The following is a 72,089-nucleotide window of genomic DNA, read 5'->3' as shown; positions in this document are numbered from 1 at the left end:
ATTCCGGCATTTATGTAGTTCACTCCAAGATATAACCCCTTTCCTTTGATACTGATGCATATTAGCATATTCTGATGTCAGTCTAGCAGGTACTTTTGATGAGTACTCACTGTTGCTTTGCTCCCCTTTTTCCTCTTGATACGATTGTCGCGACTAGATGACGGAGCCCACGAGCCAGTTGATCCCGATGACGACAACAACTATCCCGACGGAGCCTACTACTATGTGGAGGCCCCTGACGACCAAGAGTAGTTAGGAGGCTCCCAGGCAGGAGGCCTTGACTTTTCTATTTGTTGTTTACGTTTGTGCTAGCCTTCTTGAGGAAAAACTAGTTTACTTATGTTCGTACTCCTATATTATTTGCATCCGCTGACTCGTGTGTATTTGAGCTTATGTATTAGAGCCTCGAGGCATGTGGCTTGTAATATGAAGCTTGTATGACATTAATTTGTGTGTGGAGTTGTGTTATGATATCTTCCCATGTGTCTCTAATCTTGGTTGTACGCATTTGCGTGTATGATTATCATACGATCAAAATGGGGGTGTCACACAAGTTAAAGGCATAAGAAGTTTTCTTGGTCATGCTGGTTTCTATAGGTATTTCATTACAAACTTTTGAAATATTTCTAGGCCATTAAATAATATTCTTCAAAATGATATTCCTTTTGTTTTTTATGATGATTGTGTAGAAGCCTTTGAAATACTTAAGAAGGTATTAATCACTGCTCCTATTGTTCAACCACCTGATTGGAACTTACCATTTGAAATTATGTGTGATGCTAGTGATTATGTTATTGGCGTTTTTCTAGGCCAATGAGTATACAATAAATTGAATGTTATCCATTAAGCTAGTAATACATTTCTATAGAGTGCCCAAATAAATTATGCTACTATTGAAAAACAATTTTTAGCAGTTGTGTTTGCATGTGATAAGTTTAGACCTTATATTGTTGATTCTAAAGTTACTATTCACACTGATCATGATGTTGTGAAATTCCTTATGGAAAAGAAGGATGCTAAGCCTAGACAGATTAGGTTGGTGCTTTTAGTTCAAGAGTTTGGTTTGCATTTTTTGATAGCAAGGGAGCTAAAAACCGAGTAGAAGATAATTTGTCTAGGATGGAAAATGTTCCTAATGACCCACTTCATATTGATGATGATTTTCCTGATGAGCAATTAACTGTTATAAATGCTTCCCGTAGTACTCCTTGGTATGCATTGTTGCTAAATATATAGCACCTAGTTTCACCTACCAACAAAAGAGGAAGTTTTTCTTTGATTGAAGACATTACTTTTTGGATGACCCACATCTTTATAAAGGAGTAGATGGTGTTATTAGATGTTGTGTACCTGGGCATGAACAAGAACATATCCTATAGAAGTGTCATTCCGAGGCCTACGAAGGGAAAATGCTGGTGACAGAACCGCACACAAGGTACTACAGTCTGGTTTTTATTGGCCTACTCTTTTCAAAGAAGCACCTAAGTTTGTCTTCTCTTTTGATGAATGTAGAATAATTGGTAATATTGGAAAACGTCGGGAAATGCATATGACTTATTCACTTGCAATTGAACCATTTGATGTTTGGGATTTTTATTATACGAGACCTTTTCATTCCTCTAATGGGTAAACTCATATTTTAGTTGTTGTTGGTTATGTTACTAAGTGGGTAGAAGCTATTCCAACTAGTAGTGTTGATCAATACACTTCTATTATATGCTTAAAGTTGTTATTTTCCTGAGGTTTTGAGTCCCTACATATTTAATGACTGGTGGTGATTCCCATTTTATTCATGATGCTTTGTGTAAAAATCTAGCTAAATATGATGTTAACCATAGAATTGCATCACCTTATCATCCTTAGTTTAGTTATCAAGTTGTATTGAGTAATCGGGAAAAATAATTGATCTTGCAAAAGACTATTAATAGATCTACAAAGAATTGGTCTAACAAACTTGATGATGCTTTATGGGCGTATAGAATTGCTTATATTAATCCTATGGGAATGTCTCTGTATCAAATGGTCTATGGAATATCATGTCATTGACCTCTTGAGTTAGAACATAAAGCTTATTGGGCAGTTAAAGAACTTAATTATGATTTCAAACTTGCTAGTGAAAAGAGGTTATTTGATATAAGCTCCTTAGATGAATGGAGAACTCAAAACTATGAAAATGCCAAGTTATTTAAAGAACATGTTAAAAGATGGAGTGACAAGAGAATCCAATAACGGGAATTCAATGTAGGAGACCTAGTTCTTTGGAACAATTCTCATTTCGGATTATTTGTAGGTAAGCTTCTCTCCAAACGGGAAGGGCCTTATATCGTTGAAGAGGTTTATCGATCTAGTGCTATCGAAATCAACAACAATGAGGGGACAAATCTGAGAGTGGTTAACGGGCAAAGAATTAAACAATACATCTCAGGTACGCCCAATAATGTTGAAACTCGTATTTTCAAGAAATGACACCGGAAGAACACATAACAAAGACCTTCTGGAACGCTCTAGAACCTTGAAAATGGGTAGGTATGTGATACGGAAAGTAAACCGACTCCAAAAATTCAATAAAATAATTTTATTTTGGTTTTGGTATTTTTGAAAAAATAAAAAAATAAAAACCATCTAAGAAGACCCACGAGGGAGTCCCAAGCCAAGATGGCGCAACCACCACCCCCTACCCGGGCGCACCCTCATGGCTTGGGAGCACCTCGTGTGCCTCCCGGACTACATTTTCTTCTCGACTAGTATAGTGACCTAGAAAAATGCATTATATATACTTCCATATAATTTGATCACCACATTATATGTACTTCCATGTTTTGAGGTGTTTTCTTCCAGGGCTCGTTATTCATTGCAGCATCAATGACTCCTCCAATTTTTCATAAGAAGCATCACATAATATGGCCTTTACCACGAAAATGCCCCTAAAGTGAGGTCTACTATGAGTTGTCCTCTAGAGAGGAGGATAAGCCTAAATCCCAGGAGTCTGCTATGTGGAAGTATAAGGAAGAAGCCGAAGGACCCGAAGGAAATTTGGTTAACAACTCCTTTGAGGATTCCAATAAGGGAGATACGCTATTACCTCTTTATGATAAAACTTATTTACGTGAAATTTATGCATTGAATTCTATGGAATCCACCTGAAGTTATTTTGGTGGAAGAGTAGAATAAGACCCTTCGAAGGATAATCAATAAGTTATAATATCTACTATTGGAGAATAAACCGTCGACGTCATTATCACTATCGGCCAAGAAGGACACTTGAGTACATGGGTATGGTCACCACCCTTAGCTTGTTCCAAGTTTGGGGGAGGTGCCCCTATATCGTATCACCATCACTTTTACATCATCATCTATTTTAGTTTGATCCTTAGTTATTTCGCGATCAAGAGGAATAAAAGTTCATTATATTTTTGCTTAGAGTATTTTCTTTGTGATCTATCTATCCATGTAATATAGTGCTAGAGTTATATAATAAATATTAGTTTGAGCTTGCATGTTTTACTCTCATGCATCAGTCATAGCAATCAACTAAAAGAATTAGAAAGATCATATGGTAATCTCCTGGGGAGTAATGACTTCAAATAGAGATAAGTATCTAATAAAAGTTGTTAGGAGTTGACAAACATAGCACTAGTCAGTGATACAATCCATGCAAAATTACGAAAGTGGAGAGGAGATTCACAAAAAAAAAATACTATCTTGGACATCTTTTACGACTGTGAGCCCCCATCAAATATCATATAATGATCGAATAGTTGATGTTGGATAACAAAGACAGTGTAGTGAGTTATATTTGTTTACATTAACATAGAAGTTATATCGTCATGGATCCTCTAACATGTGGTGCTTGTCTAGGATCTTTTGCTAGCCTAACAATTAGCACTAAGTAGAGATACAACTTGTGCTTCTATAACCCTTAAACCCAGTTTCTTTCCATGAGAGTCCACAATATCTACATTTGGATCGAATAAGATCCTTCAAGTAGGTTGTGGTTCGTGCACAAGGAAAAAAATTGCTCCTAAATATGAATGATCTTTTATTGTAAGGGAAAATAAGCTTTGTATGATCTTGTGATGGCAAAGAAATAAAAGCGACAAACTACATAATAAAGGTTGATATCATAAGGGAAACATAAAGTGACTTTCCTTCACATTAAGAGCTTGCACATCGTAAATTAAAAAGTGCATGACAACCTCTGCTTCCCTCTATGAAGGGCCTATCTTTTACTTTGATGTATTTACTTTTATGCAAGATTCAATAATGTTTATCCCTATTCCAATCTATTAATTCCTTAGTTGGGATCATCATGTGTTGGGGAAATCTCCAAATATATATATATCAAGTTGGATGTAGGTGATCATGAGTCATTATTGTTGACATTATCCTTGAGGTAATTAAGATGGGAGTTGGAAACAATTAAGCCCCTATCTTCCGATGTGTTTGATGGAACCGTTTGCTCCAAACATATGCACTGAGTGTCAGCAATCATGGAAGACTAAATGATGGTTGAGTATGTGTGTAAGGCCCAAGATGCGATCCTATCCTTATTTTGGCATGAGGGCCTCAACAGGGATAGAAGTGCATCTCGTCGTTTTGCAAGAATGGATATTGTTACAAGTACATGTACACAAGAGATGAGTATATGGAATTGGCTTACACTCGCCACAAGCGACAACATAATACAACAATATATGCAAACACCATGTAGGAGAGTAGGGTCTGACTACGGACGAAATCAAACGATAAAAGAACAATGTTCATCCTTGCTATCCCACTCTGCCGGCCTGGAACCCATCCTAGATCGATGAAGAAGAAGAAGAAGAAACTACAAATAGAACAATCATCACGCTCACGTCAAAGTATCAATTTACCTATACCTGCAACTGTTGTGGTAGTAATCTGGGAGCCACAGGGACTCCGTAATCTCATTTCCAAAGGTATCAAGACAAGCAAAGCTTAATGGGTGAGGTATGGTCAAGTGGTGAGACTGTTGCAAGCAACTAGGCATTTAGTTGAGTGGCTAACTTACGAGTACAAGAATAAAAGGGGGTGATCTACGCATAACGGACATGAACTAATCATGGTTATGAAATGATCCTGAACACCTACTTACGTTGAACATAACCCCATTGTGTCCTATCTCGGGTACAGAGCTCACGAGAAGACACAATCACAGTTACACACAGTTGGCAAGTTTTTAATTAAGTTTACTTCAAGTTTTCTATGACCGGGTGTTAAACAAAGTTTTCCAGTTGCCACATAGCCGTGGGCATGGCTCTCAGAAAGATCTAACCCTGTAGGGGTGCTTTAACTCGTCATCACAAACAACCACAAGTTGTGTCAGAAATGTCGACCACGGAAAACTCGTGATTTCCTCGGCTTCCTAGTGGAAAACTTCACCCTTGAGATATCCCAAACTATCCTTGAAATCCCTCGCACAAGATGTTCGAGAAAGGTAAAACAAATACAGCAAGTCCGCCTAACATGTCGATAAACCCGATAGGAGCCACGTATCTCGTTCTCAGGACACGACAGATGAGCACAACATAGAGTGGCCTGATAGAAATCTCCCAAGTTTCCCCGGGTTGGCCCCGCACCTGGCTCTAGTTTATTAGTTATCAGCCAAATGTAGAACCAATTATGGGGCTTGCAAGACGAGTTTTATCCCAAAACAAGAATCAAGGGGTCCCCATAACAACCCCAAGCATGTTAGGAGCGCTCAGTATGGTACATAACACCGGTTCACAAGTAACTAGGACAAAAAAAGTGGAACAAAACACCGAGTGAAAAGACCAAGCCTTCCACCTTTTACCAAGTATATAGGTGCATTGACTTAAATAGCAATAATATGGTGATATTCAAAAGAGTATCCATGTTGTCAGATGGAAACAACTGCACCTACAACTAGCAACACTATAAGAAGGTTGAGAAAGCGGTAACATAGCCAAATAGTGGTTTGCTGGGATGTGGAGGTGTTAGAGGCTTTTCATGGCAATGTCGAGAGGCTTAACATAACAGGCGGTAGGAAGTGAGACATAGCGATAGAAACAAGACAACTAGCATAGCAATGATAATAGTGTTATCCAGCGAAATGATCATCTTGCCTGTGATCCCGCTTGAAAAAAAAAGAATCCGTGAAGTAGACAAACTGACATAGTCGAACCAATACTCACATTCTGAAGCGGTTCGGAACTCTATCGAGAAGAAACAATCCGAAAACAACAATCAAGACACAATAAACAACACCACATATGCATGGTGTGATGCACAAACAGATATGATGCATGTTCAATTAATTACCCATGGTATGGCAAAACACAACAATCAACTCCTACACATTAAATTAAGCTCAATATGAAACGAGTTGAATATTGACGAAACTCCATATTCTAATTACTTAGTTCACTCCCGTTTTCGTACAGGACAATGGTAAATATTGTTAAACATGGCGAGAGGTGAAGCATAAATAAACTACACTATCTAGGCATTTTAAATGAGGTCGAAAGCAACATATAACATTTCTGAGATGACCCCATATGTTGATTTTGAATTGGTCCTAATCTGAACTAAACATGTTTTATCTTTATTAAACAGAAAAATAAAGTGGACCAAGTGATTCTACACGTTATTCTAGTCGATTTACGTATATAGATCACCAAAACGGAGCTGCGGTCTAAAAGATATGGCCAACACAAGGTAAATATGATATGAATGCAAATAACAGCCATCAACATGTTGAACATGGATGCAACAAGATACTATGATACTACATGAAATGGTAGGCAAGTTTAAATGAGACCGGAACAATGAACAACAATTCTGGAAAGTCCCCATTATGTAAATTAAGATTTTGGTATTGTTCTGCCTGTAACACAATTTTAGAATTGTTAAACAAACAAATTAATGTCACCATGTTATTCTACACAATTTTCTGGTCAAGTTACATATGTGGATCAGTTTAATCGGAGCTACGGTTAATTAGTTATGACATAAATTGTTTTAACATGACATCTACGCAAATTTAATTTAAAAACATGTTTAAACAATTAAAACATGGTTGAATGCTAGATATTGTGAAGCTACATAAAATTCTAAGCATTTTTCATGTATAAAGTTTCTAAATCCGATGCACGGTTAATTTTCTATAAATTAAACCATCTTTAGTACGACATCATGCAAAACAATGCAAACAACAGGTTAAACATTCTTAAACATTCATAAAAATTGGAAATTCTTAATCTACATGAAATTTTGAACATTTTACACATCTAATTCATTTTAATCAGATGCATGGTAATTAACTATTAATACTTGAAAATTTTGATTTTTCTAAAATATGCAATGTAGTCAATAATTAGACAAATTTACATGACAAAAGAAAAAAATAAACTAGACCGAATCTAATCATGGGCCTCAACAAGAACTGGGCACAATGTAACTAAACAATTCATAGGGCGATGGATTAGCTGGTGGAGGTCACCTTGGGCCAACGGTCCAGAAGGTGAGGCATGCATTGGGGGCGTGGTGGAGCTAGGCCATCACGCGCAGGCACAAGTTGGCCCTCACGAAGGTGGAATTGATCCATGCATGATCGAGTGTACGATGCCAACGTGAGCAGGGGCGATTGGGTGTGGGAGGCAGCGACGTGGGCGAGCAGTTTGTCCTCCTCCCGTCGCTCAATGTAGACGAGCCCAACAGGTGCTCGTGATGCAGGGAGGCAGGCAGTTGATCCCCGGCGATAGGGCAGGCGCAGGAAGACGGGGACGAGTTGCGGAGATGATGCGGTGGCGCCCTCGGAGGTGGGAGGCAGGCTCCCCTGGCGGTTCCTGGAAAGAGCGGGAGGCACTCCATAATCTCCAGTGCGGCACGACATCGCTAGGGCTTGGCGCGTCGGTGGCGACTTCCGGCAAGGGCGCACATGAGGAGGCGAGGGTCGTGGGGCTTTGGGATGGAGCAAATCCTGGCAAGGGTGGCTCCATGGACTTGATGGGTATAGAAGCTTCGGCTGTGCGTCCATGGCAGCTTGTAGTGGCGGCAACCCGCGAGGCAAATGAAGCAGCGGGATTAGAGGGACTCGAGAAATGGGAGGGGAATGGCGAAGACATGGCTCGGCTTACCTGGCGGTGCTCCTGCGAGGTCATCGGTGGCAGGAAGAGGAGAGGCAAGGCAAAGGGCGCATGGGGTCTTGGTGTTAGCACTGCCACTCTAGAGGAACTCCTCGACTGTGGGGCGGTCCGATGAGATGCCGGCGTCGCATGCTCCGGTTGCGGTGTTGCTGTCGGAGGTTATATGCGTAGAAGGAGGAGCTCGAGCTCCCATCCCCTCAGGGTTGCGGCACGAGAAGGAGGAGGACCCGGATCTAGGCCTCGGGCGTCTGTGGGTTGTCGGGCTTGCTCTGTTTGGTGAGGGGATGGAAGGATGGATGCGGTTGGCCGGTAGTTGAAAACAAGGAGAGGGATGAATGGATCGGGAGGTGGCTATGCTTGGTGGATTTTGGATCGGGAGCGATCCCAAGAGAGGGTGGCGGCGGCACGACGGAACAAGAGGGCTAGGATCTAGGATTGCATGCTAGGGTGTGGTCTATATATAGGTTAAATAGGGTGGGCTAAGTTTAGGTCTATTTTGTAACAGCCCGAGACTGACGATCCAGAAGATTCCCCTTTTATTTTGTTTCCATCGTGTGATTATTTGTTTGTCGCATTCGTCGTCGCGTCATGTGCATCGTCCGCATTGCGTCTGCGCTTCGTTGTCGTCAGTTTTCAAAACTTCCATCCGTTGTAGGTTGTCGGTTCTCTCCGTTTGCGTCGTTGACCGTTTCAAGACCAACCACACACGCATGCGCCCGCAACATTGTTAAAATATTGTTTTTAAAGGTGTGTATAAAACTTTCCCGGACGGATTGAAATTTGGCGTGCGGTCTTATTTTAACGTAGGTACACTGCGTGCCAAATTTCGTCGCAACCGGAGTCTGTTTGATACCCGAACGGTCGACCGTAACGGCACCGTCATAGGTTTATTCGTTGGACATTTTTGCATTTTAAAAATTGTGTCACGGGCTGCCACTTCCCTCTCTCCTTTGGCCAACCAACTCAACACAGCCCTCTGCAGCTCAATTAAACATTCCCCACATCTGGGGCCATCCAATCACAATTGGAGGGCTCTAAAATGGTGTGAAACCCCCTCCTATTACCCACCTCCTATATAGAGCAGTGCAACCCCTAGCCAAACCTGTCCAAACCCTAAAATTTAGACAAGATGTCCCATCCCTAGCCGCGACCGCTCCTCAGTTTCTGTGAGCCAACCAACCTCCACCACCGAATAATCCAATCCGAGCCACCAGATCTGATCCAGCCCACCTTCGATCCTGACCATCAGATTCGAGATCCGACGGTCGAGAGTGCATCCTGCAGCCCCGTCATCCCCAGATCGTAAGGAGACCGAGCTCTACCCTGTGCAAACGTGGCCTCGCCACGCTGCCAGCTGCCTCCTCGGGCTGGCAGCCGCCAGAGCCACCGGTGCGTCCCCCGCTGACAACCAGGACCAGGCCAGTGCCCCGCCTCTTCCTCTCCTTCCCCTTCGGTTTCTCTCTCTCCTTCTCACCTTCGAGCTCTCTCTCATCTTTGTGTCATGTGTCCATCTGTTGCAGGAGCTCCCGCCAGAGCAGCCATGGATAAACTCAAACCTCCTCTACCCGGATCGAGCTCCCGTCGCCGGGAACGGGTCCGGCCCGACCGGAACCACCCATTCCGCCGCAAGACCTTGCCGGATTTGGCCTTCTCCTCGCCTCCCGCGTCCGCTCCGGCCTCATCCCCTCCATGGTCAGGCCTCGGATGCACGGGAGGATGAGCGCCTTGATCCCCCTCTACTTGCCCGCATGTGGGCCAGCCTCTGCGAAGGCCCATCCAGCGCGCCTCGCCCGGACCCGGCCTCGCCCCCTCGCCTGGAGCTGGTCTCCAGCCACGGCACCCCTGCAAGGTCCAATTTTCCTCGTTAATTCTGTGTATTCACAAATTATAACGCATGGACTTTGCATGGTTCAAAAGAAAGGAGCCCCTCATTTAATTCGAAAACATGAAGTAGCCCAGCTCGGCCGCTTGCTCGCTTACCACCGAGTGGTTCTGGGTTCAATTCCCACGTGTCCTCATTTTTTCTTGGATTTTATGTGTTGGCTGAACAGAGAGCTATCGCAGATTTCGATTCAGTTTCGTCAGAACAGCGCAGGGGTGTGATACATCTTGCGCGAGCATTCATTTTGTTTCAGACTAGCAACATAGCCTAATGGTCGACTGTGTATGCATCGAACCAGCTTTTGTCGTTGGTTCACTTAGCATCGAGCACATGTTCATCCACACACCAGTAGCCAGCCAAACTGGTTAGTGTTTTGGTTTGAATCCTCGAGGTGTAGGGATCAAATCCCCACGGCCTCTCTTTTATTTTCACTATGTGTATACTATTTTTGCATGCATTGGACATCCATGTCATATGATCTTGTGTTGCACGTATCTTTTAGACCGTAACTCCGTTGGAGATATGCCATATATGTAAGTCGACTAGAATGACGTGTAGTTTCACGTGAACCACTTTAATTTTTCGTTTAACAAACATAAAATGTGTTTAGGTCAGATCTGGACAGATTTCGAAGTTATCGTGTGGGGTCAGTTCGGAGATGCTATATGTCGTTACCAGCCTCGTTTAAAATGCCTAGCTAGGTAGATTATTCATGCTTCACCTCTTGCCATGTTTAAGCAACATTTTATATTGCCGTGTACCTAAACGGGTGTGAACTAAATAATTCTTATGTGGAGTTTCGTCAATATGCAACGAGTTGCATATTGGGCTTCACTTAATGTGTAGTGCTTGATTATTGTGAATTGCCATGCCATACCTTGCATAACAGAAATGGACAAGCATCATATTAGGGTGTGCATCAAATCGTGCATGTGTGTGGTAAATATTGTGTGTTGATTCTTCTTTCCGGTTTGCGTCTTCTCGATAGAGTTACGCAAGCGTGTCCGAATGTGTGGATCCATTCCTCTACGTCGGTTCGTCTGCTTCACGGATTCGTTGTTCTTCCAAGCGGGGTCACATGCAAGATGATCATTTCCCTAGATACCATTACTATCAATGCCATGCTAGTTGTCTCGTTTCATTCGTTATGTCTCGCTCCCTACCACATGTTAAATGTTAGCCTCTTAACATTGCCATGAAACCTTCAACCTTTCTACAACCTAGCAAACCACTGATTAGCTATGTTACCGCTTGCTTACCCTTGTGTAGAGTTGCTAGTTGCAGGTGCAGTTGCTTCCATGTGATTACATGGGTTCCTTGTTATATCATCATTTATTGCTAATTAATTTAATAGACTGATATACTTGGTAAAAGGTGGAAGGCTCGGCTTTCTAGCCTGGTGTTTTCTTCCACCTTTGTCGCCCTAGTTTAGGCTACCGGTGTTATATTCCATAATTGAGCGCTCCTAACATGATCGTGGTTGTTGTGGGGACCCCCTTGATAATTTGTCTTAGATTAAAACTGGTCTGGCACGGCCCATCTTTGGTACTATATTTGCCTAAATAACTAATAAAATATGCATAGGGTTTTATCACCCCGTGGATAATTAATCAACCCGGGGCCAGTTCTCCTCATGGGTGTTGGTCCAAAATAGAGCCACTTGCGGGGCCACCCGGGGAAACTCAAGGGATGTCTATCCGGCCATCGTCCGTAGTGCTCATCCGGTCGTGTCCTGGGGACGAGATACGCGGCTCCTATCGAGTTCATCGACACATCGGGCGGCCTTGCTGGATTTGTTTTATCTTTTACGAAATATCTCGTGCATCGGGATTCCGGTGATGCTTTGGGTTATCTCAGAGTTGAGGTTTTCCACTAAGAAATCCGAGGAGATCACGATTTTCGTGATCGAGGCTTTCTATGCGGCTTGTGGTAATTTGTGATGGACTAGTTGGAGCACCCCTACAGGGTTAAATCTTTCAGAAAGTCGTGCCCGCGATTATGTGGCAACGTGGAAACTTTGTTTAACATCCGGTTCTACATAACTTGAAGTAAGCTTAATTAAGATATGCCGAATGTGTGCGTAACCGTGACTGTCTCTCTCGTGAGTTCCTTTCTCCGACTTAGTACACAGTGGGGTTATGTCTAACGTAATTAGGAGTTTAGGATCATTCATTTGATCATCATTAATTCAAGTCTGTTATGCGTAGGTCATCCCCCTCTTAGTCTTGTACTCGTAAGTTATCCACCTCAAACAAATGCTTAGTCGCTTGCTACAGCCTCACCACTTAACCATACCTCACCCATTAAGCTTTAATAGTTTTAATACCTTTGGAAATGAGATTGATGAGTCCATGTGGCTCACAGATTACTACAACACCAATTGCAGGTACAGGTAAAGGGCTACTTTGACGTGAGCGCAATGATTGTTCTATTTGGAGTTTCTTCTTCTTACTCTTCATCGATCTAGGTTGGGTTCCAGGTCGGAAACCTGGGATAGCAAGGATGGACATCCTTCTTTTATCGTTTATTTTCGTCTATAGTTGGACCCTGCTCTTCTTCATGATGACTGTATATTGTTGTATTGATGTGAACTTGATGTAGCTTGTGGTGAGTGTAAGCTAATTCCATACACTCATCTATTCTGTACATGTACTTGTAACAATATACATTCTTGCAAAACGACAAGATGCGCTTCTATCCCTGTCGAGGCTCTCGCGCCAAAATAAGTATAGGGTCGCATCATGGGAGTTACATATTTGGATCATCCGATTTAGATCGGACAGTCGAAATAAATATGTTAGGGAGCCCATTTTCAAAAATAGATGATTGTTCGGAGGATAACGAGGTTGATCCATACACAACGGTCACGACCGTATGTTTTGGGTTCTGGGAGGTCTTCGGGTTAGGTTGCGCGTAGGGTCTGTGCACTATGTAGAGGGTCTAGGCATAGAATACAGGGAAAACGGGTCGCTCAACGACAGGTTCGAAAACGAAAACGCCCGATAATTTAACCGGCTATAGTATCATTATGGGTTTAACAGTTCGGGTATCAAATGGACTATGAATGTGACAAAATTTGGCAGGCGGTCTACCTACATTAAAATAGGACCACATGCCAACTTTCAACCCATTCCTAGACTGTTTTATACACACTTTTACAAACAACATTTTAATGATGCCGTGGGCGCGGCCGTGTGTGGTTGGTCCCAAAATGGTCAACAACAAAACTGAGAAAACCGACAACTAATAACGGTTGCAAGTTTGGACAACTAACGACATAAGAGTGCCGATGCTATGCAGATGATGAGCATGATGCGATGATGAATGCGGCAACCAAATAAATCAAACAACGACAATGGAATAAAAAAGGGGAATCTTCTGGAGCGTCGGTTCCGGGCTATTACCACTCTCCTCCACTAAGAAGAGATCTCGCCTCGAGATCTTAGATAATAAGGGCAAAGAAGACAAAGGAAGAGGTATAACTTTGTTCTTTTTTTGACAAACGAGTGAGACGAGCGAAACTTGGAGATTCAAATAGAAGAAGGATGACATGAGGAATAAGGAAGAATTCAAAAATAAATTTCGGCAACACATTCGTAGGAAATGGAGGCAAAACTTAATAAGATGGAAAGAGCTTGCAAAGAGTTCACAACACTCCGGTTAAATGGATAAGCAAGGAAGAATAAGATCTTCACAAACCGAGATGAAGGGTTGAAGAGAGCAACATCACAAAGCCTCCGGAACCAATAATAGAAAATAGATCATTTGACGGAGAAGAAAAATGACAACTTCTACCACAACTAAACTGAAATCATCGATACAAAGAATAATTGAACAGATTTGTTGGAAAGTTAACAACAAAAGAAAAGCTTGTTGTGGTCTTATGGAAACCATCTCAAAATTAGGAAGAGACAATCAGCCACTAACGAAACAAGATTGATTGGGAGCAACAAGATACGCAAAATTTCTTTCACCATTACGTTACATTGAGAACTTGGACCAACGATAATCACCATAATAGCAACCATCCTAGGAAAACCTTTATGTGAAATCTTATCCAAGTTAACTTCAATGAAGAAATCATGGGTCGAAAATATCTCATAATCAATGAATTGGTGGGTTTAAGTATCTCATTCTTTAAACAAATTCTCTTCGAGACTCCCCATGAGTGAAGAATGCTATAACACGCCCGTAAAGAAATAAATGGAGGAAGAATTGCACTTTGAAATGCAAGATAAAGAATACTTGAGGTACTACCACAAGAATCTTGAAGAATACTTTGAGAAATAATTACATCCTTAATGAACTACCATGAAGAGCCTTCGTATACATAAGAATGGTCAAAAGAAGTGAAGGATGAAAAGAATAAGATTATGACCTTGCCAAGATTGAGATGGAACATGCGATGAGATACTTGAGAAAAAACTGAACTCCGAAAATGAAAAAAATGAGCATTTAGCATCGAGAATTTGATATGATGAACAACTCCATAAGAAGGATTGAAATCTCCTTGATGAAAGAAGAATAAGAATTATGTTATGCTTATCCTTCACCAAGTTATATTGATGACAAGCAATGAATTTGGCATACCACTTATTCTTCTTGAAAAAGATTGAAGAGAGATATTAGCACAAACTTGAAGAAATCTTGAACGAACCACTCGTAAGAATTGGAACGAATGAGGATATTACAAATAAATGGAGATGCATGAGAACGAAGAGACCATGATGCACCTAATAGTAATCTTGAATGAGGCACCAGAATAATTGAGACATGAACGAAGAGACGACAATTCAGAAGAATTTGAGAATGAAATTTGAAAGCTGAGAACGAAGAAATCTTGTAAAATGATGGCCTTCGAAGGATCAAGAAACGAAAACAACACTGAAATGCACCGGATAGATATGGAAGGAATTCTCATGATCGAAATCAATTCAGAAGATAACATGAATCTTAGATGACAATCTTCAAAAGAATGGTCCAAGATTTAAGAGAAACACTTCTTGAGTCTTCCAAGATGAGAATGATGGCAAGAATCACCATCAAGAATTACTGAGACACTCTGGAATAATGGATAAGGAAAAGTTGAGCCAACAATGAAAATAATTTGAAAACGATCTTGAAGAAGGAATATGACTGATGGACCCCATACTTTTCCCACACTTGAAAAGAATTAGAGGTTTCCAAACAAGACTAGAAGAGTCAGGTAAGATCCTGGGAAAACCTATGGGTTATGGGCCCACTGGAAGAGAACACCGTTGAATCGACTGATTAGGAAGAAGAGATTGCATAGGAATAAATTAGAACTTCAAGAGGTGAGACCCTCGAAAATTTTTAAGAGGATATGAATGGAGAAGAAAGTCTTCTGAGATATCTTCAGCACTTCAGATAGAATAGAGAGGGATGAATAAATAAGAGAGGTTTGGATATGAATTACCAACACGGTAAAGCATTTAACAAATGAAAATGATATGATGAACACCAAAATCTTGAATTGAATCCACCAAAGAAGAACACAAAAATGATGAATGATGAACTTGAAACTCCTGAGAATCTTCACAAGGAATCACCAGATATAATATGGAAGAGAATGTAGAAGAAGCATAACTGAACACAAAGGCACTTGGATGATAATTGAACCATTGAAGAAAAAGGGCGGGAGGGTGGGGAAAAACAAAGACAACTTGGGACATATGAGACGAACTCCAGAAATAAATAAGAGGATTGATCTTGCAAATATTGAGAGGATTGAATTGACTTGAAGAGAGCACACCGGTTCAAAGAATTGACATGAGAACTCCGGTTGAACAAAAGGATTAGCACTCTCATAGAAATATGAGAACACCACTTAGAAAACATATGAAATCACCGCTTGACATTGAAGCAACTTGAATTACCATATTTCAACAAATAAAAGGATGAGGCTGATGAAACATGCCGGCAACAAATATATGATAGAGATTTTGTCCGATATTTTCGTGCTAAGGTTCGCACGGGCTCGATCATATATTGGACCGTCGTATTGAAATGACGCTCAAATATGCTCCCTAGGCGTAGCGAACTACAAGGCTTGACGGAGCATATGTGATGAAATATACCGAGATTGTCCTTTATAGGGAAGACCGTGAACAAAGAAATCTACTATATGCCAAACCCCAACCTCACATCATGCATCTTTTGGAAGATAATCCTAGGTCCCATGTGAGAACTTTTGAAATCTTTCTTGGTTATGCTATCAAGTTGCGGCTCCGGGAATCTACTGAGTGTAATCAGCTAAAAACCTTTCTCTCAACTATCAACACAAATCCGAGAAGTTCCACAAATTCATCTATATCAGACCATCATGATCACAACGATACCAATTATGGCAGTACATATGGACGCTCTCCCTAGTACTGGGTGATGCCAAACTCCTCTCGCCACAAAGAGTATTGAAGCAATTTCAAACATCCTCCATCCCGAGATACTAAATAAATTGAAATAGCGATGTGTCAAGAAACCCTCGGAGCTCAACTCCCCAGAAGAAATAAAGTCAGACAGGAGGCACCAAGTCAGAACACCGTCACATCGACATCATATAGATTCCAAAATACCCATGTGATCCTAAAAAATTGAATGATAAGAGGGATAGAATTAAAATTCCCATGTTAAGATTCCTCACGAGAGCATAGAAGAGGGGTGAAAGGAATCCTACTCCCCCATATATAACTAGACTCACAGTATTTTTTTACTAGACTCGACTCGACCAAGTTTGATCAATCAAGGGGGCTCCTAGGTCGGAACTTCTCTAATGCCAACTTGTAACACCCAAGATGCCATCATATTTTTATTTTGACACGAGGGCCTCGATAGGGATAGAAGTGCATCTCCTCATTTTGCAAGAATGGATATCGTTACAAGTACATGTGTAGAAGAGATGATTATATGGAATTCGCTTACACTCGCCACAAGATACATCATGAACAACACGATACAACAATATATTCAAACACCATGTAGAAGAGTAGGGTCTGACTATGGACAGAATCAAACGATAAAAGAATGACGTCCATCCCTGCTATCCCATGCTCCCGTCCTGTAACCCATCCTAGATCGATGATGATGAAGAAGAAGAAACTCCAAATAGAAGAATCATCGCGCTCACGTCAAAGTATCGCTTTACCTGTACCTACAACTATTGTTGTAGTAATCTGTGAGCCACAGGGACTCGGCAATCTCATTTCCAAAGGTATCAAGACTAGAAAAGCTTAATGTGTGATGTATGGTTAAGTGGTAAGGCTGCAACAAGAAACTAGGAAATAAGTTGAGTGCCTAACTTACGAGTACAAGAATAAAAAAGGGGGTTATTTACACATATCGAACGTGCACTAATCATGATCACGAATTGATCCTGAACACCTACTTCCATGAAACATAACCCCACCGTGTACTCTCTCGGATACACAGCTCACGAGAAGAGACAATCACGGTTACGCACACAGCTGGCAAGTTTTAAATTAGGTTTACTTCAAGTTTGGTATGACCGGGTGTTAAACAAAGTTTCCAAGTTGCCACATAATTGCGGGCACGGCTCTCAGAAAGATTTAAACATGCAAGGGTGCTCCAACTAGTCCATCACGACCTACGACAAGCTGCGTCGGAAACCTCGACCACGGAAAACCCATGATCTCCTCGGCTTCCTAGTGGAAAAACCTCAACCTCGAGATAGCCCAAAGTATCCTCGGAATCCCTCGTACAAGACATTCGAGAAAGGTAAAACAAATCTAGTAAGGCCGACCAATGTGTCGACGAACCTAATAGGGGACACGATAGATGAGCACATCGTACAGTAATGTGATAGAAATTCCCCGATTTTCCCCGGGTTAGCCCTGCACACGACTCTAGTTTGGACCAACACTCATGAGGAGCACTGGCCCGGGGGTTGAATAATTATCCACGGGGTCTAGAAAGTACCTATGCAATTTTATTAGTATTAGGAAAATGTAGTACCAATGTTGGCCCCTGCCGAGTTTGATCCCAAAACAAAACTCAAGGGGGTCCCCATAACAACCCCAAGCATGTTATGAGCGCTTAATATGGAACATAACACCGGTTCACAAGTAACTAGGATGACAAAAGTGGAACAAAACATCGAGCCAAAAGACGAGGCCTTCCAACTTTTACGAAGTATATAGGTTCATTAAATTAAATAGCAATAATATGGTGATATTCAAAAGAATATCCATGTTGTCACATGGAAGCAACTGCACCTGCAACTAGCAACGCTGTAAGATGACTGAGCAAGCGGTAACATAGCCGAACAGTGGTTTGCTGGGATGTGGAGGGGTTAGAGGCTTTTCATGGCAATGTTGAGAGGCTTGACATAACATGTGGTAGGCAACAAGACATGGCAATAGAAACGAGACAACTATCATAGCAATGATAGTAGTGGTATCTAAGGAAATGATCATCTTTTCTGTGATCCCGCTTGGAAGAAGAATGAATGCGTGAAGTAGACGAACCGACATAGTCGAACGCATACTCACACTATGAAGGGTTTCAAAACTCTATCGAGAAGAAACAATCCGAAAACAACAATCAACACACAATAAACAACACCACATATGCATGACATGATACACAAACAATTATGATGCATGTTCAATTAATTATGCATGGTGTAGCAAAGCACAACAATCTACTCCTACACATTAAATCAAGCTCAATATGCAACGAGTTGCATATTGATGAAACTCCATATTTTAGTTACTTAGTTCACTCTCGTTTAGGTACACCACAACGTTAAATGTTGTTAAACATGGCAAAAGGTTAAGCATAAATAAACTACACCATCCCGGCATTTTAAATGAGGTCGGAAGCAACATATAGCATTTTCAAAATGACCCCATATGTTAATTTGGAATTGGTCAGATCTAAACTAAACATATTTTATATTTATTAAACAGAAAAACAAAGTGGACCATGTTATTCTACACGTCATTATAGTTAATTTACATGTACAGATCACCTAAAACCAAGCTACAGTCCGAAAGATATGACCAACACAAAATAAATATGCTCTGAATGCAAAATATATGCAAATGACAACCACAAACATATGGAACATGGATGCAACAAGATATTATGAAACTATATGAAATTCTTGGCAAGTTTAAATGAGGCCAGAACAACGAACAACAATTCTGTAAAGTCCCCATATGCAAAATAAGATTTTGGTACTATTTTGCCTATAACACAATTATAGAGTTGTTAAACAGCAAAATTAATGTCATCATGTTATTCTACACATTTTCTGGTCATGTTACATACGTGGAAAATTTTAATCGGAACTACGGTTAATTAGTTATGAAATAAATCATATTAACATGGCATCTACGCAAATTTAGTTAAACATCAAATTTAAGCATTTTAAACATAGTTGAAAGTTGGATATCGTGAATCTGCACAAAACTCTAAGCATTTTTCATGTATAAAGTTTCTAAATCTGATGCATGGTTATTTTCTATGAATTAAATCATCTTTAATATGGCATCATTCAAAACGATGCAAACATCAGGTTAAACATTTTTAAACATGCATGAAAATTGGAAATTATTAAACTTCATGAAATTATAAACATTTTACACATCTAATTCATTTTAATCCGATGTACAATAATTAATTATTAATGTTTTAAAATGATGATTTTTCTAAAATATGCAATTTACTAGATAAGTAGACCAATTTGCATGATAGAAGAAAAAACATAAACCGGACTGAATCTAAACATGGGCCTAAACAAGAACTGGGTGCAACATAACTAGACAATGCACGAGGCGAGGGATTGGCTGGAGGAGGTCGCCTTGGGCGAACGGGCCAGAAGGTGAGGCACGCATTGGGGGCGCGACGGAGCTGGGCCATCGGGCAGTGTAGCGGCGCAAGTTGGCCCTTGCCAAGGTGGAACTAGTCCACACACGATCGAGTGCAAGAGGTCAACGTGAGCAGGGGTGGTTTGGCGCAAGAGGCAATAACATAGGCGAGCAGTTCGTCATCCTCCTGTCGCTCAGCTGAGACGATCCCAAGAGGTGCTCGTGATGCGGTGAGGCAGGCATCTCAATCCCCGAAGACGAGGCAGGCGTGGGAAGACGGGGACGAGTTGCATAGATGATGTGGTGGAGTCCTTGGAGGTTGGATGCGGGCTCCCCTGGCGGTGCCTGGAACAAGCAGGATGTTAGAAATATGCCCTAGAGGCAATAATAAATTGGTTATTATTATATTTACTTGTTCACGGTAATCGTTTATTATTCATGCTATAATTGTATTGATTGGAAACTCATACACATGTGTGGATACATAGACAAAACACTGTCCCTAGTAAGCCTCTAGTTGACTAGCTCGTTGATCAAAGATGATTAAAGTTTCCTAGCCATAGACAAGTGTTGTCACTTGATAACGGGATCACATCATTAGGAGAATGATGTGATGGACAAGACCCACACTATAAACGTAGCATATGATCGTGTTAGTTTATTGCTACTGTTTTCGGCATGTCAATGTATCTGTTCCTATGACCATGAGATCATGCAACTCCCGGACACCAGAGGAATACCTTGTGTGCTATCAAACGTCACAATGTAACTGGGTGACTATAAACGTGATCTACAGGTATCTCCAAAGGCGTCTGTTCGGTTGGCATGGATCAAGACTGGGATGTCACTCCATGTGACGGAGATGTATCTCGGGGCCCGTTCGGTAATACAACATCAAAACAGGCCTTGCAAGCAATGTGACTAAGGAGTTAGTTACGGGATCTTGTATTATGGAACGAGTGTAGAGACTTGCCGGTAACGAGACTGAACTAGGTATAGATATACCGACGATCGAATCTCACAGAAGTAACATACCGAAGGAAAAAGGGAATAGCATACGGGATTAACTGAATCCTTGACATAGAGGTTCAACCGATAGAGATCTTCGTAGAATATGTAGGAGCCAATATGGACATCCAGGTCCCGCTATTCTTTATTGACCGGAGAGTGTCTCAGGTCATGTCTGCATAGTTCTCGTACCCGCAGGGTGTGCACACTTAAGGTTCGGTGACGTTCCGATATAGTTGAGTTATATGTGTTGGTGATCGAAGTTTTGTTCGGAGTCCCGGATGAGATCCCGGACGTCTCGAGGAGTTCCGGAATGGTCCGGAAACGAATATTGATATATAGGAAGTTGGTGTTTGGATTCTGAAAGGTTTTCGGGAATTGCCGGCGGTGTACCGGGAGTGACGAATGGGTTTCGGGGGCCCACTGGGTGGGCCCACCACGCCCCAAGGGATTCACATGGGTTTATTGGATGCGAAATAAGGCGTAATTGTTGGGTAACGTTGCATCGGAAACAAAAAGTTTCCTACACACACGAAGACCTATCATGGTGATGTCCATCTACGAGAGGAGATTAGATCTACGAACCCTTGTAGATCGCTAAGCGGGAAGCATTAAGAAACGGGGTTGATGTAGTGATACAACTTCATGATTCAAATCACCGTCCTCCCACGATCCGTCCCACGATCCGTTCCGATCTAGCACCGAACGGACGACACCTCCGCGTTCAGCACACGTACAGCTCGATGACGATCTCGACTTTCTTGATCCAGCAAGAGAGACGGAGCGTGACGGTGCCCCGGTGGAGGTGATGATCTACTCCTACAGGGCTTCGCCCGACCTCCGCAGAAATCCGATCTAGAGGCAAAACTATGTGGAATAGGTTTGAGTTGCACGTGGCAAAGTTGTGTCTCAAAAACCCTAAAACCACCAGTATATATAGGAGGAGGGGAGGGGCTAGCCTTGGGGAACAAGGGCCCCAAGGGTGCACCGGCCGGAGGTGGAGGAGGGCTCCTCCTCCAATTTGGTTTGGGAAGGAGGAGTCCTCCTCTTCCTTCCCACCTCCCTCTTTCCTTTTTTTTCCTTTGGTATTTTTTCTTGTGGCGCCATAGCCCTCTTGGGCTGGCTCAACCAGCCCACTAAGGACTTGGTGTGCCAACCTAAGGCCATGGTCTCACTCCCGGTTTGGTGGGCCCCTCCCGGTAAACACCCGGAACCCATTCGTCACTCCCGGTACACTGCGGAAAATGCTTGAAACTTTCCGGTGACCAAATGAAACCATCCTATATATCAATCTTCGTTTTGGACCATTTCTGAAACCCTCGTGACGTCCGTGATCTCATCCGGGACTTCGAACAATATTCGGTAACCACACATATAACTCAACTATACTAAAACATCATGGAACCTTAAGTGTGCAGACCCTGTGGGTTCGAGAACTATGTAGACATGACCCGAGACACTCCTCGGTCAATATCCAATAGCGGGACATGGATGCCCATATTGGATCCTACATATTCTCCGAAGATCTTATCGGTTGAACCTCAGTGCCAAGGATTCATATAATCATGTATGTCATTCCCTTTGTCCTTAGGTATGTTACTTGCCCGAGATTCGATCGTCGGTATCCGCATACCTATTTCTATCTCGTTACCGGCAAGTCTCTTTACTCGTTCAATAATACAAGATCCTGTAACTTACACTTAGTCACATTGCTTGCAAGGCTTGTGTGTGATGTTGTATTACCGAGTGGGCCCCGAGATACCTCTCCGTCACAAAGAGTGACAAATCCCAGTCTTGATCCATACTAACTCAATGGACACCTTCAGAGATACCTGTAGACACCTTTATAGTCACCCAGTTACGATGCGACGTTTGATACACACAAGGTATTCCTCCGGTGCCAGTGAGTTATATGATCTCATGGTCATAGGAATAAATACTTGACACGTAGAAAACAATAACAACAAAGTAACACGATCACATGCTATGTTCATAGTTTGGGTCTAGTCCATCACATGATTCTCCTAATGATGTGATCCAGTTATCAAGTGACAACACTTGCATATAGTCAGAAAACCTTGACTATCCTTGATCAACTGGCTAGCCAAATAGATGCTTGCTAGGGACATTGTTCTGTCTATGTATCCACACATGTATCTATGTTTTCATTCAATACAATTATAGCATGGATAATAAACGATTACCTTGAAATAGGAAATATAATAATAACTATTTTATCATTGCCTCTAGGGCATATTTCCAACAGTAATGGGCTGACAAAGTCATCCTAGGAAAGCCCATGAGGAAAAAGTGGAAAATCCAAAAGAGGTGGGAAATTTAGGAAGGAGTCCTAATCCAATTGGGATTGGAGGAGCACTCCTCCCTCCTCCTCTTCGGCTGAAGCCAATGGGGGCTCCCTTGAGCCTCAATGCTAGCCCCTCCCCTCCTCCTATATATACTAGAGGTTTTAGGGTTTTTGAGACATGACTTTGCCACTTGATGCCCTCTCCTCTAGATCATAGTTCTTCCTCTAGATTTGTTTTCTGCAGAGCTCGGGCGGAACCCTGCAGGAATAAATCACCACCACCACTAGAGCACCGTCACGCTGCCGGGGAACTCATATACATCCCCGTCTCTCTCGCTGGATCAAAAAGGCGGAGATCATCATCGAGCTGTATGTGTGCGTAATGCGGAAGTGCCATCCGTTCGGCACTTGATTGGGACGGATCGTGGGACGGATCATGAGACGGTTCGTGGGACAAATCGTGAAGGCGTACCACTACATCAACTGCGTTTATTAACGCTTCCGCTTAGCGACCTACAAGGGTATGTGGATCCGATCTCCCTCTCGTAGATGATCATCACCATGATAGGTCTTCGTGTGCGTAGGAAATTTTTTGTTTCCCATGCAAAGTTCCCCAACAGTAGCATCATGAGCTAGGTTCATGCGTAGATGATATCTCGAGTAGAACACAAAAGAGTTTGTGGGTGTTGATGTTCAATTTCTGCCCTCCTTAGTCTTTTTTTGATTCGGCGGTATTGTTGGATTGAAGCGGCCCGGACCAAGTTTACTCGTACGCTTACGAGAGACCGATTTCATCGACAGACATGCAACTTGTTGCATAAAGATGACTGGCGTGTGTTTGTTTCTTCAACTTTAGTTGAATCGGATTTGACCGAGGCGGTCCTTGGAGAAGGTTAAATAACAATTTGCATATCACCATTGTGGCTTTGCTTAAGTAAGATGCAATCATACTAGATACCCATAGCAGCCACGTAAAACATGGAACAACAAATTAGAGGACGTCTAACTTGCTTTTGCAGGGTATGCATGTGATGTGATATGGCCAAAGACATGATATGATATATTGGATGTATGAGATGATCATGTTGTAATAGTTAAATATCGACTTGCCCGTCGATGCTACGGCAACCGGCAGGAGCCATAGGGTTGTCTTTAAACTAACGTTTGTGCTTGCATATGTGTTTACTATATTGCTAGGTAGTAGCTTTAGTAGTAATAGCATAGATAGCACGACAACCTCAATGGTGGCACAATGATGGAAATCATGGTGTGGCGCCGGTGACGATAAAGATCATGTCGGTGCTTTGGTGTGGTGATCAAGAAGCACAAGATCATGGTCATATCATGTCACTTATGATTTGCGTGTGATGTTAATTCTTTTATGCACCTTTTTTTCTTAGTACGTCGGTAGCATTATGAGGTGCTCCCTCACTAAAACTTCAAGATAAAATTGTGTTCTCCCCGACTATGCACCGTTGCGACAGTTTGTTGTTTTGAGACACCACGTGATGATCGGGTTTGATAGACTCAACGTTCACATACAATGGGTGCAAAACAATTGCGCACGCGGAACACTCGGGTTAAACTTGACGAGTGCCAACTCGAACGAGCCAACGGGCTCATTATGAGTGGTATTAAACCATGCCAGGTACACTCTCTTACAGAATCAGACTGCCATTGGTTGGAGGAACTCGATTCCGTGCTATGGGACCTGCGTAGCGGTCCTTCCCTATGATATCATCCATGATGCACCGCGTGTGCGTATGTACGAGGAAAAGGAAGCCGAGCTAGATCGGCACGATGGTCTAGACGCCCTAGAAGGCGAGCGGGACATCGCTCGGGCTCGATCATCATTTTACCAACAGCAAGCTCAGTGCTATCAAAGCAGAGAAGTTCGGGCCAAGGCGTACAACGCGGGCGAACTAGGGCTTCGCCTCCCAGAAAAACAGAAGCATAAACTTCACCGAAAATGGGAAGGCCCCTTCATAATCGATGCAGTGCTAACGGGAGGGGCTTATCGTATGTGCAATCCAGGAGACAATCAGCTGGAGCCAAACCCATGGAACGCGGCTCGCCTTCGGCGTTTCTAAGGCTAGGCTAGCATTTTTTCTCTTCCCTTTCTTTTTTGAACATTTGTTTTTTCTTCTTTCTTTGTAGGATCTCCCTAATATTACCCCCACGTGAGTTCGGCTTAACCGAACACTGTATTTTTTCTGAATACTCATGCAAATTAATATATCCCCGCACAACACCTGGGGGATTCGTAACGAAGCAGTCAGACATGTTTAAACATACCTATCCGGCATAAACATCGACTTATGGTAAATTCGCGCCATGTTATGCATCAATTGGACTTAAGATATTTGCAAAGCTAGGTTTCCTCACTCCTCTACTTATTCTATACGTTACCAATCTATTCGGCTAGAGTGTAAAGGGAGCACCTCTATGATTGATACGACCAGTTTGTCTAGATTCATACCTCAGGCGGGTGAAGCGGAAAGCTACCGTTCTTAATATACAACTTGGTCGGCAACGTATGGGGCCAAACAATCGACAGTACTAGCTATTGCACACCCGAGCTAATCAGAGACACATATTAAACACCTACATGCTATGTACCAACCCGGAAAAAGGAACCCATAAAGGAACTATTTTTCCTGGAAGATGTTTCTTACATTTCATCGTGATATAACATACTCCCCTCATACCGTCTTTGTATATTTGTACCATACGGCCTCGGAAATTGATTCCTAATATCATCAGGAATAAAAGTACGAAACACTCCCGGGTTATTTTACACCACAGGAGGTAGAAGTCGATGGCTGGTTATGACAAACGTTACAAACTTTAATGGGAAGTGTCTTGGCACACACAATATTTTTTTATTACACATGGTTACACTCTCGGTTGGTCGAGGTCATCTATTATAGTGTCCAGAGTGCAAACTTCCTACGATAAGCAGGCAGCTGGCACCACTTGATCGTACACTAGATGTACAGGAACCTCCGTGCCATCACGGCCTGCCGGACCAACTTGGGCCATGTTCTCGGTATCAAGACGAGTAAAGCGGGTCTTCATCATGCCCCACGCTTCCTAAGCTCCTTCTCGACAGGCTGAAGTCTTCCATAGCTCGAAACGGCTCCGGGCTCTTTTGAAGAGTTTGGATAGTTCAGCCATCCCTTGCAGAGGAGTCTGGTCCGGCCACAGAGCTCATATCATACTTCACATGGCTTTTTGAGTCTGCTCATGAAGAGCGGAAAGCTCTTACAACATGTTATCTTTGATGGAATCAGCTTCTGTCATAGGATGCCCGGTCAAGAGACCTGTTAAAAGCAAAAAAAAGAAGGGAAGTCTTTCCGTATCCGTCGTCGTTTAAATGATTTATCAAACAAACAAGTGATGGATTCCTTTCTTACCAAATAAACCGCTCTTTAGCTCTTGCTTTTCTTCATTGTTATGCACCATTTGAGCTTTTAAAGCTTCAATTACCTCGGCTTGATTTTTATTCTCCTCCGTGAGCTGGTTGTTTTCTTCACGACACATTGTTAATACTCGATGACCGACTTCAAGCTGGGACTCGACATATCTTCGAGATTCCTGGGTTGCGTCTAGATCCCTGTGCATATGGTTTTATGGATTCGCCTGCTACATCACAAGGTCCTCTGATGAGTAATCATCCTTTTGTAATATATTACACCATCAACCATTTTAACCTTACCATGAGCTTCCCTCGTAAACTTCTTTACATCCTTGAGCTCTGCCTTACTGGCTTGAAGTTCTGTTTGCATTCGCCGCACGTCTTCGGACAATTTATTATTTTCCTCCTTCAAAGTCTGGGAAAAACAAAATCAATAATAAGGTCGAGCCTTAACTCGGCCGTTCCGACCAAATTAAGGCTTGGGGGCTACTAGATGTGAACTTCGGTTCAAATTACCAAAGAAGCGGTAAAAACCTGTAGTTGGGCCGACATTTGCAAAACTACTTCTTTGATACTATTCCAAGCAACGCTAATATAGGCATCCGCAAAATTGAGAGCATTAAACTGCTGCTCGGAGAAGACAGGGTGTCGTAATGACTCATTGCGATGCTGGTGGTTCGTAGCACTATCAGTTTCGGAATTCATCGCTGAAACATCATTGGTAGGACTGGGCATCGAGCAAGTGTTCGGAGCCCCCGCGTTGGCTGAAGATTGTGGGTTCGGCTGGTTCTCCAATTCCCCAGTCCCATTTCTGGGCAAGGAGGTTCACGTTCGTTTCCTGCAGTTGCCGGCAAAAAGGATTGTAAATACACCAAGGAAGCCACTGTTATTGTAAAAATAATTGGTGGACATCGGTACCTGGAAGAAGGGACGGACGCAATATTGCGTGCCGCCGCTTGTGCGGGAAGATGTTCCTCAGTCGACATGACCTCGGCTGGAGGAATGCGGGATGCTGTTCGGCGCGTGCTCCGACGACGTTTTGGAGCGGTCCCATGGCGAGTGGCCACCTTTCGCTAGCTCACCGAAGCTGGAAGAGATCTTCGGTTACCGGCCAAAAGGGCCACTACTTGTCTGTTGAGACTCTCCTGATAAAATACCCCATTTTCAAATATGATCGTGGGATCGAGGGTCATCATATCGAGCGTAGTTCTCGGGTTGGAGAGCAGGGAAGCTCACTGTATCGATCCAGCGTTTCCAATCCTACGAACAAAGGATCCTGAGTTTTTACGTTTAGTGGTAACACAGTTAGGAAAGGTAGCCGCAGACGTGTCTGTACTTACCCACGAGATGGGGTTGTATGATGCGAAGCCTTCTCGGAAGGTGAGACGGGAGAAGTCTTCCTTGTCCCCCCTTGAAAAAGTCAGCCATAATGGCCGCCAAGTCACCGCGGGTGTCCGGACCATGCCGCTTGCAACGTGTCAAATCATCTGTCCCGCTGTACTCCCATAAAGGATGTATGCACCGCTGGAGTGGCTGAACACACCTGGGGATGGCGGTGGCCAGCACTTGTACGATGGTCATGCCACCGTGAGCCAATATTTTTACCTTGGCGGTGAGGCACCTCACTTCCGGGCTCTCTTCTTCGGATTTACTCTTCGGACGCGAGCTGAATCGCTTCTTCAAGGGAGCCGCTGAGTATTCGGGAAGGCCTCGCCGGACTGGCTCGAATAAAGGGACGTCATCGATATAGAACCATTCCGAAGACCATTCATCGGTCTCTTCATTTGGTGTACCGACTGGGTATCCGGTGGCCGCTATGCACCACACTTTGGCGCTGCCTACTTCTTGGATGGAGGCTCCATTAGTCCGGGGAACAATGCAAAAGTACTTCCTCCATAAATTGAAATGAGGTTCGCAGCCTAATAACATCTCGCAGAGGGCCACGAAACCTGAGATGTGTAGGATGGAACCAGGGGATAGGTTGTGGAGTTGCAGCCCGTAAAACTCCAGCAGACCTCTCAAAAAAGGATGGATGGGAAATCCCAGCCCACGTAGCAGGAAGGAGGTAAAGCAGACCCTTTCGCCTTTTTGTGGAATGGGGGATTTCTCTGCGAAGTCCTCGCCATTATAGGCAGTCTAGCCGACACGCGTGGGTGCGAGGTCAGAGGAGGGAAGATACCCTTGGATTTCAAGGTCCCGCAACCGAAGCTGAGAAACGAAGCAACTGGCCGAGTCACCCGGTTGAGGGCCGAAGGGACGAGAGGAGGAACTCACCATGAATCTGGCTCCTAAGATTCTAGGGTTTCCTTGACCGCGCTTACGGGGAAAGAATGGAGGTATGGCCCTGGACCTGGGCCCTTGTTTACTTATAAATAAGGACACCTTCCCCCCACGTCTGTAAGAGACGGTTTCGCTGAATCATTGGGGCGCGTGCCAAAATTTAAGACACACGATACTCGATAGAATATTAAAGTTCAGGGACATGATTGAAGGTTATGGGTCTCGCGATACTTCGACATTTGAAGATTCGGCAAAGACTAGTTCGTCATGCTACAAATCGGAAAAGGAACTCGCCTTTCCTCGATTACCAAATATGTGAAAAGCTGTCGAAGACTCTACGTAAGGGCATGGAAGGCTAGTTCATGGGCTACCGAGGGAGTCCTGGACTAAGGGGTCCTCGGGGCGCCGACCCATGGACCGGATCATCAGAGTCCGGATGGTTGATGACTTCGTACGAAGGAAGGAAGGCACCGAGGATTGACGTGGACTCCAAGCTTAGAAGGACTAGGTCGGCTCATCTATTCCCGATTATAGTCGGTATCTTGTAAACCCTAGGGACCCTGGTGTCTATATAAACCAGGGACCCGTGTCCGTATAGGAGAGGCTGAATCATCTAGGATTTAACGCATACGATTTTGAGGTAGATCAACTCTGTAATCATCTTCATCAATACAATCAAGCAGGACGTATGGCATTACCTTCATAGAAGGGCCCGAACCTGAGTAAACTACTGTCTTTCCTCTTTTCGTGCAACCGATCGATCTAAGGTCCACAGTTTTGTTGCGAGAAATAGAAGGCGTTGGATAGAAACGAGCGGTTGATACGGCGCCCTCCTGTGCGGCTTCGCTTACCCACTCAAGCAGTCTAGCTGACTAGTAAGCAGCAACAGGGCACCAGCATTCGTCGCCGAGAAGTATCTCCCTTCCGCTCCCCTCTCCCCTAACCCTCCCCTGGTCTCGCACTCCGCCTCACTGGCCCGCCTCCGCCGTCTTGTAATTTCTCCGTCCGGCAGATCCCTCCACGGTTCCACCCGGACCCCTCTGCCATATCGATCTGCTTCTCCTCCCCGCCGGCCATGGCTGGGTAGTGCCGCCGCAATCGTGCGAATTGCGGTGGCTGGTCGTATTTGCTCTCCGTTGAGCCACCAATTCCGCGTCTCCTAATTCTTTCCGAGGTACGCGCCCTGTCTCTGATGGTCCTGTGAACATCCCTCGTCGCTACCTCCTGCTAATCATCGATTTAACAATACTGCTCTCAGCAGGTGCTCCCCAGCCGCCGCCGCCTCCACTAACTGCGCCTCACTTTCCTATTACTCGTGGATTTGAGGTAAAATCCGTCCACAGGCATCGATATGTGATGGAAGTGATGCCAATTTAGGTATATGTAATCGGTGTTGGGAGTAGGAGACTGGTTTGCTTTGATTTCTTACTAGTATAGAAAAATGATTATTGAATTTGGGGTAATGAGTGCAATATATTCACATGAGAAATATATGTACCTTATGTCGGATATTTTGCAGCAACTTTTGAATGTTTGGCATTTCCTAGGCTTTAGGATGACGATCTCAATATCTTTTGCACGCTGGTAGTAATCCATTCCAATTGTTGCATGTCTTTCATTCCTGGCCTGTCTCTTATGAACCTACTATATATATCTCTGATTTCTTCCCTCTGAATTTGTATGCAGTGCCGTGGTGTGATGGCAGATGTTCAAGATGGTCAGTATGATTCGTCCACTGACAGCTTGCGCGTTGAGCCTATTTATGAATCATTTCTTTGTCCACTGACAAAACAAATTATGCGGGATCCTGTCACTTTAGAGAGTGGTGCTACATTTGAACGTGAAGCCATTTTGAAGTGGTTCAAGGAATCTGATAGCAGTGGAAGGAGCCTTGTCTGCCCTATTACTAGGAAGGAGCTCAGCAGCACTGAGTTGAATCCAAGTATTGCTCTGAGAAACACTATTGATGAATGGATGCATAGGAATCAGGCAGCTAAACTTGATGTAGCCCGTAAATCCTTAACTTCTGAGAATTCAGAACATGATACTTTGCAAGCACTTGAATATGTTGTGGAGATATGTCAGAGAAGTAGATCCAGCAGACATGTAGTGAGGAAGCTTGGCTTGATAAGCTTAATTTCTGAGCTGTTGAAGAATAGTAGTACAAAAGTACGGCAAAAGGCATTGGAAAGTCTTTGCTTTATAGCTAAAGATGACAATGATAACAAGGTGCTTTTTTTACGAATCTACTTTCCATAGTTTTAAATTTGTCACCAATCTTGTGTTTCTAATATCCCAGATTTTTTTTCACAGGATGAGATTGCTGCCGGGGACAACATTCGCACAATAGTGAAGTTCTTATCTCATGGCCACGTCCAAGAGAAAGAACAGGCTGCATCTCTGTTATATGAACTTTCACAATATAAACCTCTTTCAGAAAAAATTGGGAGCGTTCCTGGGGCCATACTTATACTTGTTGGCTTGTCAAGTAGTAAAATAGAAAACCTGTTGACAGTTGATAGGGCTGATAAGACACTTGTGAATTTGGAGAGCTGTGAAAAAAATGTTAGACAGATGGCGGAAAACGGTAGACTGCAACCCCTTCTTAGGCTTCTCCTTGAAGGTATTATTTATACCATTTCATTATCTTGAAAGAAAGCAGAGATCCTGTATGTTGCCATTGCCATTACACTATTGAATGACTGTGATATGGTGATATTCTAATTTATTTGCTTCTCGTCTGTGTTTTGCTTTCCTGTGTTCATGTCTTGTTACTCTTTTATCTCCCCACCCATATTGAATACTCGTTTCTCACCACTTTTTGTTACCATATTTATAAAAAATACTTCGTCAAATACATAAAGGAGAAATCTATAACATATGAGGAACTAGACTCTTTACATAAAAAAAGAGTAATTATACACATTAGGATGTGGTGCATTACCCAGCTGCCTAGCTGCAGAATTTTCATTTATTTCAATATGGAGATAATTAATCGTGGGATTTCTGCATGCCTAAGATGGACAATTTCCATCCGATTATTTCTGTTCACTTGTATATAAGCTTTGTCACTGTGGTATTACTTCAGTGCATGGATAAGAATTGCCCCTCTAGCATCAATTTCTTCGGGCAGTTCATGTTGATCGAGTTAACTATTGTGGTGCCAGGTTCAGTTGGTATATGTTCACTCCAGTATTATATTTTTCTTACTAGGGGTGTCTTCTAGTTAGTGCATGCACTGTAGGAAAATTGTGGCACCGGAATGGTAGAAATGTTTTACGACTGATATTCATTTTCCAATGTTCTTTCTTCTCTTGTACTCAGGGCTTAGTTCCTTCTTGTGTGCATTTGTAGGTTCACCTGATACACAATTATCTATGGCTGCTTATGTCGGGGAGCTTGTTTTAACAAACGATGTGAAGGTCTTTGTGGCACAAACAGCAGGCTCTGCACTGGTCAATATCATGAAAAGTGGGAATAGGGAGGCTAGAGAAGCCGCTCTGAAGGCACTGAATCAAATTTCATCTTACGACGTCAGTGCGAAGATACTAATTGAAGCAGGTATTCTCCCACCTCTCATAGCAGACCTCTTTACAGTTGGCAGTAATCAGCTCCCAATGAGGTTGAAGGAGGTGTCAGCAACAATTCTTGCAAATGTTGTGGCATCAGGTGCAAATTTTCAGTCCATTCCACTTGACCACAACAGGCAGACACTGGTATCTGAAGAAATTGTTCACAATCTGCTTCATCTCATCAGCAATACAGGACCTGCAACTGAGTGTAAGTTACTCCAGGTGCTTGTTGGTTTAACTAGTTCTTCTACAACTGTCCAAAGCATAGTTGATGCCATCAAAAGCTCAGGGGCTACTGTCAGTTTAATTCAGTTTGTTGAAGCACCTCAAAGAGAGGTTCGCATGGCTTCCATCAAGCTCTTGAATAACATATCACCATGTATGGGACAAGAACTGGCTGAAGCTTTTCGTGGAAATTTTAGTCAACTCAGCAGCTTGATTAGAGTCATTGCTGACAACAATGGTATTTCTGAAGAGCAAGCACCCGCTGCTGGTCTGGTAGCTGATCTTCCTCTGCAGGATTCGGTGCTAACCAGACGTCTTGTTGAAGATGGGGCTTTCACCACAATCATATCCAAAGTGATAATGATCCGACAAGGCGAGAGTCGTGGGGGGCGTTTCGTCAACCCTTTTCTTGAAGGCTTAGTTAGGATAGTCTCCCGGATCACATTTATCTTGGAGGATGATCCAGATATCGTTGCTGTTGCTCGTGAATACAATCTCACTGCACTATTTAGTGATCTGCTTCAGATGAATGGTCTTGACACTGTCCAGATTGTCTCTGCCACCGCACTAGGAAATCTATCTGGCCAGTCAAAGCATCTAACGAAGATTCTGCCACCTCCCAACGCGGGATTGTGTTTTTCAATATTTCCATGCCTCAGTCAGAAGTCTGTAGCAACTGGTGTCTGTAGAGTTCATCATGGAATATGTTCGTCAAGAGAAAGCTTCTGTCTCTTGGAAGGGAAGGTGGTGGAGAAGTTGGTTGCTTGCTTGGATCACAACAATGAGAAAGTTGTTGAAGCCTCTCTAACAGCACTGTCTACATTATTAGACGATGGAGTGGACATTGATCAAGGTGTGATGGTCCTGTGCGACGCAGAGGGCGTGAAACCAATTCTTGATGTATTGTGTGAGAATCGGACCGAGGCGCTGAGGCAGAGAGCGGTGTGGGCCGTAGAAAGGATCCTTAGGACGGATGAAATAGCTTATGAGATCTCGGGAAACCAAAATGTTAGTACAGCCTTGGTCGAAGCTTTCAGGCATGGTGACTTTAGGACAAGACAAATTGCAGAGCGAGCGCTAAAGCATGTTGATAAGCTGCCCAATTTCTCTGGGATATTTTCGAAGATCGGGGCACAGTGACCATGTTATGCAAAAGTAGGTGTTCTATTATACAGGTCACCTGCAGATCCTCTTGAGTTTCATAAAGATACAAAACTCAAATATTTGCGCATGCCAAATCTCATATCAATCAATTGCTTTCCCAGCTTAACTGTGTTAGCACAGCCGCTCTCCAAATAGTTCACAAATTGATCGAATTGATAGAATGGGAACTGAAGGTATTATTGGTGTGTATAGTATAGTGTATATTTCCACCCTGTAAGCTTGTTGTATCTGTATTATTCAGATGCTCAGATCCATAGCGTGATATTTTTGTGTTCGTACTTTAATCATACATATGTCTAATCTGGGTTGAAACCCGAAAGAGAAGAAAAGAAGCTTTTGCACACAAGAAATTTTGTAGTAGTTTTTATTCATTCGGTGTGTTGTTGATCGGACGGAGTACAATATGGTTTCGTATGATGAATGTTCCAGTTGTGTTCATAGTTTGCACAATCTTTAATTAACTACTTCGTCCGTCCGAAATTACTTGTCGCATATAAAGATGGATGTATATAAAAATAAAATACATCTAGATACATCCATTCCTTCTTATGACAGATATTTTTAAAATTACTTGTCACATAAGTGTATAAAAATGAATGTATTTAAAACTAAAATTCATACTCCATTCGTCTTAAAATAACTGTTTCAAACTTAGTAGAACTTTGTACTAGACCTAGTATAAAGTTAAGACACTTAATTTATGACGGAGGGGATACATTCTTTTTTATGACAAATATTTTTAGACGGAGGAAGTAGTTAATTGCTCTGCGCATATATATTTCAGTAGTTCAACATCTGACACGTGTACATGAAGTGGTATTTTCAACTTCTTTTTACCGTTAAATTGTGCCTTTTCTCCTCCTTCCAGCTAAAATCTTCCCCTCTCCATCTCTTTAATGGTAATCCTCCTTCCACCCCATCCACACACATTAAATTTTGAACACGTAGCCATGTACTATAGCATCCTTTTTTGACGGGCAACGGCAGGAGTGCTCCTGCCAATTCATGGACGCGTTAGGGAGCAGCCGGTTGCTTTCTAGCGTTCGATAGAAAAAAAAAACTTTTGGTCTTTAATAATTTATAAAATAAAATAATTTGTCTTCCTAATACGTATCAATCTACTACCAGTAAAAGAAAAGAGGAGGCACATCCAACTACAAATCTAGACCTTTTAATCTAATGCTACTAAAAAAAAGATGAGGCAATCTAACTACAAATTTAGACATTTTAATTACAACTAGTTGAGTGCCGTAAAAGAAAAGAGGAGGCACATCCAACTACAAATCTAGACCTTTTAATCTAATGCTACTAAAAAAAAAGATGAGACAATCTAACTACAAATTTAGACATTTTAATTACAACTAGTTGAGTGCCCGTGCGTTGCCACGGGATAACAAAATATAATTAGAAAATAATTATGGTAATTGAGAATCTCATAATTCTAGTTTTCTGTTAACACTGCTCTGTTGAACATTCTTGAAGTATTTTATTAGTAGTTTTTTTATGCTATTTAGAAAAATCGTACAGGTTTTCTCTTCATGTGAGAGAAAAGGCATATTACGAAAAGCTTGATTCATATATACAACACATAGTCATTCATAATGTTATTCATGCTATAAGTGGAAAGTACACATGAAAAGCCCAACACACACGATATTCTTGCACATCACATATCATGAACTACACATTGGCTTGGCTAAAAACACATGGACATAAATTTTGAAGCAACCTCCCACGCATCCCATCTAGAGCATCAAACACTCATGAAGTATGGTTCCTCCTGCCATAAAATGAAAACTGATAAGCTCATCCAACCTATCTAAAATCAGACCCAAGGAAAACCTTCTCCAGCCCACCCTTGAAAAATACAAAGAATAAGTGAAACATAAGTTGTATGTAGAAAAAAGTGCGCCAAATGACCTGTTTTTTTAAAAAGACATGCGCAGAGTGTGTCCCTTCCATGTAGAATTAAACAGAAAACCACACGTCGTCGACCTCTAGCATCATGTGTCAAACTCCATCAACAAATGTGGTGCGCTAAATGACCTGTCTTTTTAAAAGACATACGCAGAGTGTGTTCCTTCATTTTGCATGTAGAATTAAACACAAAACCACACGTCCTCGACCTCTAGCATCTTGTGTCAAACTCCATCAACAAATGTGCATTATAACAGGTTAAGATACTACAAGAACAACAACATAGACTTGAAAATGAAAAAAAAGAATGAAGAACAATGATTGGACAAAGTGGATGAGAAAATCATTAGGACTGAATGCCCATGCATTGCCACATAATAAATATAAAAATATATAACAACATTGATCAAACAATTGTTCTTGTTTTGGAAATGTGTGTTTTACAAGCATGTCATTTTTACTCGGCACTTCAGAAGCCATGTACCGCTGCAATAGATTTTATAGATAGCCAAGAAAGATTCAGTGCTTGCTTGTCATGGTAATTCTCATAACAACATAAATTTTGTGATTGAAGAAGTATCTCTGCTTCCTTACTCCCAAGACTGTACTCAACAGCCCAGGCGCATGTCAGCCGAACATAGTGGTTTATGTGCATGTGATGTTATACTGATATACTCCCTCGGTTCCTCTGTTCCTAAATATAAGTCTTTTTAGATGTTTCACTAATGGACTACATACGGATGTATATAGACATACTTTAGAGTGTAGATTCACTCGTTTTGCTCCATATATAGACTCCTAGTGAAATACCTTAAAAGACTTGTATTTAGGAACGGAGGGAGTACATCAGAAAGAAACCAGGGCATGCAGTTGAAAAGGAACAGACCAAAATGGCAATCATCACGATACTATTTCTAAGGGAATCACAATGAACACTACGCTTCTCATAGAAAACAGAGGCTTCTCACGGAAAACAGAGACATAAACTTTGTCCAGGACAAGCCCTTATTACTTTATTACGCCTTAATTAATTGGACGTGTGCATTATGGATCCAAAAGCAGAGGGAGGGACTATTCCACTATATAAAATACACCCATATAAACTTCATCCACGCGTTGGTAACTGTGACATATCCTTCAAGTTACCTATTGTTAGGGGTCGTATTTACAGGTACAGAATATCAGGACATTGTCTTGGTAAGGATTCGGGAAAACAGAAATAAACTATGAAAAAGGCTTAAACCCCTCTCTTAAGACATACTATAGAAGAGAAGAGATACTTAAGATATTTCGAAGAAACTTACTGAGCATCGCAATGCAACATCCCTGATGGTTCTGTTGGGCAGCATAGCCGCTATCTTGATGTACCTCATGATATTAGGTTCGCGAGCATATCTGCCATTACCAGCAAAGAAACAATTAGAACATCAAAGGAAATGGCTTCTCAAGCCAGATGGTGACATTAGACATGGTTCTTTTTCTTTCTAGGATTCCTTTGACACAAATTCATCGGTTAGAATCTGATGAGCTCATCAACACAATCATAGAGTACTCAAGTGCGGCTGTTAAGGCATGCTTATGGTTGGAAGAAACCAAGTGCAGTTCCACAGTAATACCAAATAACGACGAAAGCGACGCTATAGCAGATGCGCTAGGTAGTGCTAGAAACTAAAAAGGTAAAAAGGTTCCAGTGTATCATATACACTTTCCTATTCACAGAACCCTGCAGTAGGTTTCAAGCATATGCATTTAGTTAAATACACTGAAAACCACCATAGGATACTTGCAAGAAAAAAAAATCCTAGAACAAATGTATTTACCTGCATCAAAAGTGTTATGATGTCACTGACACATGTAACTTCACGTTTAGTCAAATTTTCAACATAGACACCAACCCGCGTATCTTCACGGAGCTGCACATTAGGTTTTATGTGTAGTACAAGTAATGATTGACGGCATCACCCTAGTAAGTCATATTCACTTAAAGTAACATCAAGAAAGCATACTTGAAGTTTTGTGGATGACGAGTCAAGAAGATCTGTAATTTGTTCATTGTAGATCTCCAGGAAAGAACACTTGCAGTTGTACTTAAGATTCTCATCCCTCCTGCTCTCTTCTTCCTGCAATTTTAGGATTCACACATAGCAGATTTACAAACCATAGCATTATAAGACACATTACCCTATTCTCAGCAACAAGTCTTTTGTTATCAACAGATTTAAAAAAATACCGCTCTGATTCTCGCAATCAAGAACTGAAAAATACGTGGTGCCATGCCACATTCTGAATCAGGCTTCACTCCCAACTCACTGATTTCATCAAGCATTGTGTGTGTCTTTCCACTTCGAGTCTGCAAACAAATAAAAGGTTGAAGCAGAGTTTTCCATTATAAGTAAGACAAATTAAGTTTATAACATATACCTGCCCATAAGCGGCCTCCTCCTCCTGACCGAGCACGGCAACGACGGCAACCACATGGAGGGGTCCTCCCTCCTCCCGCTGCGCTGCCCCAAAGCGCGGCGCCCCAGTGCGGGAGGCGGTGCTGGCGTCGTTGCCTTGCCTGTGCACACGGGCCAGTTCTTGCTTGCCGCAAGGTGCGCCGCGCCCACGGCCAGAAGCAAACAAGGAAGTCGACAGCCGCGAATCAGCAGCGCCGATTCGCCACGCGTTGGAACCACGACCTCGTCTTCCTCTGTCGGCGATTAGGCCAGCGCCGCCGCTATCCGCTCCTCCCTTTCTCTTATCTCTTTTTGTCCCCCTCTCTCTCTTTACCAAGGCGGGCGCAAGGGATGGGAGGCACCCCTCACCGATCCAGAAAGGCACGCGGCTGCGGATGGAGAGGTGACGGGGTGATGAGCACAATCGACGGCGGCAGCGAGTATTCCTGGCGAGAGATGGGATCGAGATCGGGATGGGGAGGGAGTTGGGAGTGGGGGGAGGAGGAGACGTGTGTGCGTGTTAGCGAATTTGTTTTCTGTGTGTTCGGTTGGGGATGGAAGCAAGCGTTGGGCTGATTTCTGGGCCACGTCGAACGCCGGGTGGGCTGCCTGTTTTACACGTGGGAGGAAGGGGGTGTCAATCATACGTGGAAGGTGATCAAGGTTGAACCATCACGACAGACGACAGATCCCCCTTTAATAGTAGAGATGTCAGCAGCGGCCAGCAGCAGATCCAACAAGCCCTCTATCTAAATATGTGTCAATTAGTGTCTCTCGCCCCTCTCTATCTCTCATCTTTGTGCTCTCTCTCTTCCTCACCTATCTCTATCCCTCAAGCAGCAGATCTCAACGCCCTCTGCTCCCTAAAGCCTAAAATGTAAAATACCCTAAGAAAAAAGAACTTACACCAAAGTTCAGTAGAATGCAATTGAAAAAAATAGTGAAATTACTTTTTTTGTTCTAGGTCGATTGCCATAGATCATCATCTGATTCAGCTAGCCGATGAATTGTTTGTTTCATAAGCTAAAATTAGTTATACATACTTTGAAGTGTATAGTACACCATACATTTTATTCTGTTAATTAAACATGCACAGTGGATGAATGCATACCTGAATTTATATTAAAAGCCTAGAAGGTCCCTGATGGCTCATAATCACTAATCTACACGGACTGAAAATTGAATCGCCATGCATAATATAGCATCTCCAGGCAAGACCAGAGGATCTCAATCTATTTCTCTACCGGCTAAAATCTCAAAGAGTGAGCTTATTGAAGGAAGTGTATCATCATGAAGTAGCACATGAGTTATGGGAATGGTCCATGGCAGTTGTGCCTCACGTCTATCTTTCTATCGAAATAAGATAAATTGACAGAAGAACTTAACATGCACATGCAATGCGGTTCCTAAATTATCTACGGAGGAAATTTGGCATAAATTACATCATATGAGTAAAATTTATCTGATTCCAAGTCATGTATTCAATGGACCAGAGAACACACCATGGATTTAAGGAATGAAGTTACGGTGTGATGTAACCAGAAATGTAGTTGTTCTGTAAATAGCAACAACAAATACAGTACGACGACAATAGCCACATCGCGCTTAGCGCTGACTGCTGCTACAACCAATGCAATTGACTCATGCCCAATCACTTGAAAACATACATGCAGGACAGACTGCTACAACTGAATGCTTGCCAATTCCTCAAGTTACAATAGACTTTGCAATCACCCTTATTTCGGCAAGGCACAGATTTGCGAAATATTCTCAAGTTTCTTGTGACCATGTGGAATAGAAGAATCTGAATCGAAGAAAGGCACAACAATATAGCTCTTTCGTCATGCTAGGCACTAATAAGAAGGTACAACTAATGTCTCCAAGAAACAGAAACAATTCACAATAGTAAATAATTAATTATAAATATACCTATAACGCATACTTTGTTGCAACATATCCTCCGAAAGAATGACCGAGCAATATAAAATTACTGAAGTTCTTTGCTTTGCGCCATTCCTCAAAAGAATCTATGAACCAAGCCTCGGTTTCTGTTCACAAAGTTGACCAAAATAAAAAACGAAAGGAAGCATGTTACTCGTTGTTTTAAAAAAAAGCATATACCAGAAACTACATCACAAAGCAATATGATGGAACAAATCTACATGGATTTCTCATAGTAGCAATTACTTGCAGGATCGTCAAAAATCAAAATAAAACAGGATGTTCACCATAAAATTTGATGCCAAGGCATGGTCAACAACAGAAATGATAGTGGCAGTTGAGGGGAACCAGTAGCATAATAAAATAAAGTATCTGTATCTAACCTTCAGTACTTCTACAGTCGAAATCAGGTCTGCTTGAGCCACCCCAACTGCAAAAGGGTAGGAAAAATTCAACAATATGCAACATCAAACAATGTGGAGTAATTACAAGAACAGCATAAAACATTTTTTATCATCCATGACACATATCCTAATAGTAGGCAAACATTTATGTATCGTCATATTAATTTTCCTTACATAGAGGTAAAAGGACACGATTGACTCCTCTTAACTCATACTGATAACATTCAATTTCTAACATAAATCTTGAACTCTAAGATCAATGAATCTACACTAATATTTTTCTTTCTTTATGTCAATTACAAGAACAAGCATCATTAACATAGATAATTGTAAACAATCAAAATTAGATTTGTGGCATGTGAACAAGTCAGGAATCATATCCTAGTATGTTGTGGGTATGAAGACACATTGTGTGTAAATATTACAATGCACAAAACTCTTTAGACCAATGTGTCTTTTCTACAGGTATCAAGGATAATTGTAACAGTTGGGAAAAAGTGAGCAAAGGAATGGAAATATAATTACTTCAATCACCACATTGAGGAATATAAGTCACAATAGTGTATTGATTTTCTTAGAGCTTACCCAAGTTGATCAATGGCAATCACCCGGAAACGGTTTGCAAGGGCATCAAAGTTCCGAAAGAAGAACCCTTGTGAAGCACCATAAGCATGGACCATGACAAGGGTGGGGGCATTCTCCTTGCTATCAAATGTCACTGTATTGATGAATCTTGGCTCATCACTTGCTGATCTAAACCATTTTACTTTTGACCCAGGTGGAGCCGAGCCAATGTTAACTTGTTCTTGGACATACCCAGTTCTGTGAAGATAAAAAAAAGTTACATCACGTATCAGCATAATGAAATAGTAACTCTTCTATCTACAATAAAACAAAGGAAGACCTCTAATATAACAAAACTCTTCTATCTACAATAGTAACTCTTCCATCTCAAGCGCAAGAGACGCACCATCACCTGCTCCGCGGCGCGCGCATCAGCGGAGCTCGATCCACCGGCTTTGAAGATTCGGCCCCCAGTCTGCCTATCGACGGGCGGAGCAGGGGGAGGTGGTGGCGAGGATACCGGGGACGCCTCCCTCGCCGCGGAGATCAAGCCCCCGGATTGCTCGTCGACGGGCGGAGGAGCATGAGGCGGTCGCGACGAGACAACGGGGCCGCCGCCCTGCACTGCCCCAAAGCACGACGCCCCAGTGCGGGAGGCGGCGCTGGCGAGCTCGATCCACCGACTTCGAAGATTCGCCCCCGGCCTGCCTATCGACGGGCGGAGCAGGGGGAGGTGGTGGCGAGGAGATACCGGGGACGCCCTCCCTCGCCGCGGAGGTCGAGTCCCCGGACTGCTCGTCGACGGGCGGAGGAGCGTGAGGTGGTCGCGACGAGACACCGGGGCCACTGCCCTGCGCAGCCCCTAAGCACGGCGCCCCAGTGCGGGAGGCGACGCTGGCGTCGTTGCATTGCCCGTGCACACGGGCCGGTTGTTGCTTGCCGCAAGGTGCGCCGCTTTCTCTCCCCCTCTCTCTCTACCAAGGCGGGCGCAAGGGACGGGAGGCACCCCTCACTGAACCAGAAGGCGCGCGGCAGCGGATGGAGAGGTGACGGGGCGACGAGCACAACCGGTGGCGGTAGTGAGTTTTCCTGGTGAGAGATGGGATCGGGATCGGGATGGGGAGTGAGTTGCGAGTGGGGGAGGCGGAGACGTGTGTGCGTGTTAGCGATTTTTTTCTATGTTCGGTCGGGATGGGAGCAAGCGTTGGGCTGATTTCTGGGCCACCTTGAACGCCGGGTGGGCTGCCTGTTTTACTCCCGGGAGGAAGGAGGTGCCAATCTTACGTGGAGAGGGGATCGAGGTTGAACCATCACGATGGCAGATCCCCTTTAATAGTAGAGATGTCTCGCCATGTAAACCTGAAGAATTCTATTAAAATTGAACATACATAAATACTACAACTATGAAAAATAGTAATATTACACATGAAGAGTAGAATAGCTCATAATATAAAATGATTTGCTAGCTACTATGAAAATGATGAGTTGTTTGTGGTACTGTGTCATCTCCTGAACTTTGCTATTTCTTTAATTCAGTAAAGTATAGAATTCAAAAGTATAAGACATAAAACCTATACCGGTACATATGTAGCCACACTGAGTTTGATAAAATGATATTAATCCTTGTGCTTCCATCAAAGTAATATTTAGGATCCACACAGATCAAAATTTACAGTAGAACTTTCATTGATTATCCAGAAGAACCAAACATCAAGTATATAATGCAGAAATTATTGGGTTTACAACATAATCATTCATGTTAAAGAAACTGAAAATTTGTATAGAAAGAACAATTATGAACACATGAAAAATTTCTAGGTCCCATCTTTAAGATATGAGATTCAAAAGGGGTCTGTAGTGTGGGGCTTTACATGTTAAAGCTCTGAAATTACCTCTAAATAAGTCAAAATTAGACCTTTACGACTTCATATTTTCTCATTCTTCCCTCTCATATCCGAGAATTGAACACGACCATAGCTACATAATCAAATAAAACTGAACCAAATCAAACCATTCCAAGTTCTTGTTGCCAAGGCAAGAATGTACAAAAGGCATATACCAACCAACTGAATGACCTCTGCATAAGCGGACTCTGCTGGTCGGCCAATACTATGTCACGTGGATCTCTTTGCAGGCGAGTGCGACACCTCCACAACGCCTAGATAACCCTCCTCTTAAAGTTCCGATGGCTGACATCCAAACAACAGTCAATGAACAAGATCAATTCTAACTTTCTTTTGACCATACGAAAATCTGCAAAGAACTCAATTTTATTCAAGAATCAGCAGCTTACTTTTATTCATACAAGAACAACAGGTCATTTCAGTCAAGAATCTACAAAGAAGTATAAAAGAAACAAGAAAGACAAAGAGACGGGATGAGAAACTTGTCGGCCCAGAGAGCAACGGCACGACGACGTTGACCAAAAAACTCACACAAGCTAGGGATGAGCACGTGTTGTTCTTGTCCGACGCGACGTCGACACCGATATCGTACTTGCTGGAGATGAAATGAATGATGGAGATCGAGTAACCGACCCCATCGAGACGGGCGAGGCCATCAACATCGACGAGGGCGAGGGTTGGGTCAAGGGACTCCTCGACCTCGTTGACGCGGCTGAAGCCATCGCCTATACATGGGCGGCGCTTGAGTGGTAGGAAGGAGGTGAGATCTGCGGATCCATGGACGCCCGCGTGAGCGCCTGTGCCACGCGCGGTTAGCGAAGATGAGGATGAGTTCGTCCACGACTGTGGGGGCGGTGGGCACCTGGAGGAGGAGGGCCAACGTGATCTATGAGGGAAATCCTATGAGTGGTCGTCGGCCAGTAGCGCAATGGAGAGTGGCTGCTTCGGATGGGGCGACAGTGGGGGATTTCTCCCGAGAGGGATGGGATGGGAGGAGCAATCCGGTAGTTTCGTGAGGAAATTTGGGGACGTAGGTGGCTGGTCGTGGGCGTTTTTTATGGAGTTTTTGTTCTTTTTTCTTTTTATCAGGAAAGTGGGAATCGGGAGAGGATCGATAGGTGGGTGTGGGGGTTCGTTGGTCGAACCATCACGATGGCAGATCCTCCTTTAATAGTGGAGATATCAATGGTCTAGATATATTGTTAACGAAATTGCTCCCGTTAAGGAAACCCTCGCTAATCCCATCGCTAATAAGGAAACCCGCACACTGGGAACATAAACCCCACGCCTTACGCTGGAACCGCTCCCATGCTCGCGCAGCCGCCGTTGGCCTCTCGCCCCTCGCCTCGCGCACCAATTGGTGCCACCGCTCGCCCTGCCCCCATCGATGCCGCCGCTCGGCCCCGTCCCCACCAGTGCCACCGCTCGCCCATGCCCCCGCCGGTGCTGCCGCTCGCCCCGCCTCGCGCAGCCGCTGGTGCCGCCGCTCGCCCTGCCTCCACCGATGCCGCCACTCACCCCCGTCCCCGCCGGCGCCGCCGCTCGCCCACGCCCCTGCCGGTGTGGCCGCTCGCCCGCTCGTCCCGCCCTTGTCCGTGCTGCCTGAGCCCCCGCCCGCACCCGTCGGTGCCGCCCGAGCCCCGACCATACCTCCAATGCCGCCAGAACCGTCTCCCATTCACGCACAGTCGGTAGACTCTGACGATCTCGCTGGACGCGGATATGAGGCGACTGAACTGATTGCCGCGCGGTGAAATCCGAGGCTGCACAGGGGACACACGGGCGATGCTTCCCCAAGCTCTCATCGGGGCAAGGCACTGGTGGCCTCCATCCTCCCTGGTTTTGCTTCCAAAGGTCGTCTGCTCATCCCTAGGATCTCCTCTCACGTGGTAAGTTGATGTTTGTTTAACCTTTTAGATGTTTAGTTTTGGAAAGTTCAGTCTTTAGATGTTCCGTATAATTGAGTATCTTGGCTAAGAGAAAGCGTGTGCACTGCTAAATTTTGTTCACCATTTGTCATGTACACGTTGATATACTCTTCACAAGAGAACATAAGTTTCCAAAAATCTATTATTTTCTGCTTGGAGGGTAACACAAAAATAAGCTTCAGTAATTTCTTTCCACATGCCCTGTTTCGAGATAATTTGTTCTTCAGTGAGTTTACTGATCTACGGTGAGTTTGGGTAAAAGGTTATACTGTCTTTGCCTTTATAACACTGAAAAGTAATTCCACAGTTACATTTGCCAATTTAATAGAATTCGTTTGAGCTCAACAAGGAGGAATGCCCCCCGGGGAATGTAGATATTGAGCTAGGTTTGCAAGGCGATGTATCAGGTACCGCATAGCCAGGTTTGGATGGCTTCTTTGAACAGGTGCATCCTTTTCCTTTTCTGTATTTTTGAGTCTCTTTCTGTGTGAACATAGCCGGTAGAATTCATGTGGCATGATTTTATTCTTATGAGTTGAACTATGTGTTATTATGACATTCATGCCAGGGATATTACGAAGTTGCTTGAGACGTTGGCAAAACTACTCAAGGATCTTCAGGTGAGTAAAGACTACCAAATTGGAGTTGTTCAATTTACCTAAGTTTAAATATTAGGGTCTCCTATATGAGTTTGGACCAACAAACCTCAGTAGTACTGTACTTCACAGTTTGTGGCTTTCTATACTGTCAAGTGTCACATATATGGCCATATGCCTATACGATGCCAATCAAGTGTTGTTTCCGTGTACCGGCTTCCATCGTAACAAGAATGCAAATAAGTTGATCTTTAAATAATGTTATTTGTCCCCCAAATCAGTTTAATTGAGTGGTTATTTGAACAATCATGACACCCATCTCTCTAACAGTCTTAGATCTTTATGTAGAACTCAAATGAGGAATCAAAAGTTGTCACTAAGGCATCAGCTATGAAAGGTACCATATGCAATTTTCATTGTTTTCTTCAAACATGACACGACAAACATTTTTTCCCTTTCTCCACTTTTTTCCCAATATGTTCCTTTTTACAAATTACAGATATCAAAAGGCGCATGGAGAAGGATGTTAACAAAGTGACAAAGGTTGCACAACTGACAAAATCAAAACTATAACAATTGAATAAAGAGGTGAGTTAATTTGCGCTACTGTAACTTGCAAGATGCATATGCTTTGACAGTGGTAGTAGATGACAACACGTTTGAGTTCTAAGGATCTTCACTTTTATTTTTCATTGACTGAATGGAGACATGTCTCTACCGGCACAAGTTTATCAGGTTTACTTCCTGTAGGGATTAAATATTTATTTCTGTGCAAGCTTTTTGTTGTATTTCCACAAAACTCATCTCTAGATCAACTATCTATGTGGCTATATTTATATGTAGTCGTGGGTAATCCTAATCATTTTCCTTTGTTGACCTTACTCTCTTGTAAATTTCTTAAGATATGTTGCCCATAATTCAAGCTTTGTAGAAGACCAAATCTTTCTATATGGCCTTGCTAAACTTTATTATTCTGTATTGAACATTGCAGGCGAGGATGAAAGCTTAGTTGGTAGACTATTTGGTACAAAATGTGTCCAGACCTTGCTGTGAGAATCAGAGAGAGACAATCATCACTAGGATCAGTGCTCATCCGAACACGCTGAAGAAGTACACTTACGAGAAACACATAGTGCACATATGGAGAAGCTCGTTGCAACTAGAGGTCGTTCCATCTTCCATGTGCTCTGTACTCTTAGGTTGTAATTTTGATGTTGTTTGTAACTAACACAAAGATGCTCTCTTCTATGCACATAAAATCAGCCCAAGATGCATCGAGCCACTAGACCTGAACGCAGTTTGGCGCATCAAAACTGAGGGGTAATACAATCTTTTTCATATGCCTTCTTTCCCAAAACCAACTACCTATTGCTGACACACTTAGAGCTCGTACCTTCTCTCTGTGTAATCAAGTCATTGAAACTAAAGTCCATCTCTTCTGTCATTGCTCTGTTTATTTACAATGGTTGATGCTCAACTGTAATATCTATCTGCATGACACTATTTTGGATTGGCTTATATTTTTCAGGAATTTTTTTTCGTTTTTTAACCTGACAAAGTTCATACGTTGATGCAAAATAGTGGTATACCTTGATGCTTGCAGGCAACAGAAACATAGCTACATAAGATAATTGTCAAGAAGGGTCCACTTGTAATATTGAATTCTGTTTTCATCAGACTATTGTTAAGAAGTGTTCAAATGAGGCAATAGATGTTGGAACAATATTTACTTGCATGACATACTTTCAGGTAGCAGCTTTGATCCATATATATATATATATATAATTTTCCATTCAGGTGTTTTCCACATATATCTTCTATTGATTTCTTTCTTTATTACTATGTTGTTGTTGATTGTTTGCTCAAAGGTGTGTATAACCTTTTCTTTTGATTATCTTGGTGATAGAAAATTTGATTAGAGATTCATCACGGTATGTTAAAATGTAGGATTTTAATGTGTGGTATTCTTGTCTTTTGTAACTGTTTTAAAATTGGTGAATTAGCCACGCTGAAGCATCATGTTTTCTATCTGTTGCTATTTTCCTCTTCTTCGTAAGCAAGTGCTAGCTTTTCTATCCTTTTTCTTATCTCTCAAGTTCGGTAAGAGATGAATCATGAAGGAACAAAGAGAGTTCCTTCTATCTGGAGCATGAGAAAAAGGAGAGAAGACATGAATCCACTTGTTTCACTATACATTGTGAGCTCAAATTGGTCTGTTTACATGTTGTTGTAGTTGACCAAGTAGAATGACAACATAGGGAGAGGTCTGGATCTACTCTAATGATATGTGCTCCTAGGCCCTGTTCTAGAATTCGTCCGATTAACCAATTACTTGCCGATTAATCCCTACTCGTAGGGTTGTCGAGTAGCCAATTAACTGATAAATCATTTGATTAATGGATTAAATGGTCAATTAACTTTCCTATTAGCCTATTAATCCCCTACTCGCCACGCAATCGAGCAGTTACCAGTTAACGATTTCCTCAACAATGCTCCTAGGAGGGCCTGGTTGTAGCTTGCTGCTTTTTCCCAACGCCCAGGTTCCACATCATACTCTTACCGCTTATTTGTTCTAATGGAGTAGATTGAATAGATTTTTGTTTCTACCTAAAATAATAGAATGATGTATTAGATCCGGGCTACACATCTTTGGTGCGTAGTGAGGGTGAGCTATTGTATTTCTTGAGGACTGAATGGTTCTCAATTGTTAAGCTGGAATCTTGCTTTGGATTATATTAGATCTTTACTACCGCATGTGCTTCTTTTGTTAGATTATTGTGTCATCTATTACTGACGTGAGTTGCTCTTATATTTTTTCTTTCAGTTGTCTTACAGATTTTGTAACTGATAGTGTGTCTCGAAAGAACTTCGTGATTGTTATTACTTCTAATGCATGTCAATTAATTATTTCACAAAATATTGTTTACAACAAAATAAACCATAATGTATAATTGATGATTGATTTGAGTAAGGTGAAGGAGATGAAATTTCAGATTTAATAAAAGGCTGTCTGATGTAGAGTGGAAGTATCGCAGAGGGACGTCCCATGGAAAAGTATGCCTTTCATCATCAAATCCATTTGAACGTGATCAAGCTTTCTGTTTTGTCGTTAAAGAAACTATTGGTGCAATTGATCCATAGTTTGGGGAAGAGGCAAGCAATGAAGCGCAGGTGCACAAGTAGAGCTCACCGTTTTCCTTTACTACAAGATACAAGAGGCATATTGTGCTGGTCTACAAGCAGAAGCACCAATCTTAGCTTCACTCAACTGTGGATGGTAAGCTTGCTAAGATAGCTAGCTTACATATTTAGATATGATAGTTTGAAAGGAAAAAAAATCGAACTTCTTTTTCATTTACAAGACCGATCCTGGATGATCTTTTAACAGGGTTATGGTAATGCTCCTTTGTTTCATTTTAGAGTTATAGATAACCAATGAACTAGGAGCATATTATATATTGTTCATATTTGTTCAAGTGTTTAGTACTCGGCCATGGTTTAGTTTAGTTTATTTGTGCTGTGCCCATACGTTGACAACATCAATGGTATGCTCTCCAATAGATCCCTATTTCCATCTGCACTATGTTACAACGATTTTCATCTCATGTACATGCTCAGGACATCAAAGAACTGCTCTGAAATTCTGTTACCAAAGTTAGAAAGTGATTTGCTCACAAATTGACATGGATGGACTGCTGTCAAATCGACAACTATTCAAATCGGTTTACAATCTCATCTCAACATTTGCTTCTAAATTCGAAGCTTGTATATCCTGCTCAATGTGAAACATCCGGTCTGATAAATCTGAAATTTTGAGCTGTGTGAAACTTATGATTGAAAGTGGAGCAAGAGTTCAATATTGTTGGTGGTGCTGTTCCCATATTTTATGTCGTGAAATAGCTAGGAAAAGTGCATTGGTGCACTGTGGATGACATGGGATCCTGAAACCGAGACAATATTGTAACAAAATTCACCTTAAGGTTTGCATCATTTGTAGTAAAGTAACTCCTTATTTTTGACAAACATGCATTAGAGGTGATTTTTCATATGTGCTCTTGTATCTATCTGCTGATGAAATAACTTACTATTTCACTGTTTTCTGGCAATATATTTGTACACTCAACTTTAGCTCCGAAATTAGTACAACAAATAATTATTTTTTTGGGAATGAGTTCATGGTATAATGGACTTACCTCAACTTGGGCTTTACATATTTATTGAACATATATCTTCATCGGAATACATTGTTATGGTTGTTTTCTAATGCAAATGTTGTTATGGTGGTTTTATTAAATGAGTGATAATGTTAAAAAAATTGTTGCAAATGCACGACCAAATGTGCTAGGGCATGTTGTTTCTTCGTAAATTGTTAATTATTGATAGCGAATTTCCTACAACCGATTTTTTGACAATAAAGATTTTGTTTTGTATGCGACACATGTGGCCACCCGAGCTGCTCCCCTTCTTCAAAGGCATTAGTGGTACACATGTTGAATTTATTAGCTAGATCATATTTTACTTCGCCTAGGGATAGAAATGTAGAATCTTTATATCGTGTGATCAAAATAGCTTATGGGTGAATCAATCTACACATGTGAACTATTTGTTTTGTAAAATTAAAATAATGAAAGAAATAAGAAGCTATATATTGGTCATTTAAAAATAATTGTTGTCATATATAGGGGAAGCGATGCGACAACGAGTACTATCTCACCATCATGGGATCTAGGTTGTTTGTTGGGCTAGCTAACTAGAGGCATCAAGTGAAGAAGAGAGAGATATCAACGATGGATGTGTGTCTAGCTTCTTCCTCATCAAAGACCTTACTAAGAGACCTGCTTGATGGGGCATGCTGCCATGGAGATTTTCTTAGAATGGCTACATCACAACTCATCATGGGTAGAATTACTATGTCACATGTCGAAATTGAATTAAGTAAGTGACCATGGGTAGAATTAGCACCAAGATAGGAAGGTGGTTCCCGCCCTCGTGGTTGCCACCCTCGTCCCTTGTTGTTGGACTGCAATGGCGGCGGGGATCACTGGCTCACCTAGAAGAGCAGTTCCCCAACCAGCTTTCTCCCCGAGAAAGCCGAGTGAGTAGATTTTGTGATAAGATTGAGGGTTGAGAGTGAGCGGGATGGTGGTTGGGGTTGGTTACGACCGTCTGAGTGGAATGATATCCCTACTTTAGAAAATATGGCAAATTACATTTCATTAAAGATAGCTTTGCAACAAATAGCATGAGCGAGTACTTCATATTTTTTTATCAAGTTGTATAATATTTTCATTAGGATGGTAGGTTAAAGGCATTGATTGGTTGCTTCAATAGTTAATAATGACACAATGGCGTATTGGTTGCTTGCCAAACACGGAGGAGTGTGGACTATCCAAACGATTTGATTTTAAGGAGCCTCGGTCGTTTGATGTTCGAACACGCCCAAATGAATAGGAGAAATAAGTTTCGACCTTGGATACAACATTAATCACTAATTTATTTATGTGCATTGTAGCGGGAATTTTACTAGTTACTAGAAAAGTATTATGTAAGCAGAGAAAAAAAGAATTATATAAATATCAATGTGAACATGTATGAACACATTTAGTTTTGGTTTTTGAAATTTAAAAATGCTATAACTTATAGATCGTGTGTTGGAATTAAGATCCGTTTTCACTGTTGAAACACATGCGACGTGCTCTTCGAAACTAGATCTTGCATGACCATGTTTTGACGAAATTTTTTTTGTGTGATATTTAATCCCCGTTTGGTGCAAGTGATTATAAAGCAATGTGCAACTAACTCATGTCGATGTGCAACTTTCATATTACAAAATGGGCATGTAGCTTTCACTGGTAGCACCTCCATCCCAAACTATCCCTGATAGTGAGATGTGCAACTTTGTGTGTTGGTCAGCCAAACTGTCTAGTAATTGATGTGCAACTTTTTCCATGCATGTGGATGTGAAGTTTTCACTGTTTGCTATCTCGACCAACTGGCTAGTAGTGGATGTGCAACTTCGGATACTACGACGGCCAACTGCCTAACGATGATGTGGAACTTTCCCCTGTACCCCATGAATGTGTAGTTTTCCTTGCTAGCACCATGTCCAAACCACTCGTGCTAGTGAGATGTGCAATTTTAGTGCCTTGTTTATATTCAACTTTTCACTACCCTCATGAATGTGTAGTTTTCATCATATAACTGTCTCTGGTAGTAAGATGTGCAAATTCACCAGTTGCCCTGACCAACTTCCTAGCAGACTATGTGCAACTCTAACTATTTTCCCTCCCAAATGAAACTACACATTCACAACTAGATGGGAGATGCACATTGACTAATAGGAAGTTGGCTGGAACAAATGACTAAGTTGCACATATCACTCGTGGGCTAGGTGGACAAAGCGTGCCAACAGTGAAAAACTACACATTCACGAGTTGGAAGGAGGATTGCATATCAACTACCATGGAGTTGGCCGACACAGTAGACTCGTTACACATCACAAAAAGTTGGTTATCCTGAGTTGCTAGATCGCTACATCATAGAAATTGGATCATGGAGCTCCAAAATTAGTTTTGAAAAAAGTTGCACCATGAAGTATTATAGTTGCACCATGTAGTAATATAGTTGCACCATATAACACAAAAGTTGGCATAAAAAAGTTTCGTCGAAACATACCCATGCGTGATCTAGTTTCAAAGATCTCATCGCGGAGATTCCAACAATGAAAATGGATCTGAATTTCAATGCACGGTTTAAAAGATATGGCTTTTTAAATTTTGACAACCTGAAATAAATGCATGTCTAATCTGTTATTTCCAATCGATGTGATGAGTGTGAAGATATTTAATGCGAGCAAACACATGCGCTAGAAGACAAGAAAAATACACACACGCGTGTCTCGAAGCGGCTGTTCGCTACCACGAATTAGTGCGCATACACTAATTAGAATTTAGACCAATTCATATTAGAAGGGGGAAAGTGAGCCAAAGTCCCAAAGTATTAGGCAGTGCACACACAACTCAGAGTAAGAGGAAAACAAGAGAAGAACAAGAAAATGAAAGAAGAAAAAAAGAAGGAAAGAAAAATCCTCAAGTGAGAGACTCCTAGTAAAGAGGAATCTCGTCTCTTGTCATGGCCGCGATGGTTTCTCGAGAACACCTTCTACCTTTGAAAGTTCGCCGATTTCGTTCCTTCCACAAATTCCAAGCCAAATATGTCGCGGTTGTGACCTGCTTCCTTGTAACCTGCAGCCTACCAAAGCCAGGGTCTTGCACTACCATTCGGAGATGGTTGTGGTGTTCGAGGCAAGACTGGAGGCACCAGCTTCAGTTCTGGAGAAGCCGTGTCAAGCCTCCTGAGAAAAAGAACAACCCAGAGTGAGATGAGCGGCCGTTTAACCACTTATTCACATAGTATGCAACGTTTGGGATGGATCCAGCCCCTAATATGGAGTCCATCCGTCGTCCAGTTTATGTTTTGGAGTAACAACCACATATAGAATTTTACCTTCGGTTCAGGTCTTGTGCAATAGAGTCCGGTCAATTTGGGCTAAGAACTGCGCATCATAAGTAGAGGCCACGAAGTACGATCCGTCCACCGTAAGCGACCATCGAATGGAGTCCTACTGAGTGGGAAAACACATTGGCCTCAACAACTCCCAAAGATAGATAAATTGATCTAGTAGCAACTCAGAGTCCATGCGATGTAATCCTTTCATGCAACGATTAGTAGAGCCTCCTTGACAATTAGCTTTTTTTTTCTTCGAGCAAGTGCGAACAAATGGGGCAATATTGCTAGGGGCATTTCCTTGTGGCCAACGATCCGATGAGAACCGAGCACGCTAGCCATTGCCAATGCCAATGGTAATCTGGGTGCACACAGAGAATAGTTGCCGATCCATCTCATCATAGTGGATGTTAGTGTTAGGAAATATGCAAATTTTATTTCCAGGAGGCCTACGCCAGTATATATACATGTACATGTGTGTAGATTATGCAGGAAACCCCTTATACAATAGGGTAAATACGAAAAGTTACATGGCTATATACATAGTACTCTCACCCCCCTCAAACTCATGGTGGATTAACAACACTGAGTTTGGAGAGATAGAAGCCATGGTGCGCTCTAGTCTAGGCCTTCGTCAGGAAATCCGTCAGCTGTAACTCGGAAGGCACATACTTAAGAGCAATAACCTGATCCTGCACACGAGCGCACACATAAAAAGCATCAACACCAATATGCTTTGTGAGATCATGATTCAGAGGATCGCGCACAATGCTAATAGAACCTATTCTGTCAGATAATAGCAGAGTAGGTGTAGTGACAGAAACACCAAAATCCTGAAGTAACCACCGTAACCAAGTCACCTCTACCGTCAAAAGAGCAATAGCTTGTAATTCAGCCTCTGCACTCGAACGAGAAGTTGCAGTCTGTTTCTTCGTCTTCCAGACAATGAGAGAACCACCAAGAAAAACATAGTAAGCAGAAAGTGAACGGCGATGTGAGGGATCACTAGCCCACGTAGCATCCAAATAGGCCTGAAGCTGTAAAGAACTGGAGCAAGAAAAGAATAGATGGTGAGAGATTGTGCCCCGAAGCTATCGAAGAACACGAAGGAGGTGACTATAGTGAACCGAAGTGGGAGTAGAGACAAAGTGACTCAGAATATGAACTAGATAAGAGATATCCAAACGAGCGGCAACTAGATAGACAAGACTACCAACAAGATGACGATAACACGTCAGATCAGGCAGGGGGTCACCATCAGTATACCGGAGGTGAACATTAAGCTCCATGGGAGTATCAACAATGCGCTCATCAATAAGAGCAGCACGAGCAAGAAGATCACGTACATACTTTTCCTGGCATATAAAAAATCCATCAGAGGTAGAAGAGACGTCAATCCCAAGAAAGTAGGGAAGAGGTCCAAGATCGGACATAAGAAATTGCTCAGTAAGACGGGCGTTACAAAGGCAATATACTCGGGGTCGTCACCAGTGATGATCATGTCATGAACATAGAGAAGAAGAATAAGAGTCCGACCATGAGGAGAAAGGTGGACAAACAATGCCGGATCATGAGCACTTGCTGAAAAACCAGCGGCAGTCACACAGAGGCAAAACGCTCAAACCAGGTGCGGGGGGCTTGCTTAAGGCCATAGAGAGAGCGACGGAGAGGACATACCATGCCATCAGGAACACAATACCCAGGAGGTGGCTGCATGTACACCTCCTCACGCAGCTCAACATTAAAAAAGACATTCTTAACATCAAGCTGAGATGCAGACTAGTGGCGTGCAGAGGCCACGATAAGAAGTGTATAGTGGTCATATGGGACACATGAGCAAAAGTCTCGTCGTAATCACGACCATGCTCCCGCTGAAGGCCAATATCCATAAGACGAGGTTTTTAACACTCAAGAGAACCATCAGAGCGAGTCTTAACCTTGTAGACCCACTTACAAGTGATGGGACGAACACGTGGAGGAAGAGAAAGAAGATCCCATGTACCGATGCATGCAAGAGCAGCAATCTCCTCTCCCATTGCGAACTTCCATTCAGGATGAACAACAACCTCAAGATAAGAAGTCGGCTCCAGAACAGCAGCACCAGCGGTTGGAAATCTAAGGCGGTCAACAGGCAGACGAGGACGAGGCCGCAAGCCATAGGTAGGCTGAGACGAGGAGGACGAGACATCCGCAGATGCATCCACATTACATGAACGACGAGTGAAATACTGAGGAAAAGATGGAAGAATACAAGGAGGAATCGCCAAGGTAGAATTAGGGGGTGGAGACGAAGAAGTCACCACAGATGAAGCTGCAGTATCCAGTGATATGCTAGGTGAGGAAACCATGGGAGATGGTGGCAGAAAATCGGCAAGAGGTGGAGAAGCAAAGTTAGCAGAACAAATAGGCAAAGGCTCGATGTGGGTGATAGGTGTGTCAGGAAAAGTGAGAAAAGATATATCCTCCACTGAAAAGGTCGAGGAAGATGGACGCGGGTAGAAGGGATGAGACTCATCAAAAGTAACATCCTAAATAATACGCATCTGTCAACCGATAGGATCCCAACAACGATAGCCCTTATGCTCATCACTATAGCCTAAGAACACACACTCAATAAACTAAGCGATCATTTTGGTGCATTTGCAAGGGGCAAGAAGAACATAGCAAATACAACAAAATAACCGAAGCATCAAATAATCAGGAGAACGATTAGAAAGACGCTCGAAAGGAACACCACCCTGTAGAGCAGCGGACGGCTGTCGATTGATGAGATAGGTGGAGGTCAAGACGGCCTCAGCCCAAAAATGAGATAGGAGAGAGGCGGCGATCATCAACGCACGAGCCGTCTCAAGAAGGTGACGATGCTTGCGCTCAGCCACACCATTCTGAGCATGAGCACCAGGACAAGAGAACCGAGAAAGAGTCCCTTGCTCAGCAAGAACACCATGAAGTATCTTAGAAATATACTCGCGAGCTGTAAGGGCATTCTCCTGCTTAAGTATTTTGGTGATGATGACAACTCACTATGTTATCTAACCGGGTGTCAAGCATGTAGGTATCATTTGTTAAGACATAAGACAGTTAGGCATTTCCTCCAAACGAGAAAGATCGAAGACGTGGTCCCTACGTGTTTATTTTCTTTGGTCGTAGGGATCCCGTACTATTAAGAGGGAATCCACATTGGAAGGCTATGTGTGAATCAATTCTTCTCTAACTCTGTTGCACCCATCGTGTTCCATCACATCTTGGAGAGAAGGGAATCTTATTTTTTCTATACTGACCGGTTGTACCGGTGCTGTGGGCGGTTGTATCGCTCAGTGGTTGGGCGGTGGTGGCCTAGTTGTACCACTATATTAAATATAGCCGATACTACTGGTGTTCCAAGCGGTTGTACTGCTTGGGACTTTGTCACGCCCAGCAGCCATGGCTGGTGACACCCTTGGGCCAACTTCTTGTTTTGTCCCGGTTGTAGGACGGTGGTCGACCCGTTCTTCCGCTAAAATAGGAACATCGATTATACGGGCCCAACAACCGGTTGTATCGCCCAATGCAATTTTTGCTGTAACGGTTTGAAAACCGGGAGGGGGGTCTATATAAAGCGGGTGTTCTTCTTCCTCCCCCTTATCTCTTACCTCTCTCTATCCTCCATTGATGCACTGAAGCTTTCTTGTCCGATCTCTCTCCCTAGCCACCCAAACTTATTTTCTTGCTAGGGATTGAAGGAGGAGACCTAGATCTACACTTCCGCCAAAGGAAAATTGATCCCCCCAAGTTCTTGTGTGGAGTTTGTTACTCTTTGGTGTTTGAGCACCCTAGAAGGAAGAGGTCACCTCGGAGCCACATTCCATTGTGGTGAAGCTCCGTGGTTTTGTTGGGAGACTCCAATTAAGTTGTGGAGAGAGCCCCAACCTTGTTGTAAAGGCCCGGTTGCCACCTTCAAGGGCATCACTTAGTGGAATCATGACACCTCGCATTGTGTGAGGGCGTGAGGAGAATACGGTGGCCTTAGTGGCATATTGGGGAGCATTGTGCCTCCACACCAATCCAACGGAGACGTACTTCCCTTCAACGGGAAGGAACTTCGGGAACACATCCTCGTCTTCATCGGTTCCACTTGTGGTTATTTATTACCTTTACTTGTATTTACTCTTTGCTTATTATTTTTGTGTTAGCATCATATAGGTTGCTCACCTAGTTGCATATCTAGATAACCTATTTGTTGCTAAACCTAATTTGTTTAAAGAAAAGCTTAAAATTTGTTAGTTGCCTATTCACCCCCCTCTAGTCAACCATATCGATCCTTTCAATTGCTATCAGAGCCTCGTCTCTTTATTAAGGGTTTTACCACCCAAAGAGTATGGTTGACGACGGGGAACGGGTTGATGAGGTGCCCGAGGGAGCTGTTGCTAACTCGGTCACCCGAGAGGAATTGAATGAGGTCAGGTCCACATTTAAATCCTCTATGGCTATCGAAGTAAAAAACATGCTTAAGGACTTCCTTGATAATTACAAGCCGTCTACTGACCCATTGTTGGTGGCGAATCCCACATCTTCTGATTCGGGAGGCAGTTCCGAAAAGGGAAATGCTAGTAGTGAAAAGGATAATATGCCTGAAGGAACAAGTGGGGCTAATACCTTTACCTCTGTTCCTCCTCCCTTAGTCTATGGAGGACTGGTTCACCCACTGCATATTATTAATCTAGGTCCTCCACCAAAGCTTGTTAAGAATGATTTTGCTATCTGGGTTTTTCGTATCAAGTCTCATTTGAACCACAAATCAACACAACTTTGGAGAATCATTGAGCAGGGATACTACCCAAATGATCCAAGAAATCTCACGCCAAGAGAAGAGGCTGACAATCAGCTCAACCACTCCGCCTTGTTTATTCTTCAAGCAGCCTTACCTATTGAAGACCTTCCTCGCTTGCGTCCATTCGGTCGTGCAAAAGATTGTTGGGAGCACATCATCTCCATGTACAAGGGAAGCTCTAGCATTCAGCGGTCCAACTATGAAGTGGTTCTCGATGAGGCTGATGAATTTTCTATGATCGAGGATGAGGACCCTCGTGAGCTATACCGGAGAGTTAGAACTCTTGCTATGGCTCGTCAAGATCATGGAAGCAAAGATGTGGATGACACATGGATTAAGCACAAGTTTCTCAAGGCCATCATGCCTTCAACAAGTTCATGTCCTCTGTCATTCGTCAAAGGCCAGACTTTCATTCCTTGTCCTCAAGTGATGTGTTGGATGAGTTCATTGCCATGAATATTTTCAACAAAACCGCTTACAATGCTCTAGCCCGAGTTCAACGGGCAAGAAAGGACTTTCCCAACCTTGCTTTGAAGGCCAAGGCTGCTGTAGAGGAAGATGAGGAAGACGAAGTAGAATCTTGTCCTGAAGACACCAAGTATACTTACCATGAGCATATGGCTCTTGCATCAAGGCAGTTTGGGGCAAGAAAATTAAAGACCCAACTTCTCCAAGAACAACTTAAGCGGGTCCAAGGGAAATCAACGAGTGAGAACTTGCTACAATTGTGGCATGTGAGTCACTTTGTGGCAGATTGTCCCTATGAGCAGAGGGAAGACAATGGTGGCAAGCTCATTCGCAAAGACAAGACCAAGTCTTTCCCAAACAGGAACAACTTCCCCAAGAAGATGCCCCCTAAGTATGATGGCAATGAGACAAGTGGTGAAATAATGGGAATGACCATGGTGGCCATTCCATCGTCTTCTCCAAGCAAGGTGTCTCTTTTCAAGGACCCCAACAAGAACCCATGTCCAAGTGTTTAATGGCCAAGGCATCCGACAAGGTAACGTCTAATGCTCAAACTTCCAACATCAAAGCTACCATTTCTGCTACCATGGATAGCGGAGATAAAATGGAAGAGGTAGAGGAGGAGGAAAACTCCTTTGATAAATTCATGAGAAATCTCAAGGGCAAATCCAAGAAGCATGTAGTTGCTCTCTTGGAACAACTGGTGAGGCCAATGATGTTATTGAATCTCATGAAGATGCCATCTCTACCCTTCAAGGTCATAGTCATGAGTATCCGATGAGATTGCAGATCTTTCCATTGATCTTGAAAAGGAGCAAGGACTTCGTGTGTTTCTGGAGGAGTCATTTAACGATGACATTGCTAAGTTAAAGAAAGATCTTGATCATGCTCTTGTTCTTACTAGTGTGCTTCAATCCGAAAAGAGTGCACTTGGGCTTGATCATGTTAGACTAAAAAAAGAGCTTGCAACACTTGACAAGGCTCACAAGTCTTTAAAGAGTACTCATGTCTCTTTAAAATAGTCTCATGCTCAACTTCAAGAAAAACTCACTAAGGAAATAGCCACTTGCTCTCCATTTGTTTTAATTGATAATGTCGATGCTGCTGACCCCTACTGTGAACAAGCACATCTTGTGGAGGAGAACTCCAAATTAAAAGAGCAGCTTGAGAAAGTCTTTGTGACATGCATCCAAGAAAAAAGAATCTTAATGATCTTCTGAGCAGTCAAAAAGAAGTGGTTGCAAAGGAAGGAATTGGGTTCGCGCCCAAGATAAGAAGAAGAACAAGAAGAATAAGACCAAGCAACCTCCTCGGCTTATGGAAACCTTTGTTAAATTTGGGAAGGACACTCATGGGAATAAAAAGAACCAAGCTAAGAGTGGTAATGCTGTGAAGGGCAATATCCCTCTATCCAACATAACTGACGACTTTAATCCCTCCTATGTGTTGTGTCGTGCGAATGATGGAAATGTTTTTGCCAAGTTTGTTGGCTCTTATGATGAGTACATTGCATGGTCTATTTGGGTTCTTAAGACCCTTCTTACTAACATGATAGGACCCATTAAAGAATGGGTACCTAAATCCGAGCATTGATCTTATGCACGAGTTTGCTTCCGATGGGGTGTCATGGTTGCTTGATAGTGGAGCAACAAATCGTATGACCGGAAGCAAGGACTTGGTGGTGGACGTTCATCCCTACCCATCCATTGCCACCCAAGTCTCCTTTGGTGATGACGAAATTTCAAAGGTATTGGGTCTCGACAAGGTGGTAATTTCTCCGGAACTTACCATTGAAAAGGTTATGCTTCTTGAGACCCTTGCATACAATTTACTTTCCGTTCATCAACTTGCACTTATGAGCTTTAGTACTTTCTTTAGTATTGACTCAGTGGTCCTTTTCTGGAGAAAGACTCTTAAAGTAGCCTTTGTTGGGCATGTCGAGAATGATCTCTATGTGGTTAACTTTTCAGAGCAACCCACACGGACCACGACGTGTCTAATGGCTAAAGTTGATGTGGGATAGATTTGGCATCGTCGGCTAGCCCATGTCAATATGAGATCTTTACAAAGTATCCTCAAAGGGGATCACGTTCTCGGACTAACAAATGTGAGTTTTGCTAGAGATCAAGCTTGCAGTGCATGTATTGAAGGAAAGATTCATGAGACAGCTCACCGCCCCATGACTATCATGAGCTCCTCCACATGGATCTCTTTGGTCCTCCATCCTATGATAGCCTCGGGGGAATAAAGTACTCCTTGGTGATAGTGGATGATTACTCAAGATATACCTGGGTATACTTTTTCAAGGGAAAGAGTGAAACTCAGCAAACCGTCATCGACTTTGCTAATGAAGCTCAACGCCAACACAATGCAAAGATATTGATGATCAGAAGTGACAATGGCACCGAGTTCAAGAACTACACCCTAAATGAATTTCTAAGTGATGACGGAATCAAGCATCAATACTCGGCTCCTTACACTGCTCAACAAAATGGTGTGGCGGAAAGGAAGAACCGTACGTTGATGGATGCAGCAAGAACCATGATGGCGGAGTTTAAATCTCCTGTAACTTTTGGGCTGAAGGAATCAACACGGCATGTCATGCATCCAATCGGCTCTACCTTCGCAAAGGTTTGAACAAGACTCCATATGAAATTCTTACCAACAACAAGCCCAACCTCAAGTACTTCCGTGTGTTTGGCTGTAAGTGTTTCATTCTTAAGAAAGGTGCTCGTTTGTCCAAATTTGAACCTAGAGCTCAAGAGGGCATATTTGTTGGTTGTGCTTCAAAATCTCGTGCTTACCGTGTCCTCAACAAGTCATCTGAACTCACTGAGGAGACGTGTTACATAAAGTTGGATGAGAATAATGGCTCCCACGTGTTGCAAAGTGGTATTTGGGATGTAGGTGATGAAATTCCTCCCCAAGCCATAAGAAGAATGGGCGTGAGATACTTCCTGCCCATTGAGGAACCCCTTATGACTGAAGGGGAAGGACAATGTTCCACTCACGTGGAACCATCACCGACGCAAGACCCACATGCTTCCGAAGAACACTCTGACGACCCTCATCCCAGTAATCTCGATCAAGGAGAAGATCCACCTCAATATGGTCCTGCACCAACTGATTTCCTTGATCCTGTTCACCCCTTTGAGAATGATGAATATCAAGAGCAGGCTCAAGATCAAGATCAAGAGCAAGAACATGAACACAATCAAGCTCAAGATCAGGGGCCAACTCAAAAAGGCGGCAAAGGTCGTTTAGAGGCTTCTCAGCTTACCCACGAGGAGATTCAAGAAAGACGCGCTGCCAATAATGGGAAAACACTGAAAAAATATTTCTCATGTGATGGAGAATGTCTACGGCAGCTTATACAGAGGGGTAACTACTCGTCGTCAATTATGAAACTTTAGTGCCCATCATGCGTTTGTTTCTTGCATTGAACCACTAAAGGTACAAGCGGCTCTCGAAGACATGGACTAGGTTGAAGCCATGCATGAAGAACTCAACAACTTCGAGCACAACAAAGTATGGTGACTGGTGCCAAGACCCACGGAGAACCACAATGTCATTGGGACTAAGTGGATCTTTAAGAACAAGCAAGATGCAAACGGTGTCGTCACTCGGAACAAGGCAAGATTGGTAGCACAAGGCTACTCCCAAGTCGAGGGTATCGACTACGGTGAAACTTTTTCTCTTGTTGCTCGCCTTGAATCTATTCACATGTTGCTCGCATTTGCATCTCATCATAATTTCAAATTATACCAAATGGATGTGAAGAGTGCATTCCTTAATGGTACCCTTAAGGAGTTGGTCTATGTCAAACAACCTCCGGGGTTCGAGGATCCCAAGTTCTCTAATCATGTGTATGTTCTTGACAAGGCACTCTATGGCCTTAAACAAGCCCCACATGCGTGATATGAGCACCTTACCGAGATGTTACATGACTGTGCATTTGACGTTGGGAAAATCGACCCCACTCTTTTTCTAAGAAGGTCAAGGGGAACTTGTTCATATGCTAACTATATGTTGATGATATTATCTTTGGTTCTCCTAACAAAGCTTTTAATGAAGAATTTGTTGCTCTAATGACTAAAGAGTTTGAGATGTCTATGATGGGAGAGTTGAAGTTTTCCTTGGGTTCGAAGTCAAGCAACAAAGTCAAGGCACCTTCATCAATAGAGAAAAATACACTCACGACATGCTCAAAAGGTCCAAGATGGATGAAGTCAAACCTGCCAAGGCCAACACTCCAATGCCTCTCAACTGCCGTCTTGATCTCGATCCCAATGGTAAAGCTTGGATCAAAAGGTATACCGCTCTATGATCGGTTCTCTGCTTTACCTTTGTGCACTACACCAGATATTATGTTGAGTGGGGGAATCTGTGCACGGTTTCAATCCGCACCTAAGGAAAGCCACTATGTGGCTGTCAAGCGAATCTTTTGATATTTGGCTCATACCCCAAACTTTGGCTTATGGTATCTCAAAGGGGCTTCATTTGATCTCTTAGAATATTCGGACTCAGATTTGGCGGGAGACCGTGTGGATAGGAAGTTAACCTCCGGAGGCTGCCAATTCCTTGGCCGCTCTCTGGCCAGTTGGTCTTCCAAGAAACAAAATTGTGTTTCTCTCTTGTCCATCAAGGCTGAATATGTGGCTGCTGCAAGTTGCTGTGCTCAGTTACTCTCAATGAGGCAACCTTTAAAGGATTACGGTGTCACATGTGACAAAGTGCCTATTTATTGTGATAATATTAGTGCCATCTCAATCTCCAACAACCCGGTTCAACATTGCAAGATGAAGCACATCAGTATTTGTCACCACTTCATCAGGGAGCATATCAAGCGCGGGGAGATTGACCTCATCTACCTCAACACTAATGAACAACTTGCAGATATCTTCACAAAACCTTTGAATGAAGCAAGGTTTCGCGAGTTAAGGCATGAGCTAAATATCATTGATTTGAGTAATGTACATAGAAACCTGGCACATTCCACCACTCTCATCATTATATTGTGTTTAGATGTAGGCATAAATTTAGGGGGAGACTAGTTCTCTCAATGAACTATCCCTCCTCCTATTATGCATAAACAATCAAATCTTTCACATTCACTATTTTTAGATGGTACTTGTGCAACAAAGACGAGTTTTGGTCATGGGCCCAAGGTTAAAATCTTCGCGGTGCCGTACCAGTTCACTCAAACATAGGCGGCCTCGGCCACCGTCACCTCTTAGCGACGAATTTGCCCTTGGTGTTCTTAAAGTTTTTGTTGCATATTTTGCCTCTCTTAATGTTTTGAGGTGTGTAACCCCTCAAGGTGTGTATTCCTATTTTTGTGCCTCTTCTTAGTCACCTTGGGACTTCCCCACCATGCTCCCTTGGCCGTTCCTTGTCCCAAACCCTCCTCACTCCTCAAACCCTCTCCATTCCCTTGTACACTCTGTTTCTCTATGGTGGAGACTTAGGCAGGGCGGTACAACCGGTGGCTCAAGCGGTACAACCGCTAATCCACGTTGCCCCCCTCTCTAGCAGTTCAACCGGTGACAGTTAGTTGTCCACCACTCACCTCCAGGCTGTACTGGACCGGTACAACTGCTCCTCGGAGCGGTAAAACCAGTGCGGCAACCGACGCTTAAAAGGGAGGGTCAGGCCGAAGGGGTATTCAGTTTCCCCTTCGTGCCCAACCTATCCCCTCGGTGCCCTCGTCGCTTGCTGCGTCTCCACCACGCCGGTGCGCCTCTGGCACCCTGGATCTGTTGCCCCCCTCCGGATTCACTCCATGGATGCCCTCCCTTCCCTGCTCTCCTCCAATGGACGCTGGTAATGCCCTTCCTCCTTCTTGTTTTGGATCCTCCTCATTGGATCTCCTTCGTCTTAGGGCATTGCTAGGTTCCCGCGTTTTTGATGGATAAAATTATTGGTAGGAGGAGATCATCTATATATTTCCTATTAGTTATGCTCTTAGAACATTGAATCACTAGCATTGGTCTCAGATCCGGATGAACCGGTCTCCCTCAGTCAGCGGTACAATCGCCCGTGTGACGTGTACAACCGACCTAGCTGGTTCTAATGCCATTGCTGTTGGAAATATGCCCTAGAGGCAATAATAAATTAGTTATTATTATATTTGTTTGTTCATGATAATCGTTTATTGTCCATGCTATAATTGTATTGATTGGAAACACAATACTTGTGTGGATGCATAGACAAAACATTGTCCCTAGTAAGCCTCTAGTTGACTAGCTCGTTGATCAAAGATGGTCAAGGTTTCCTGACCATAGGCAAGTGTTGTCACTTGATAATGGGATAACATCATTAGGAGAATCATCTGATGGACTAGATCCAAACTAATGAACGTAGCATGTTGATCGTGTCATTTTGTTGCTACTGCTTTTCTGCGTGTCAAGTATTTATTCCTATGACCATGAGATCATATAACTCACTGGCACCGGAGGAATACCTTGTGTCTATCAAACGTCACAACGTAACTGGGTGACTATAAAGATGCTCTAGAGGTATCTCCGAAGGTGTCCGTTGAGTTAGTATGGATCAAGACTGTGATTTGTCACTCCGTGTGACGGAGAGGTATCTCCGGGCCCACTCGGTAATACAACATCACAAACAAGCCTTGCAAGCAATGTGACTTAGTGTAAGTCACGGGATCTTGTATTACAGAACGAGTAAAGAGACTTGCCAGTAAACGAGATTGAAATAGGTATGCGGATACCGACGATCGAATCTCGGGCAAGTAACATACCGAAGGACAAAGGGAATGACATACGTGATTATATGAATCCTTGGCACTGAGGTTCAAATGATAAGATCTTCGGAGAATATGTAGGATCCAATATGGGCATCTAGGTACCGCTATTGGATATTGACCGAGGAGTCCCTCGGGTCATGTCTACATAGTTCTCGAACCCGCAGGGTCTGCACACTTAAGGTTCGGTGTTGTTTTATGTGTATTTGAGTTATATGGTTGGTTACCGAATGTTGTTCGGAGTCCCGGATGAGATCACAGATGTCACAAGGGTTTCCGGAATGGTCCGGAGACGAATATTGATATATAGGATGACCTCATTTGATTACTGGAAAGTTTTCGGCATTACCGGGAATGTACCGGGAGTGACGAATGGGTTCCGGATGTTCACCGGGGGGGGGGGGGGGGGCAGCCCATGCGGGGGAAGCCCATAGGCCTTAGGGGTGCTGCACCAGCCCTTAGTGGGCTGGTGGGACAGCCCAAGAGGCCCTATGCACAGGGGAGAAAGAAATCAAATGAAAAAAGAAAAAAAGGGGAAGTGGGAAAGTGGAGAAGGACTCCACCTTCCAATCCTAGTTGGACTAGGATTGGAAGGGGAGGACTTCACCCCTTGCTTCGGCCGACCCCTTGGGGATCTCTTGAGCCTCAAGGCAAGGACCTCCCCCTCCCTCCTATATATACTGAGGTATTAGGGCTGATTTGAGACAACTTTTTCACGAGAGCCCGACCACATACCTCCACGGTTTTTCCTCTAGATCGTATTTCTGCGGAGCTCGGGCGGAGCCCTGCTGGGATAGATCACCACCAACCTCCAGAGCGGCGTCACGCTGCTGGAGAACCCATCTACCTCTCCGTCTCTCTTGCTGGATCAAGAAGGCTGAGATCATCGTCGAGTTGTACGTTTGCTGAACGCGGAGGTGCCGTCTGTTCGACACTAGATCGGAGCGGATTGTGGGACGGTTCGCGGGGCGGATCGAGGGACGTGAGGACGTTCCACTACATCAACCGCGTTTCTTAACGCTTCCTACTATGTGATCTACAATTGTACGTAGATCCGAAATCTCCTCTCGTAGATGAACATCACCATGATAGGTATTGCGTGTGTGTAGGAATTTTTTTGTTTCCCATGCGACGTTCCCCAACAGTGGCATCATGAGCTAGGTTCATGCGTAGATGTTATCTCAAGTAGAACACAAAAATTTTTGTGGGTGGTGATGTGCGATTTTCTGCCCTCCTTAGTCTTTTCTTGATTCCACGATATTGTTGGATCGAAGCGGCTCGGACCGACATTACTTGTACGCTTACGAGAGACTGGTTTCATCGCTACGAGCAACCCCGTTGCTCAAAGATGACCGGCGAGTGTCGGTTTCTCCAACTTTAGTTGAATCGGATTTGACCGAGGAGGTCCTTGGAGAGAGGTTATATAGCAATTCATACATCTCCGTTGTGGTGTTTGCGTAAATAAGATGCGATCCTACTAGATACCCATGGCAACCACGTAAAACATGCAACAACAATTAGAGGACGTCTAACTTGTTTTTGCAGGGTATGCTTGTGATGTGATATGGCCAAACGACGTGATGTGATATATTGGATGTATGAGATGATCATGTTGTAATAGTTAATATCGACTTGCACGTCGATGCTACGGCAACCGGCATGAGCCATAGGGTTGTCTTTAAACTAACGTTTGTGTTTGCAGATGCATTTACTATATTGCTAGGACGTAGCTTTAGTAGTAATAGCATAGCATACACGACAACCTCGATGGCGGCACGATGATGGAGATCATGATGATGGGGATCATGGTGTGGCTCCGGTGACAAGAAGATCATACCGGTGCTTTGGTGATGGAGATCAAGGAGCACTTGATGATGGCCATATCATGTCACTTATGAATTGGATGTGATGTTAATCCTTTATGCACCTTATGTTGCTTAGAACGACGGTAACATTATGAGGTGATCTCTTACTAAAATTTCAAGCTCAAAATGTGTTCTCCCCGACTGTGCACCGTTGCGACAGTTCGTCGTTTCGAGACACCACGTGATGATCGGGTGTGATAGACTCAACGTTCACATACAACGGGTGCAAAACAGTTGCACACGCAGAACACTCGGGTTAAACTTGACGAGCCTAGCATGTGCAGACATGGCCTCGGAACACAAGAGACCGAAAGGTCGAGCATGAATCGTATAGTTGGTATGATTAGCATAGAGATGCTTACCACTGAAACTATTCTAGACTCACGTGATGATCGGACTTGAGATAGTGGATTTGGATCATGTACCACTCAAATGACTAGAGAGATCTACTTTTTGAGTGGGAGTTCTTAAGTAATGTGATTAATTGAACTGATTATCATGAACATAGTCTAATGGTCTTTGCGAATTACGATGTAGCTTGCGCTATAGCTCTACAATTTTTTATATGTTCCTAGAGAAAATTTAGTTGAAAGTTGATAGTAGCAACTTTGCAGACTGAGTCTGTAAAACTGAGGATTGTCCTCGTTGCTGCGCAGAAGGCTTATGTCCTTAATGCACCACTCGGTGTGCTGCACCTCGAGCGTCGTCTGTGGATGTTGTGAACATCCGACATACACGTTTCTCATGACTACGCGATAGTTCAGTGCAAAATACTTAATGGCTTAGAAGCAAGGCGCTGAAGACGTTTTGAAACGTCACGGAACATAAGAGATGTTCTAAAGAGATGAAATTGTGATTTCATGCTCGTGCCCTTGTTTAGAGGTATGAGACCTCCGACAAGATTCTTTGTCCATGAAGTATAGGAGAAAAGCTCAATCGTTGAGCGTGTGCTCAGATTGTTTGAGTACGACAATCGCTTGAATCAAGTGGGAGTTAATCTTCCAGATAAGATAGTGATGGTTCTCCAAAGTCACTGCCACCCAGCTGTGAGGGCTTCGTGATGACCTATAACATATTAAGGATAGATACAATGATCCTTGAGCGATTCACAATGCTTGACATTGCAAAAGTAGAAATCAAGAAGGAGCATCAATAGTTGATGGTTAGTAAAACCACGAAGTTTCAAAGAAAGGCAAGGGCTAGAAGGGATACTTCGTTAAATGGCAAAACAGTTGCTGCACTAATGAAGAGACCCAAGATTGAATGCAAACCCAAGACTAAGTGCTTCTGTTATGAGGGAAGCGGAGCTACCCTAGATACTTGGTTGATAAGAAGGCTGGCAAAGTCGACAAAAGTATATTTGATATACATGATATTGATGTGTACTTTATTAGTACTCCTAGTAGCACGAGGGTATTGGATACCGGTTCAGTTGCTAAGTGATTAGTAACTCAAAATGAAAGCTACGGTATAAACGGAGACTAGCTAAAGTCGAGGTGACGATATGTGTTGGAAGTGTTTCCAAGGTTGATGTGATCAAACATCACACGCTCCCTCTATCATCGGGATTGGGGGTAAAAACCTAAATAATTGTTATTTGGTGTTTGCATTGAGCATGAACATGATTGGATCGTGTTTATTGCAATACGATTATTCATTTAAAGAGAATAATAGTTATTCTATTTGCTTGAATAATTACCCTCAATGGTTTATTGAATCTCGATCGTAGTGTTACACATGTTCATAATATTGGTGCCAAAAGATACAAAGTAATAATGATAGTACCACTTAGTTGTGGCACTGCCACTTGAGTCATGTTGGTATAAAATGCATGTAGAAGGTCCATGCTGATGGATCTTTGTACTCACTCATTTTTGAAACGTTTGAGACATGCAAACCATACCTGTTGGTATAAATGCATGAAGAAACTCCATAGAGATGGATCATTTGGACTCACTTGATTTTGAATCACTTGAGACATGCAAAACATGCCACATGAAACAAGAGAGTAACTTGTTGGGAGTAATGCATTTTTGATGTGTGCATTCCAATGAGTGCTAAGGCACGCAGTGGATATCGTTATGTTCTTACTTCACTCACGATTTGAGTAGATATAGGAGTATTTACTTGATGAGTCACAAGTCTGAAATATTGAAAAGTTGAAAGCAATTTCAGAGTGAAGATCGTCGTGACAAGAGGGTAAACTGTCTATGATATGATAATAGAGATGAGTATCTGAGTTACAAGTTTTTGGTACGCAGTTAGGACAAAGTGAAAATTGTTTTGCAGTTCATGCCACCTGGAACACCATAGTGTGATGATGTGTCCGAATGTCATAGCCGTGACCTATTTGATATGGTGCATACTATGATGTCTCTTATGGAGTTACCGCTATCATTTATGGGTTATGCATTACAGACAACCGCATTCACTTTAAATAGGGCACCACGTAATTCCGTTGAGATGACACAGTATAGACTGAGGTTTAGAGATATCTAAGCTGTCGTTTCTTGAAAGTTTGGTGCTGCGACACTTATGTGAAAAAGTTTCAGTCTGATAAGCTCGAATCCAAAGCGGATAAATGCATCTTCATAGGATATCCAAAACAGTTGCGTGCATCTCCTATCTCAGATCCGGAAGCAAAGTGTTTGTTTCTAGAAACGGGTCCTTTCTCGAGGAAAGGTTTCTCTCAAAAGAATTGAGTGGGAGGGTGATAGAACTTGATGAGGTTATTGAACCATCACTTCAACTAGTGTGTAGCAGGGTGCAAGAAGTTGTTCCTGTGGCGCCTACACCAATTGAAGTGGAAGCTGATGATAGTGATCGTTGAGCATCAGATCAAGTTGCTATAGACCTGTAGGTCGACAAGGTCGTGTACTACTACAGAGTGGTACGGTAACCCTGTCTTGGAGGTCATGTTGTTGAACAACAATGAACCTACGAGTTATGGAGAAGCAATGGTGGGCACGGATTCCGACAAATGGGTGGAGGCCATGAAATCCGAGAGAGAATCCATGTGTGAGAACAAAGTATAGACATTGGAAGAACTACTTGATGGTCGTAGGACTATTGGGTAAAGATGGATCTTTATAAGAAAGACAGACGATGATAGTGAAAAGTCACTATTAAGGAATAGCTCGACTTGTCGCAAAGATGGTTTCTGACAAGTTCAATGAGTTGACTATGATGAGACTTTCTCACTCATAGCGATGCTAAAAGTCTGGTGGAGTTATGTTAGAAGTTGTTGCATTATTTATGAAATATTGCACAGAGGATGTCAAAACATTGTTTCCTCGATGGTTTCCTTGAGGAAAGGTTGTATGTAATACAAACCGAAAAGTTTTGTTGATCCTAAGGATGCTAACAAGTATGCAAGCTCCAGTGATCCTTCAATGGACTGGTGCAAGCATCTCGGAGTTGGAATATACACTTTGATGAGATGATCAAAGATTTTGGGTTTGTACAAGGTTTATGAGAAACTTGTATTTCCAAAGAAGTGAGTGGGAGCACAATAGTATTTCTGATAAAGTATATGTGGTTGACATATTGTTGATCAGAAGTAATGTAGAATTTCTGTGAAGCATAAAAGGTTGTTTGAAAGCAGCTTTTTCAAAGGATTACCTGGATTGAGCTACTTGAACGTTGAGCATCAAGATCTATGGAGATAGATCGAAACGCTTAATGGAAGATTCAACAAGATGCATGCCTTGACAAGTTTTTGAAGGAGTTCAAAATAGATCAGCAAAGAAGGAGTTCTTGGTTGTGTTGTAAGGTGTGAATTTGAGTAAGACTCAAAACCCGACCCCGGTAGAATAAAGAGAAAGGACGAAGGTCGTCCCCTATGCTTTAGCCATAGACTCTTGTAATGCCCCAAGTGTAAAACCTTCCCTATTTGGAACCTATCTCATGTGGGACCACCTTGTCATTGATATGAGAGAGTCCTATTGCTTCTGTGATTTCATGTGGCACTTATGTTCTTCCTTGTTTGCATGCATATGGGTTCATACCATGTCTTGTCCTTGTGTTGCATTGTGTTCTTGTGATTCCATGTGGTGCCTTGTGTTGTTGTGCATGTGATGTGTAGCTTGTGTGGGGTGATGCATGTGATAGTATAGCTTAGGTTTCAAAACCATCTTCACCCCCTCTCTATTTCTCCTATGTCAAGATTCTCTTCTTCCTTCCCTCTTTTTTAAAATGCTCATGTTTTAGCTTAGAATTGTGGTGGATGAGATGTGTGATTTGCTGGTTTTGAATGGGTGTTTAAAAGGTGTAAGAAATTACAAAACAGTCCCTACCATGGCTGTTTTGTAAAATAATTACTTGCTCCTAAATTCTTGTTCTCATTTTTATTAATTAGGTCTTGATTTTACATGTCCAATGCAAGTGTCATTTTTATTTTAGCACTTGTAGTTTTTCTTGTGCTTTTCTTTTACTCCCTGTTATTTTTGTAAATAGGAAACCACGAGGGCTTGCTTTTCTCTATGTGGCGCTCTGGTGGGCTTCCTCCCACTCAGAGAGGCCCATCTCTTCTCCCTCTCGTGTGCACAGGAGCCCACGCGACGTCCTTCTTCCTCCCTGACGCCGTCTCCCCCCTCTCTGCCTTTCCGTCAGTCCACCAGAGAGAGACACAAGCGTCGTGAGGCACTAACGTCGAGGCCCCCCTATTTATCTCCGTGTCCGTGCCTCCCCGAAGCTAGGGTTCCCTCTCCTTCCTCCAGCGCCGCCGCCATCTCCCTCCTTCTCTCTTCCCCCTCCTGGTAAGTCTCTATAGGAGTTAGCAGAGAGAGAGAGAGAGCAGCGCTCGCCGGCGTCAACCCCGGTTCCGTCGCCGTCCGGCGCCGCAACCATGTCCAGGGGCATGGGGGATCGCCCCGCGCCCCTTTTTTGGACTCGGTGAGGTCGAGGGGCATCCTCACCGACGACCAGGAGCTCGCCGACACTGCGGACCCGGTGCTCCTTCGCCTCTGCTTCGGTTCTACGTCAGGAGCTTCTTCATCGTCGATCTTCTTCCCCTCCAGCGACTCCTCCTCTGATCGGCCTCCTTCTTCCTTCTCTAGGTGAGGACGTCGCCCCCTTCCTTCTCCCTCCTTGGATCGGCCCGGATCCGCCGTAGTGCTCATCGTGCTTCTCTGTTCATAGCAGATCGGAAGTAGG

General features: G+C 43.0%; 1 protein-coding gene and 1 long non-coding RNA gene across 4 annotated transcripts; both read left to right on the top strand.

The window, feature by feature from the left end:
• The first annotated feature begins 30,015 nt into the window (after positions 1-30,015).
• LOC123451995 (U-box domain-containing protein 44-like) lies at positions 30,016-34,181 on the top strand. 3 transcript variants are annotated; one of them, XM_045128565.1, is made up of 5 exons: positions 30,016-30,044; positions 30,132-30,196; positions 30,557-31,099; positions 31,184-31,493; positions 32,225-34,181. In XM_045128565.1, exons 3-5 carry the CDS (start codon positions 30,569-30,571, stop codon positions 33,805-33,807), a joined length of 2,424 nt encoding a protein of 807 aa, XP_044984500.1. In that variant the 5' UTR covers positions 30,016-30,044; positions 30,132-30,196; positions 30,557-30,568; the 3' UTR covers positions 33,808-34,181. The 3 variants fall into 3 exon arrangements, with proteins under 3 accessions (XP_044984500.1, XP_044984501.1, XP_044984499.1); XM_045128566.1 differs by having other exon boundaries at positions 30,030-30,044; positions 30,129-30,196; XM_045128564.1 differs by lacking the exon at positions 30,016-30,044 and having other exon boundaries at positions 30,161-30,247.
• An 11,327-nt stretch (positions 34,182-45,508) lies between these two features.
• On the top strand, positions 45,509-46,074 carry LOC123399653. The gene is made up of 3 exons (XR_006610414.1): positions 45,509-45,547; positions 45,872-45,920; positions 46,023-46,074. It is a non-coding gene; the product is annotated as an uncharacterized LOC123399653 (long non-coding RNA).
• Positions 46,075-72,089: the final 26,015 nt, after the last annotated feature.

The sequence above is a fragment of the Hordeum vulgare genome, chromosome 5H, assembly GCF_904849725.1.
Source record: "Hordeum vulgare subsp. vulgare chromosome 5H, MorexV3_pseudomolecules_assembly, whole genome shotgun sequence".
Classification (NCBI taxonomy): Eukaryota; Viridiplantae; Streptophyta; class Magnoliopsida; order Poales; family Poaceae; genus Hordeum; species Hordeum vulgare.
The sequence above is the reverse complement of the archived record's forward strand: the minus strand, read 5'-3'. Positions and strand labels throughout refer to the sequence as shown.

Bases quoted from the DNA above. Each gene is read 5' to 3' on its own strand.
- LOC123451995 (XM_045128565.1), top strand. From the start codon at position 30,569: ATGGCAGATGTTCAAGATGGTCAGTATGATTCGTCCACTGACAGCTTG. The intron at 31,100-31,183 runs GTGCTTTTTTTA...TTTTTTTCACAG, and splicing joins AAGATGACAATGATAACAAG to GATGAGATTGCTGCCGGGGA. The intron at 31,494-32,224 runs GTATTATTTATA...GTGCATTTGTAG, and splicing joins TCTTAGGCTTCTCCTTGAAG to GTTCACCTGATACACAATTA.